The sequence below is a fragment of the Chaetodon trifascialis genome, chromosome 6 (assembly GCF_039877785.1).
Source record: "Chaetodon trifascialis isolate fChaTrf1 chromosome 6, fChaTrf1.hap1, whole genome shotgun sequence".
Taxonomy (NCBI): Eukaryota; Metazoa; Chordata; class Actinopteri; order Chaetodontiformes; family Chaetodontidae; genus Chaetodon; species Chaetodon trifascialis.
Genome location: NC_092061.1, coordinates 12392588 through 12449210, shown reverse-complemented (window position 1 = coordinate 12449210; position 56623 = coordinate 12392588). Strand labels below are relative to the sequence as shown.

The 56623-nt window shown below is 41.0% G+C and overlaps 2 protein-coding genes across 2 annotated transcripts; one reads left to right on the top strand and one right to left on the bottom strand.

Annotated features, from left to right (window-relative positions):
- The first annotated feature begins 15750 nt into the window (after positions 1-15750).
- Positions 15751-23877, top strand: hsd17b3 (hydroxysteroid (17-beta) dehydrogenase 3). Its single transcript, XM_070964484.1, has 11 exons — positions 15751-15946; positions 19295-19341; positions 19766-19841; positions 19978-20085; positions 20242-20309; positions 20535-20579; positions 20880-20914; positions 21023-21104; positions 21193-21258; positions 21397-21546; positions 21696-23877. The coding sequence occupies exons 1-11, from the start codon at positions 15796-15798 to the stop codon at positions 21798-21800; spliced, it is 933 nt and encodes a 310-aa protein (XP_070820585.1). The 5' UTR covers positions 15751-15795; the 3' UTR covers positions 21801-23877.
- Positions 23878-30454: 6577 nt separating this feature from the next.
- On the bottom strand, positions 30455-43966 carry ercc6l2 (excision repair cross-complementation group 6-like 2). Its single transcript, XM_070965001.1, has 20 exons — positions 43662-43966; positions 42830-43242; positions 42359-42475; positions 41984-42177; positions 41791-41884; positions 41615-41682; positions 41283-41490; positions 40974-41114; positions 40529-40645; positions 40274-40393; positions 40120-40191; positions 39150-39295; positions 38881-38976; positions 38555-38654; positions 37935-38087; positions 37500-37586; positions 34339-35302; positions 34102-34256; positions 33253-33410; positions 30455-31970 (listed from the first exon to the last, which is right to left on the bottom strand). The coding sequence occupies exons 1-20, from the start codon at positions 43687-43689 to the stop codon at positions 30737-30739; spliced, it is 4665 nt and encodes a 1554-aa protein (XP_070821102.1). The 5' UTR covers positions 43690-43966; the 3' UTR covers positions 30455-30736.
- Positions 43967-56623: the final 12657 nt, after the last annotated feature.

Below are 56623 nucleotides of genomic sequence, written 5' to 3'. Positions count from 1 at the left end.
TGACACTTATTTTGAAGCAGGGCTGCTTGAAGTTGGACTTGTTGGGGGTTAAATAAAGGTCCCTATTGAATTGTCTGTTCAGCTATTTTTTCTTGGGTTAATATTTAGTTTGTTTAATTCTCAGGGAGATTCTTTGTAGATATTATTTTGCTTAAAATTTTGAAATCTAGCAATTTCTGTAAACTCAAGTAACTTGGCAATAAAGCATGAGAAAAAATAATAATGTTGCCCTAACTTGATAAAATAAGTTCAACCAACATCTTTTTTAGTTCTCTTAAGTAATGTTTTCCAGTCCACATTACTTGATACAGAAAGTTGAGTCAACAGACAGTATGTTGCATGAACTCATGTTTTGAAGTGCAAAAAACTTGACTAGACCAGGAGCGGTGGGCTGCCAGCTGCCAGCCGCCAGCCGGCGCCGGCGCCCGGGGACCAGTTCTCCTTCGATGCTTCGGTTCTCCTTCCTTTGGTGATCTTCTTGCATGATTTTAGTGGGAGTTATTTAAGGAGGAAACCTTAGGTTCATGCAAACTCCACACAGAAAGGCCCCCTTTTTTCCTCGAGCAGCAGGCACCGAAGGCGTGGTGGAGGACACGCCACCAGCGCCCACAGCGAGATTCCGGGAGCCTTCTAGCTGTGAGGCGACAAGTGTGACCACTTGTGCAACCGTGCTACCCTACAAATAAGTGTCTGACATTATTATGGAAAGAATACATACAGAGATACTTCTTTGTTGATGAGTAAGATCTGTTTTGCTTAAGCAGAAACAGCTGTTGTAGCGCTATTGCCAAAGCCACCAGACTCCATTCAAAAAAACAGTAATTTTAGCATTTTTAAGAAAACTTCTTTAAATGCATCAAAAACAAGATAAAACTCGACAAAAACCTTCTTGGATCACCTTTTTAATGTTTCGGCAACAATTACTAACTCTGGATTGGTTGAAATAAACTTTCAATTCACCGAATGGGGAGAGGAGCGAGAGAGCTGGCTGACGTCAGAGAAGCAGCGGGGGAAACAGCACATTGAGTCGGAATGTTTAATATTTTTACACTTAGACTGACACTACTACGTAGACATAAACATGTCGGACTTGGTTCTTGGTATAAATAAATAAATAAATAAATAAATAAATAAAAGTAATGTACAGCACAATGGAAACTCTGATTATGTGGCTCCTGTCCATCATGAAGTTCTTTCAGCAGGCACCAAAGCAATGCTGCTTTTCCCCCCACAATCCAGTATTCATTTACATATTCGAATGTATGGATTTTTCAACAATTTGAATATAAATTAGAATTTAGGATAACCTAAATTAATTGACAGCCCTACTCCTGATTTTGATGATCCCCTAGTTTTTTGTCTGGCGCCATAAGATGATTTGTAATAACTTTTATTAGCCCTTTTTATTTAGTGCTATCATCTGGTCAAAAACTTGATATATGGTGCATGTCCATATATCTCAGAAAAATATCCCCATCAGCTTTGACTTATGTTAAATGCTAAGTAGCAAGTGTTGGCACACTAACATGTTGACCATTATCCATACTATTAACATCACACTTGCTAAATATTAGCACATTAGCATTGCCACTGTGAACATGTTAGCATGCACACGTTAGCATTTAGCTAGTGCTACTGTGCCCAAGTACAGCCTCAAAAATTTGTTAGAAGGGCTGTACACTCATATTAGAATATAAACTGTATAATGTGTCATATACTTCAGTTATCAACAACAATGCAGCTACCAATGTTTTACGGCCTTTTCGAGTCTTAGCCTCATTAAATTATTGCTGTTATTTATTTTTATTGTTAGATAGCTCTTTTTAGCATGCCAGGTTGTTTCAAGGCTGAAATCTTACGTATGATTAATGAATTTATTAATTCATCAAAACCAAACCACCACCTGGTTGTCACTGCTGTGCCATTTTGCCAGCCTCCTCATTTCTAGTCACACCAGTTTGTGTTGTTATTGACTCGAGTACCGCACACATCAATACAGTATGTTCCAGTGGAGTGCTTACCTGTGTGGGGAAGTCGGATAAGGCGTGGAAATATGAAAAGAGGAATGGTAACTGTAGATTTATGGGTGGCTGTGCACTGTTCTCAAATATTTTCTATACTTTTAGTCAGGTTTTCCTGTCATTCACCTAGGAAGGCGAATTTTGTCATGCTTCACTCATGTTTAGAACAATCCTGCAGAAAATGGGATTGACAAAAAATGATTGACAGGGCAAGGTGGGGCAGCAGGTAGTGCGCGTGCGTCACAGCAAGAAGGTCGCAGGTTCGATTCCTGGGTCGGGCCTTTCTGTGTGAAGTTTGCATATTCTTCCCGTGCATGCGTGGGTTCTCTCCGGGCACTCCGGCTTCCTCCCACAGACCAAAAACATGCTCATTAGGTCATTAGGTTAATCATCTTAAAATGTACAACTATTTGCAAAAGATCAGCAGAAATGACTATTTGCAGATTTACAGAGAACATGTATACAGTTGAGGCTGAGCAGGAGTCCCTGGTGGTGCTGCAAGATTATTGAAGCAAACAGTTTCCTGTTCCGATAACAGTGACCATCAGGACCGCTTGGAGGCTTGATTCTCACATGGCAGCCTTCGACTGCTCCAGCAGCTTTTCGAAAGCTCTGTGTCTTGCCAGCTCTGCAAACCCCTGAGTTCCTGCCGCCAGGTCTTCTGTGGTCTTGGGGAGGTAGATGACCCTGTGGCGAATGGCCACCACCTCCTCAGTGACTCAATGGATGATGCGGTGAACAGTGGAGCGAGCGAGGCATCCCAAACACCCTTGCCACCACAACTGGAGGATGTCCCACTCGCCAGCCAGAAGAGACAGACCAAGGTCTCTATTGTGGCACCCCATCCGTGTCGCCTTTCCTGGTGGAGAAGCTCCAGCAGCACCGCCAGGGACTCTCTGCTCAGCCTAAAATCTCGTCTGGTGTCATGATCGTTGAAAAATAATGGTAGAACAGGAACACTGATGTTTATGCAGCAGTACATCACCCTTGCCTGGATGGAGAAGGGAGGGTAAGAACAGGAGGATTAAACAAGAGCAACTGAATTTTAGTTGATACAACAACTCTAGTGAATGTTAAAGCTTAGACCAATAATGCTTCATTTCTCCATGTATTACACGTTGGCTGCTCAATATGGTTCTGATGTTTAATAATACAACATTTTAATAGGCTATTGAATTAAGTCAGGGTTATTTACAGGGTTCGTACACATTTAACTATTCAATTCAAGCACTTTTCAGATCTTGAAAACATAACATTAAAATTATAGCATACAGCAGTATCAAGACTCATGGTTCAATGACATATATGTCAGTTCATAGTTAATATGGCAAGCGTTTCTCACTAAACGGTATCGTTTATTAACGGGTAATGTATGAACATTAATATGGGTTAAAATAGCCGGTTAATGTTACCTCCCGATGGCGCTCTCCCAGCCGGAGATAAACGAGCCACCGGTGTCACAAAACCTCTGGTCCCATTGTCCAGGACCCCGGTCGTGTGTCTGTGCCTCGCTGCCTGCGTGTGTTGCTGTCACGGTTGCCTAGAGACAGACATCACACACCGGCGCTGCTCACAACACCCGCGCCTTTTAAAAATGTCCACTACACCCGATACTCCAGCACGTCCTCAACAGCCAAAACGCTTGCAAAAGTACAGACGTGAGTGGGAAGAGGCACATCCTTGGCTGGACAGCGTCAGTGGAGATGATTACTATTAGACTATTGTGGTTTGATTGATTGTTTAGGATGTTGAGTTTTTAAAGTCGGATGAATGATCATTTATTTAATATACAGCAGGATCAGCCAATATAAATGGCCATTTAACGAACAAATCACACTAATGGATTAACAGTTAATAGATAAATATTGTTAAGAGAAAACGTTTATTTTTAAAATATATATACATTTCCAAAGAGCTGGAGGGAAATCTGAGATATAAGACGCAAATGCCAGTTCCTGAAAGACTAATTGGCTCAGATGCTGAAAAGAAATGACATGACCAAACTTGAAAATGGAATGGATCTGCTAAAATATGCTGAGTCATGTTATGTAACGCTTTGGGATTATGAATGTCAAATGACATCTTTAGCTGACTCTGTAACGACGATTAAGTCATCCTGCTGATCAGTTTTGTGCTTTGACCTCTTCAGCTTCATCGATTTTAGTAAGTATATGCTTGAATCCGAATTTGATGCGACAACACGTTTCAACAAGTTGGGGCAGGAGCAACTAAAGACTGGGAAAGTTGTGGAATGCTCCAAAAACACCTGTTTGGAACACCCCACAGGTAAACAGGTTCATTGGTAACAGGTGAGAGTGTCATGGCTGGGTATGAAAGGGGCGTCCTGGAAAGGCTCAGTCGTTCACAAGTAAGGATGGAGCAAGGTTCAGCACTTTGTGAACACATGATTGTATGAAGGAGATTACTACATGGGATCTTTGTGCTACTGATGTCAGTAAACACAGATCATTTGCGAATGATTGCGTTCTGTTTTTCCTTTTTTTGGAATCGGGGTTGAACATGTGGGTAGAATGAAATCAGTGTTGGTCTCTTGTATTTGACTCTTCGGTGTGTCACGTACTGTCACAGCTGTTTGTTTCTGCAGCCCATCTCCAGAAGCTGATGTCCGATAAGAAGTGCGCAGCAGAGAAGAAGGCTGAGATGGAGGAAGTCATCACTCAGGTCGGTGTGAGCAAAATAAGATTAAAATGCTTCTTTTTGAGTCACGATGAGCAAAAGCTGTTTTGGAGTTTTAAATAATTCACTGCTCTCATTTTCCCTCTGATACAACCTTCAGTTGGACAACTACACCCAGCAGGAGCAGGAGCCGACCGATCTCTTCGGGAAATACAAGGTCAAGTTGCCCGCCACAGGAAATGACCTCACACCTCCCATCTCCTTCAGCCTGATGTTTCATTACTAATACTAATTAACAGCACTTTATATGCAACAATGTTGCGCAATAAAGAATGTTTTCACTGGTAATAAAGCATTTCAAGCTCTAAGTATGACTAATTGCTTTCCCTTTACTACAAACAGTGGCCTAAAATAAAACGTGGTGGTCATGGTCCCGAGGAGCTGTGGTGGGCGTCCCTTATTTTAATTTCTGAAAGGTGGCAACCCTACTGGGCGCCGGTGTCGGTGTCGACTGGCAGCTGGCAGCTGGCAGGTGGCAGCTGGCGGGCAAATGTTAAGCTGACATTTGTGCATTTGCACACAGGTAAGCACACAGATTATCGCTTCCTGATAAGAACCAAATGAAACTTTGAAACATAAACTGTCTAAATGTGTCCCGGTTTGTTCGTTGCTGCTGATATCAGTCGCTGAAGGGAAGTAAACCAAACAGTAGAAGTAAAAAAAGTAAAAAGAGCCAGACAAGCAAGCAGTATCTACAGGGCCAACAGAAACAGAAACACAACTGAGAGTCCACAGGCCTGCTCGCAACTCTGGGAGGTGGTATTTTAGGCTTTGAGCTAAATGCTAACATTAGCATGATAACATGCTTACTATGACAATGTTAACATCCTGATGTTTAGCATGTGTAATGTTTACCATGTTCTCCATCTTAGTTTAGCATACTAGCATTGCTAAAATTTGCGTAATGGCTAATTCACATCATATGGCCTGGGTGGTAAAGACGAAAGAATGCCATGCCGCTAGCCTCTGAACTGTGAGCGGAACAATTAGATTTGACTGATTGGAAATCGATGATATTTTACCGTACATGCACACATCCTAAAAATAGGGTATAGACATTTTTAATCACCTTGTCTCTGTAGTGTGTACCTAGCCAACACCCCCTTATGTTCACAGACTGCGAACAGAAAACAAAGGGCTGTAAAATGGCTCCACACAGCCTGTGAAAAGCATGCAGCATATGTAAACTCCAAACACTCAGGAGAAGATAAGCAACTGTATCCCTTAAAGCTTTACCGTAATGAGGCATCAAAGCTTGGTCTGCAGCCAAAAAATGAGATGTACGTGTGAGATTAAGGAGATTTTTAAGTGCTAATAAAGCCCCTGTAAAGACGCATAACCTCAAAATACTGAAGTACTTAAGAATTTCATATCTATCAAATGACATCGCCACCCAGTTCTTCTATTTTGTAACTTCTTCAGTTTTAATTCCTTTGAATTCAGGCGAATGACAGGAAAACCTGACTAAAAGTATAGAAAATATTTGAGAACAGTGCACAGCCACCAATAAATCTACAGTTACCATTCCTCTTTTCATATCTCCACGCCTTATCCGACTTCCCCACACAGGTAAGCACTCCGCTGGAACATACTGTATTGATGTGTGCGGTACTCGAGTCAATAACAACACAAACTGGTGTGACTAGAAATGAGGAGGCTGGCAAAATGGCACTGCAGTGACAACCAGGTGGTGGTTTGGTTTTGATGAATTAATAAATTCATTAATCATACGTAAGATTTCAGCCTTGAAACAACCTGGCATGCTAAAAAGAGCTATCTAACAATAAAAATAAATAACAGCAATAATTTAATGAGGCTAAGACTTGAAAAGGCCGTAAAACATTGGTAGCTGCATTGTTGTTGATAACTGAAGTATATGACACATTATACAGTTTATATTCTAATATGAGTGTACAGCCCTTCTAACAAATTTTTGAGGCTGTACTTGGGCACAGTAGCACTAGCTAAATGCTAACGTGTGCATGCTAACATGTTCACAGTGGCAATGCTAATGTGCTAATGTTTAGCAAGTGTGTGTTAATAGTAAGGATAATGGTCAACATGTTAGTGCGCCAACACTTGCTACTGAGCATTTAACATAAGTCAAAGCTGATGGGGATATTTTTCTGAGATATATGGACATGCACCATATATCAAGTTTTTGACCAGATGATAGCACTAAATAAAAAGGGCTAATAAAAGTTATTACAAATCATCTTATGGCACCAGACAAAAAACTAGGGGATCATCAAAATCAGGAGTATGGCTGTCAATTAATATCCTAAATTCTAATTTATATTCAAATTGTTGAAAAATCCATACATTCGAATATGTAAATGAATACTGGATTGTGGGGGAAAAAAGCAGCATTGCTTTGGTGCCTGCTGAAAGAACTTCATGATGGACAGGAGCCACACAATCAGAGTTTCCATTGTGCTGTACGTTACATTTATTTACTTACTTATTTATTTATTTATTTATTTATTTATTTATTTATTTATTTATTTATTTATTTATTTATACCAAGAACCAAGTCCGACATGTTTATGTCTACGTAGTAGTGTCACTCTAAGTGTAAAAATATGAAACATTCCGACTCAATGTGCTGTTTCCCCCGCTGCTTCTCTGACGTCAGCCAGCTCTCTCGCTCCTCTCCCCATTCGGTGAATTGAAAGTTCATTTCAACCAATCCAGAGTTAGTAATTGTTGCCGAAACATTAAAAAGGTGATCCAAGAAGGTTTTTGTTGAGTTTTATTTTGTTTTTGATGCATTTGAAGAAGTTTTTTTAAAAATGCTAAAATGACTGTTTTTTTGAATGGAGTCTGGTGGCTTTGGCAACAGCGCTACAACAGCTGTTTCTGCTTAAGCAAAACAGATCTTACTCATCAACAAAGAAGTATCTCTGTATGGATTCTTTCCATAATAATGTCAGACACTTATTTGTAGGGTAGCACGGTTGCACAAGTGGTCACACTTGTCGCCTCACAGCTAGAAGGCTCCCGGAATCTCGCTGTGGGCGCTGGTGGCGTGTCCTCCACCACGCCTTCGGTGCCTGCTGCTCGAGGAAAAAAGGGGGCCTTTCTGTGTGGAGTTTGCATGAACCTAAGGTTTCCTCCTTAAATAACTCGCACTAAAATCATACAAGAAGATCACCAAAGGAAGGAGAACCGAAGCATCGAAGGAGAACTGGTCCCTGGGCGCCAGCGTCGGCTGGCGGCTGGCAGCTGGCAGCCCACCGCTCCTGGTCTGCCGCGGAGGATCGACAGACCGACGATGGGATAAATGCGGAGAAAATAATTTCACTGGAAGCATGCACTGTAAAAAAAAAAAAAAAAAAAAAAAAAAAAAAAAAATTAGGTGACCCGACTTAACTATGTCAAGTCATCTTGTTGCTTTGACTGAGTTAATTTGAGTCAACTTATAGTGTCAAGTTTTTTGCACTTCAAAACATGAGTTCATGCAACATACTGTCTGTTGACTCAACTTTCTGTATCAAGTAATGTGGACTGGAAAACATTACTTAAGAGAACTAAAAAAGATGTTGGTTGAACTTATTTTATCAAGTTAGAGCAACATTATTATTTTTTCTCATGCTTTATTGCCAAGTTACTTGAGTTTACAGAAATTGCTAGATTTCAAAATTTTAAGCAAAATAATATCTACAAAGAATCTCCATTAGAATTAGACAAACTGAATATTAACCCAAGAAAAAATAGCTGCACAGACAATTCAGTAGGGACCTTTATTTAACCCCCAACAAGTCCAACTTCAAGCAGCCTTGCTTCAAAATAAGTGTCAATGGATGTCAAGATATCAAAAAAGACCTTCTTTGGGACATATTAAAAAAATAGCCCTTACACCCTCTAACACACTTTTGCTCACAGACTGAAATTACACTGTCCCACACATAAATAATAATAATAATAATAATACATAAAAAGAAGAGCACCCATCCTTTGGGGAAAAACAATAACTCTCCGAGTTCAACAGAGTCCTTTCTGAGTGAATGTTCAGAGTTGCTGCAGTAAATTCAGTTCAATTCAATTCAATATACCTTTATTTGTCCCGCAAGGGGAAATTCCAATGTACAGCAGCGCCAGTAAAAGATAGAATTAGGTAAAAAACAGCAAGTATATACAAAGGGGTGTAATAAAAATAAGCATTATATAAAAATAAGCATTATCAAATTATAAATTGTATTTGCGGACTGTTAGGTACAGGATGAATTGCACAGATTATTGCACCAGCTATTGCCCAGATTATTGCACAGGTAATTAACAGATGATCTACAGATAAATTATCAAAAAATTACTTTCAGCAGTTCTTGTTGTGTAGTCTGACAGCTGCAGGAAGGAATGACCTGCGATACCGCTCCTTCACACACTTTGGATGTAGCATCCTATCACTGATGGAGCTCCTCAGTGCAGTGAGTGTGTGTTGGAGTTGGTGGGAGTCATTGTCTGTCATGGAGGACAGCTTAGCTGTCATCCTCCTCTCCCACCCAAATTGCAAAGATTCATAAAAACAAACAAAAAAACGTATCTGAGAAACTTGCTCAAAATGTTGAAAATGAAAACATTCAAACATTACTGAAATGTCCACTCTCTTGACAATTTCTCTATAACATCACATGGATTAGTGTTCCTCCAAACAGAGCAATAGAAATAAGTCAGAAAATGAAAACAAGGTGGACATATAATGGGCAATTAGTGTGCGTTGGTTCGGCGAGGAGAAACACTTGCAGGACCACCTCATTGAGGGGCAGTTGCCCCAAACAGCACAGCCTACACAGAAGTGAAGTAACCCTGTACAGAAAGAAAGAAAGATAGAAAGAAAGAAAGAAAGATATACAACCATTATCAGCACAAAACACACTAAGTTCAGTTTCCTTATTGTGTATGTGTATTTTTAGATGTGCAAAATACTGTGCATCACCACAAATCTCTGAAAAATTGCACAGTTCACAATTTAAAGCTTCCAGATTTTAATGTATCCTAACATGAAATAAACACAACTTTATTATAAAGTGGACACACTTGGCCATGTCACTCATCTGAATGGTAAGTGATTACATTGTAAAAACAGAAGCCACATGGCACAGCACTGACAAGACAGCGAGAAAAGAGCTTCTCATGAGTGATGTGTGTACCGTTACATTTTGTATCCATGGCAACGCACAGCGGTGGCAGCCATAGACATAATATACGTAGACGCCTCATTACGTACTGGAGCATAATCCAGCATCACCGACATATTGGGTGGGTCTCCGCTAGGACCAGAGCCAACCAAAGTCAACGTAAAGAGAGCAACTATGCCCCTATTTTATTTATTTATTTTATTTAGCTTCCCAGCCCCAGTTGCAAGCCTAACTAGGTAGTGTAAGACGCTGGAATGACCTGGAATTTTAAAGCTTACTTTTCCAGGCCTTAAAAAAAAATTAAAGAAGGAAAAAAATGTACTGAGCAGGTACATATGGGAGCTTTGTATGTATGTATGTATATGTGTTAAAATCAGTGTATATCACAAACATCAGCAGTTTCAGTTCAGGCTATTGTGGAATCTTTGTCATCCTAAAGCTGTGAACAGTTGTTTAAATTTAGACATGTCAGGCCAGAAGGTGTGTGTTTGTGTACGTGTGTGTGTTTGAAAGCAGCAGTGGACTGTGGGCCGACACATGATGTGTTGACTAAAAAGAAAAAACCTTCCACGTTTTGAGTTTGTTTTGGTGAAGTTTTATTCCAACACAACTGAGTAAAAAAACTTACTCAAAGTTTAATACGCATGTCAACATGTTATGTGAGATGTCTGGTTTTTGTGTCTGTGTGTGTGTGTGTGTGTGTGTGTGTGTGTGTGTGTGTGTGTTGTGTGCGCGCGCACGCATGCATGTGCCTAACTTTACATTAAATATACTCAGCGCACAAAAACAAAAATAAAGAAATTCTTGTGTTATTGGTGTGTACAGAAGGGTCATGATTTTGTGTGTGTGTGAGTGAGTGAGTGAGAGAGAGAAATAAATTCAAATGAACAATCAAACTGTTTCTTTATTAAAATATAAAATTAATTAATTTTTACATTCATTCATATGCCATACCATATGTCTGTATTCTGCTCTTTAACAAATCGGGTAAAAATTAGAGGAGTTGTGATGATTATAGTAGTTGGACATAAACCTTCCTCCGTAGAAATAAATGCACTGGGGGCGCATGGGAGACCCATCCAAGATGGCGGCCGCGCTGAACGTCAATAGGAAGCGTCAGTCAATGAGGCGTCTACGTACATTATGTCTATAGTGGCAGCTTCCAGCTGGAGATCAGATCCGGGTTTTTTTGGTCAATAGGAAAGGAACTATATGCCGATCGTTAGCGGGTCGACTAGCATCAATCCGCTTTTTTTTTTTTTTTTTTTTTTTTTCTTTAAACACGGTCGACCCGCTTTCAAACGGCATAGGGCTCCTTTCCCACTGGCCAAAAAAACCCACACGCAGCCGGTTGGCCGTTCACCCCCACTGCTGCGCGTTGCCATGGATACAGAGTGTAACACCTGAAAACAATCACCTATCACTACGTGTCTATACAGCATACAGCACTTAACTCTACATAAAAAAATATCCAGACACTACGGCGGTGGTCAGTGTTGTTCAACTCCTCTTCCTCCTGGAACATAAGTTGCTCTGTTATTTCGCTGCCTTGTCAATCCTGTGCCAGGTTGTTTGAGTGCGAGCAAAGCCTCTTGTACAAGTCGCAACGTCACGTATATTAGCGGGTTGATCCAGGTATGATATTCCCACAGTTGACACATTTTTCCGTAATAATAAAGACAAGTCTCGCACTGTTTCACTCCTATAAGAGTACACTGTCGGTGCCGAATACTTGTTACAGTCGAATATGAGGCTCAACCCTACATTAACTTGCTGTTTCACTCTGGCGGCGCTAGCTAACTAGCGCTACATGCTAAAGTATTTCCGAAAAAGAACGAACATGAAATATTCATCACAGGTTTAATATCTTGACGGATCATTTGAGATGGAGAGACATTAGACGACCAATGCACATTACCAACAGATGAACTAACTAAGCTAAAATAATTTTAAATGTACTTACTGGACGGCTCGGCTCCGAGGTAAAAAGATGTCAGTCGGCTCGGATTTAAAGTTCAACACTGCGCGTGACGTCACATTGCGGGCGCATGCGTGTTGGTTGAAGTTGTTTGAACTCTTCTTACTTTGTTGTAATGGGCAGAGTTCTCTCAGCATGACTGCAATCGTCCTTCTGACTAAAAGCCCAAATCCCTTTTAACAGTGTAGTTCCACTGTGTCCCGCTCTGAGCTCACGCAGAAACATGAAATTTGACCTAAAAGTGTTCCTCGATACCGGTCGGTGAATCTTCTTTCACACATGTACACGGACAGTCAATCTGGTTGTATGTGAACGTGCAGGATAGCAGACCTCCACCTGCCCAGCAAGATCACGGGACTCTGCCGTTCACCTCAGGCGCACGAGGACATCGTTTGCATGAAACTGTGGCCAGGTAAGACTCATTATGGAAAAAGTACACATTTGAATAACGTGCCTAAAACTCAGTGATAGTTTATGATCTTTTTGTAAAATCTACGGAGAAATATAACTGTTTTTGACAGTGTGGCAGTCGCTTTCGTCCCGAAGTGAGGACTCTGACGGGACGCTGCGGGGCTCGCCGAACCCCAGTCAAAAATCTACAAATTTAAAGTTATCTCGCTTTTTCTCCAAAATCTGCGTCGGTCCGCGCGTTTCGATCTGGGAAAGTAATCAGTATGCTCTGCTGAGTAATTCGGCTTAAAGAATTGACCATGAGAAGGTTTTTAAAGTGTTTTTTCAGTGCTTCATCAATTGCCTATTAGATCAGGCGAATTGAACTCCGTTCGTCTATGGCTCATCGAAGCTATGGCTTGTTGGGTGCTTCCTGACATTAACGGATCATTAATGTAGCGTCTCAGCTGACATATTTCTGTTGTATATTTGTTTTATTTTTTATGGGGCAGCAATCTCTCCACGTAATTGGCTGTTCAAGGTCAATTATAGGTAGGGTTGCCACCCGTCCCGTAAAATACGGAATCGTCCTTTGATTGACAATTAAATGTTGGGACGCGATTTGATCCGTATTTTCACAAATGTCCAATACACATGTTTGTCACACACACACACACACACACACACACACACACACACACACACACACACACACACACACACACACAACGGATCAAATCGCGTCCCAACATTTAATTGTCAATCAAAGGACGATTCCGTATTTTACGGGACGGGTGGCAACCCTACCTATAATTGACCTTGAACAGCCAATTACGTGGAGAGATTGCTGCCCCATACAAAATAAAACAAATATACAACAGAAATATGTCAGCTGAGACGCTACATTGATGATCCGTTAATGTCAGGAAGCACCCAACAAGCCATAGCTTCGATGAGAGAGAGAGAGAGAGAGAGAGAGAGAGAGAGAGAGAGAGAAATCAAATGAACAATCAACTGTTTCTTTATTCTTTATCTAAAATTAATTCATTAATACATTTATTAATATGCCATACCATATGTCTGTATTATGCTCTTTAACAAAGACAAAGTATTTCAGCATGAAAGCATTTGTTTTTAATGTGTGACAGCGTCCTGTATCATAACTACATCTCTGACGTTTGTAACAAACCAAACCGTGTGAAAATCGGGTAAAAATTAGAGGAGTTGTGATGATTATAGTAGCTGGGCATACACCTTCCTCCGTAGAAATAAATGCACTGTGGACGCATGGGAGACCCATCCAAGATGGCGGCCGCGCTGAACGTCAGCTCCAATAGGAAGCGTCAGTCAATGAGGCGTCTACGTATATTATGTCTATGGATGCGGGTATCATCACTCCTTCTCATCATCGCTGTTGTCTTTCGATGGTACCCATAGCATAGACAACATTTTGGAAATTGTGTGACCTCGTAAAGCAACATCTATGTAAATCTAAGATTTATATAATTATACAACACATAAAACTGTACATTGTGGATGGTTATTTTAGACGATATAAGATATAATTGCCTTTTACGGTTAGCCTTCCCTTCACCTGCACTGTTTTTTTCTTCAATTTTTTTATTTCGTATTTGTATGTATGTATGTATGTATGTATGTATGTATGTATGTATGTATGTATGTATATATATACATACATACATACATGTATATGTATGTATGTATGTATGTATGTATGTATGTATGTATGTATGTGTGTGTGTGTGTGTGTATATATATATATATATGTGTGTGTGTGTGTGTGTGTGTGTGTGTGTGTGTGTGTGTATGTATATGTGTATATATATATATGTATGTATGTATGTATGTATATATATATTTCCAACTACTTCTACTGCTGTATACACTATAAACACATCAGTTAATGTAATGACTCTTATTGCTTCTTTGTAATACCATAATTCACAAGCCTATTTCCCTAATTTTTGTGTGATTGAAAGAAAGTCTCAACACAGAATTGACTAATAAGAAATTAGATGCTTCTTATGCATGAAGAAATTGAAATTCTTAAAGCTACTTTAGGGAAGGGTGTTATGGATAAAAGGGGGCCTGCAATTAACATTTAAATTCATTGCCGATTAATCTGCTAAAAACTTTCTTGATTGATCTTTTGGGCCATAAAATATCTGAAAAAAGTGAAAATACCTCACAGTTTTCTTAAATCAAGATAAAGTCCTTAAATTACTTGTCTCATCAAGCCAACAAATAAACAGAATGTCTAAAGAGTATCCAAAGATATTACATATACAATCACAGAAAAGCAGAGAAACCTTGTGTCAGGTCAATAATTGAATCATCGTTTCAGCTATAGATAAAACCAGGATATCAATATAAATTGTGTTATAAGAAATTCCTCATATCAGCTTATCAAGTGCTAATGGATAATGTGTTAGCAAAAAAAATGACCATTTACACATCCAGAAAGCACACAGCAAGCTGAACATCTAAATGAAGTCATGTTTGTGGCCACTTGACAAGCACAATATTGGCACACTATCACAATATTGGTTTAAAGCTGTTTGCTCGATACTCAGCTTTCTTCAGCAGTCACTTGCTTAACTTGGCTCTTTTCCAGAGAGTATGCATCGCCCTCCCCAGGTGACCACACATACTGTTCCATACAAACATCTTCTGACACATTAATGTCTTGCCATATTGATTACAGTGGAAATATGGAGCATAGAAGACACTCAACTAGTCATGCACTCACCAAAGTGGCTTTATGTTTTTTAATTTTTGTTTTGCAGTGACAACACATACAGTACACCATCTAGTCAAGAGAAAGTGCCAACACTAGGGGCAGATAGTTTGTGTATTTGCACAGGACACAAGTACAAGTACAGCAGACAGGCTAATCATCAGCTTCAGAACTCACGGGCAGACAGGTAAAAGGCAGGACTTGGAAAACATTACAAATTATAGTTATATACTGCTTTTAAGTCATGAAAAGAAACCAGTAAGTGTCATGATGATATTGTTGGTAAGTGTGTGAGTATATAAGAGCCCATTCACTTGGGCTTTGTGTTAAATTATTTTTGGCAGGGCCCTATTGGCTGCTCTTGCTCACAGTTAAAAGTACTTATGGTTTTTGTAGCACTGTTACTGGATAGATAGATAGATAGATAGATAGATAGATAGATAGATAGATAGATAGATAGATAGATAGATAGATAGATAGATAGATAGATAGATAGATAGATAGATAGATAGCCTCAGTAGCTAAACAGCATTACAACATGATACAACATGTGCTATTTGTGTGTGTGTTTGCATGCAAGTCAGAGGTAGAGTGAGAGTCTGTGTGTGTGTGTGTGTGTGTGTGTGTGTGTGTGTGTGTGTGTGTGTGTGTGTGTGTGTGTGTGTGTGTGTGTGTTCTTGAAATGGGAGTGTCCTCTGGTAGGGCTATTCCCTCTTTCTGTCATTCTTTATTTCACTGAAATAAAAACTTTCTCTCACAGCATACAAACACAGAGAGGCTAAAAGCTGGAGTTAGTTCTCGTGTTGGTCAAACATGGATTTAATGGAACTGTTTTTCATTTCTCTCGGTGCTGCAGTTGTTGTCTATTATGGAGTGAAACTGCTGCTTTTCAGTAGAATGCTTTTTCCAAAACTGTGGTTTCCGATGTCAAAATCTTTTTTCACCTCTATGGGAGAGTGGGCAGGTGAGCAATGTGTGCATGCACGTGTGTGTGTGTGTGTGTGTGTGTGTGTGTGTGTGTGTGTGTGTGTGCGCGCGCGCGCATGTGCATGTGTGTGTGCATGTGCATGTGTGTGCATGTATGTGACCATGCAGGAAATGAATGTAAGTCTATGTAATGTCCCCATTGTGTGTGTGTAAGATGTGTATGTGTGTACGTGTGTGTGAGCATGTGCTGAATTGTACGTTAGACATATTGTGGATAACAAATGCAAGGACTTCGATGGACAGGACCTGGAAGTACAAGCATCAACATGCAAAAAACACTGGCAAATGACTACATGGCTGAGCTCACTGTTGCATGATAAAAAACTGGCAGTAAAACTGTAAAAGAAAAAGAAAGGCTCACAGTTCTAGACTTGTTTAGACCTCTCACTGTTACACAAGATTGCACTTGTTTACTGACTGAACCTAAAGTGGCAAGTTTGACTTTCCATTAGAAGTGCCCTGGATGTATGTACCTACAAAACATATTGCAGCGCTAATTATTTTGCTACTTGAATATCACAGAACATTAAGTCTGAGTTTATCTACAAAATGTTCCCTGCCAATGTAGCTATAGTTTAATAATAATAATAATAATAATAATAATAATAATAATAATAATATGACAAGGAAAGTTAACTGGTGTCACTGATGTCAAAGAAGATGCACAATGCTACTGACTCTCCTGCAACATTTTGTAATGAAGTGCCTTTGACAAAGCTGACAAAGGGAATTAAAGAAAGGCACTACTACCTTCTCCAGCTGGTGCATGTAGTCAAATGTGCAACCATATGAACTTGAGGTCAGTGTCAGTGTATTGTAACCTAAACACGACCGGGGACACGCAGTCCGTTCTGGCCCCTCCCTCAGGCCATCGCCTGGTAATTACACCAAAACATTTCCCTGCAGGTCCCAGCAGTCTCATCAACTGACGAGAAATCCTTTGGCATCTTCTGAAGAGGTTATTCAGTCTCCCACAGCACTAAAAGAAGCCTAATAACAAGCAAAGTATACTGGGCTGGTGCAGTTTCATTCCATTCTAGCACAAAAGAAAAACAGGCATCAGAACAGGTTGTTCCAGGCTGTATAAAACCTGTCCCTTTTCTTTGTCTGCCCTGACAATCTGAAACTACATTTGCATTTACAGAGTTTGTGTCTCCATCAGAGTTGGGCCTTTTCAATGTCAAGTGGCCTCAGATGTATTGTGTGGTATTTGGGCCAACTGCGGACGATGTATATGAAATTAATATTTGCAGTATGTATGCATGCGTGTGTGTCTGTGCCTTTGATTGAATAGTAAGTGTATTTGAGGACAGTGTATGGATGCTTGTGTTTGGAATAATGCTGTAGATGTGGTATTCATAATGATTTGTAATGAACATATAATTTTTTAATGCATAAAACATTACAGCTGGCATATTTACCATGATTACACTCTGTAATATTAATGGAAGAAAAAAAAAAAGCATCGAAAAACACTGCAGCAGCCAACAATGTATGCTGAACTACTTCATATTTAACACTTATTTGGATAAAGGTGGAAAATTTCCCTCGGCTCTCTTCTCTCCATTTGTTGTTGTAAATCAAGATGTGCTTTGAAAGTAAAAGATTTTGTTCATGTAGGCCGAGCTCAATCATCTCACTGTGAATCAGCACACAATATGACAACTGTGGGAACAGAGAAAACAGTGTTCATCACGCCAAGAAACACTTTCCCCTTCCTGCTGCCCTCAGTAGAAAGAGCCCCTGCACTCTAATACTTCGCTGGCAATTATGGTGTGCTGAAACAAAATAACAAACTGAGCTGAGAAAACATTGTTTTAAATTGGTACCAAAGTAAAAATGACCTGTGTGACATAAACAAAACAGATTTATCAAACTTCAATGAAACAGACAGTATATGTATTTTATATTGGAAAAGAAAAGGACGTTTTGTTCAAGACTTTGGGATTATTTATTTAACATTGTCCTTGTGATACTTGGACCGTTCATTCCAGTCCTCTGAAATAATTTGCATAAAGGACAATGGCAGAGCCATGTCTGAGACCCTTGGTCTGAATGCAGATTATTGTTGTCTATGTGTTTATTTCATTCACGCAGTCTGACACTGAACAATGCCGTCATTACACAATCTAAAATACAACAATTTGGTGTAATACTTTCTGTGCAACTGTGTCTGCAGGAGTATTTGACTACTAATGAGGGGTTTTCTAAGCTAGTAAGGTGTTTTTTGATAAGACCAGTAATGTAATAATATGCAATTTACTCCAGTAAGCCTAAGTTAAGCTGCAAATGGCAGCCAGTGTAGAGCGAAAATGGGGATGCCCATTGCATGGACTGACACCTCTAAACTGGAAAAAGACAGGAAGCAGCTGCCTGGTTGGTGTGCAGCTCTATAAATCTGACTCCTATGACATTTCACCACATGGGGTAAAGGAAAATAGTGGTATTTGCCCCTGTTTTTGAGCTGTTAGCGTCTAAGCTAATGCAGAAAGATTCCCATCATATCTGACTATAAAGATCCATCCCTTCATTTTAGTTTGCAAAGGGTCAGTTGATTTTTGTGAGGAGTGTGCAGGGTGCCAAAGACAATCCATATCATGTTTCAGCTTTTCAGAGAGGAAACCTAAAAGAAACCCTAAAAGCAAAAAAACAAACAAACATCCATTTGGCTTGTTCCTGTGCATGCAGAACAGAGCATGAAATCAATTCTCAAATGGAATAAGTGAGAACTTTAGAAAAGTTTTGGAGCTCAGAGCTTTGTCATCTGACGCTGTTGTCATTTGATTAAAAAAAAAAAAAAAAATCAGCACATTTCAGCTGCTTCCAGACTGAGATTACTCATTTGGCCTGCAGCCCCATGCAGATAAGAGCTCAAACCAGTGCATACCATCTCATCCAAAGTCCACTTGGCTTTACAAAACCTTAAATCTAAGTCCTGGGAAGCCAGGCCTGGAGACATATCAGTGCCAATCACTGTTTCTCTGAAAATATTGAGGAAAAAAGCACCTGTGATCTTTGTAATCAGGGCAGGAGGAAATGGGAGAGTGAACACTCAGAAACAAGCAGTTCCTGTTTGTTCTCAGCAAGTTCTTTATCAGAACTGGGGACACGCTGTATTAGTACAGTCTGGTGGAATGGGGTGGGTGGGGTATAGTGTAAACAAACAAAAAACACGATCCTGGCATTTGTTTGACAGCAGAGGAAGGACGATGACGTAGTGCAGCTTTGATTCACAGTGCCTCTAGTGTTTAGAATGGAAACTGCAAGAGAATATGACAACTGATGAAAGTCATTTATAACATGCATCCCTGCATCCCTGTTTTAGTGGTGACTGGTGCTTCAGAAGGCATAGGAAGAGCATATGCATTTGGGGTAAGTGATTGTTTAAACAGCCTTACTTGTGTTCGCATGTATGAGAAATATTTCTGCACTTTAAACTCAAATATAGGGCATGAAAGGAATGCATTTTCAAAGGTAAAGATAAGACTTATCGATCCCACACCCAGTATTACAAAAAGCAGTGGCACAGAGGGGTCAAGATTAAAAAAAAGTATACAGGATATGGAACAGAAAATTAACGACATACATGTACATTATGCACAGATTATAAAAATACTAAATGTCATAAAAATACTATTGCTACTAATATTTTTATTTTCAAACCTGGGCAACAAATACGTCCTGCTCAGCTCATCGTGCAAGTTAAAATATAAATTTGATGCACATCTGCTAATGTTTGTCAATTTGTACATATTTCATCCCTCCTACCACACCACTGCACTATTGCTTCTCTCAGCTGGCTAAGCATGGAATGAACGTGGTAATGATGAGCAGAACCAAAGAAAAACTGGACCAGGTGGCCAAGGAAATAAGTAAAAACCTGCTTTCTGTTTTTACATATTGTGTTGTGTCTGCTTTTAAAACTTGGATTACATCTACAAGTATGCTGTCACCTGTAAGTACATAACGTGCAGTATATTGCTGACTCCACATTTTCTTTCTTTATAGATGATACAACAGGGCAGAAGGTGAAAGTGATAGTAACAGACTTCACACAGGAAAACATCTTCAGTGAAATTGAGGATCAGCTTAAAGACCTGAACATTGGGGTTTTAGGTTGGATTTTTTTTTATGTTTCCATGTAATGTTTGAAACAATAATTGCTTCCACAGACACAAAAGACAAGAAAAGGTCATCGTTTATAGGATACAAAAAACTTGCTAATTTTCTACCCAATCTTTGAAATTGAAACTTCTTGTTTCTCTACCCCAGTCAATAATGTCGGCTCACTGCCCAGTGCCATCCCCTGCAAATTCCTCGACTCTCCAGAGTTGGACCAGGTCAGTGTCGGACAGAGGAAACAAAAGCTATGTTTACATCCAGTGTTACTTCTCTGCTCTGTCTCTCCTGGCGCATTGCTGCAGTTCTTGACATGTTACCACCACCTGTAGATCAGTGGAATGAGGTGAAACCGTTGGCTGGAGTGACTCTATGCACCCCTGTACACTTTCTTTCCCTTTCACCAATAAAGACAGCTTACTTGGGATGTTTATTTATGCTTTCAGACAATTACAAAGATGATAAACTGCAATGTAAAAACTATGGCCAAGGTAAGAGTGAATTGCAATTACAAAACAGCTCTTGGACACCATAAAGTCTTAGTGACACGTGTGTAGGATCAAAAACAAAGAATCCCTCACACTGTCCATCACTTATTCACTTTACTAAAAACATTTTGGTCCTCAAACTTTTCATCAGGCGAAGTTCATATCGGTTTGTTGTTGAAATGTTAATGGCATGAGTACAAGTGATGCTCATTCTGTGGGATTCTTTGTTTTCTTCCCAAACAAGTGAACTCTGTCAACTCCTATATTTATCTAAAATACAAACTTATTTTCTTTTTCCTCCAGATGTGCAAAATAATCCTTCCAGGCATGGACAACAGGTTTCCTTCCCATGTTTTGCTCATTAGATGTAATCATCTAATGTAAATCCTAACATGCTGATGAACATTGAGTTTCTGGCCCCAAATTTTTTTTCCCCGCTTCTACAGGAGAAAAGGGGTGATTGTGAATATTTCATCTGGAGTTGCTTCTATTCCATTCCCCCTGTACACCCTGTATGCAGCTTCTAAGGTACTGTAAGTACAACATCACATGTGCACCTCTAGTTTTCCTGAATCACATGGTATGATCACTCCTGCTCTAATTCCTGTTCCTATAGGTGTTTGTGGAAAGATTTTCTCAAGGTCTTCAAGCAGAATATAAAGATAAAGGGATTATTATACAGGTACTGTGATTCTTATTGAGACTCCACCTCAAAATCTGAAAATGAAAGGAGGAGGGAATAAGTTTACTATGAAGTGAATTCTTTCTTCAGATCTTGAAAATCTTGTCAGAGCTGTCTCTATTCACCTTATTTTCTCAGACAGTGGCTCCATTTGGGATCTCCACTCGAATGGCAGGTTTCCAAAAAACTGACATGGTGACACTGTCCCCAGAGCACTTTGTGAAATGCTCGCTGCAGTACCTCAAAGCTGGAGACAAAACACATGGCAGTGTCACTCACATCATTCTGGTAAGACTCACTGGCACAGTCATTTGATAATGCCAAATAATCCCAAATTAAATGGCAAGAGGCTGATTTGACCCTGTGATTATGAATGAGTGTGTGTGTGTGTGTGTGTGTGTGCGTGCGTGCGTGCGTGCGTGCGTGTGTGCATACAGGGCTGGTTCCTGCAGATTATTCCTCTCAAGGTTCTCTATGCAGAGTCTGTGCTAAACAGCCTACAAGACTATGTCAAAAAAATGCAGAGGAAATGCAACTCATGAAAGTGGTGGGAATACACAACCAGCAATGTAAAGACATTTGGATTGACTATTATGCTGTAAATATCATTATGAAACTGGTGATAACAAACCTAACTTAAGTTTGCGTACGCTTGTGTGCACTGCTTGTTTGTATATTGTGTTGCATTGTGGGTAAGCCACCTTCAGGAAAGCATCGTCATTGATGGAATTATTTTCTTCAGTTCTTAATGTTCAGAAGGATAAATACATCACGTTGTTGTTTATTTAAAAAATGTTTGAATCCCACGGCTCTGTGTTAATCCCTCTTCATATCTGCTTTGTTCCAAATATGCTGAGCCTACGCTCACAGTAGAGAAGTGTTTAACTATGACCACAATAATTAAAGTATAATCTAATTGACACTTCTTTGATAGTGTCAACAAAAACTGAGCACTATGAGCTTTGCACTGAAAGAATTTATGACAGAGCAGTTGCACTGCACAGGTGTACCTAATAAAGTGACCATTGCGTGTAAATTTGTTGCCATTCATGGGCATCATGTCCCCAAGGGGGCACTGTTTCAACACGCTGTGGCATTTTTTCAATCCAGTTGATCATTTTATTGCAAGGGTTGATATTGACAGGCTCTTATTTTGATAATAATTTCTGTATGTTTCCTTTAACATATTCAAATCTAAACATTAAGTATATAAGAAATATGAATTGTAATGCAACTGCAGTTACTCATGAAATGTTTTTTCTTGGTGATCATTCAGCAACCACACCCACATCACATTAAAAATGTAAAAATCAAATAAAAAAAAAAACAAAAAAAACCCCAAAACACTGATTAACTACCATAAACCACAGAGTTTACACAGATGGGAAATACCATAAACTAATGAACATTTTTAAACCACATTTACATTAACATCATCTTTGATGTCCTTGAAAGCATCTTTGGACTCAACAAATGTGACAAAGCATTGACATCACTGGCAAGTTTGTGTGTGTGTGCATCCAGTTCGCCATAGTCATAAATCTTGCAAAGGAATATGAATGATAATGAGTCTGGCACCTTATCTGCTCAGCACACACACAAACACACCTGTAACTGTCATTACCTTTCCCCTCTGAGATGGAGGAAACATTTGATCGGATGAGTACACCACCAGACGACTTCTGGTGTCAGTCACCATTCTCATATCTGCAAAACCAGTTGGGGGTGGACGGGAACTGATGAGCTTGTGCGTGGTTCCTGAGAAATGAGAAGGCACTGGAGACCTGGGCTTGGTAGCCTGCTGCTCACAGGATGATGTACAGTGTTTAAAGTTTAAGTTAACATTTCCTCAGCTGTACACATACGTATGCAGACGTGGACACACGTCTGTCCTACCGAGACGTCTGACCTGAAAGAGCTACTAATCATGATGTGACTGGGCTGTTTAGGCAGCCATAATGAATGATCCTCCCCATGAGGAATAGTGCAGGGAATAGGAAAAGTAAGAGGTCAGAGTGACCTACATGATCCACGTCTGGCCTGGTTTGAAAAAGGCACAGAATAACTCATCTTCACATGAAAATAGTCTTTATTCATCCCATATGATGCTAACTGAGACAGGTCTAACGCTTTTACAACAATTAAAGCGCTACAAGATTATAGACAATAGATGAAACAACAAACCATCGAAACATGCACAAAAGCAGTCAAAAGATCATCCTATGAAAGCAAATCTGTTGTAATATTGTAGGTTATTGTGGTTATTTTAAAAATGTTTTGGGTTTTGCTTGAATCAAGGGCCCACAGTCATTATAACATGCTTATAATTTTTGGTATTTGCATTATGTATTTGTTAACTGTCGTATTTGACCTTCCTCAGGCATTTCTATTTCGTCCCTTGGTGTGCAGTATATAAATCTCTGAATGTACTACTCGTGTATTATTTTAAACTGATGAATGTTTATCTGTAGCTGTTTAATCTCTACAGATCCGGCTTCATTTCAACATGTTTTACAGTTGGAAGAATAATCTTGTTCAACTCTGTCCGACAGATTCACAAACATGTTGTTTGTTACCTTGGGATCTCCCCTCCAATTTAAAATAAAGTTTTGTGTGTTTAAACAATGTTTGACTGCGCAGCATGACTTCATACTGACTGCCCTGCCACTGTGACATCGGGGTAGATGAGGTTAATGTCATCCTCACTTTCCTAATATTTACATAAGCAAGTCTCATTTTCCACAAGTGAGAGACTGAAACAAAGTGTGATCACAACGTTCATACTTGAACATCTTATTTTGCAGTGTGTGTGTGTGTGTGTGTGTGTGTGTGTGTGTGTGTGTGTGTGTGTGTGTGTGTGTGTGTGTGTGTGTGTGTGTGTGTGTGTGTGTGTGTGTGTGTGTGTTCACCTTATGCTATTCCTGGGACACTGACATGACCAGCACACATATGCCTTTATTAAAAATACAGTAAATGGTAACAACAAAGGAGTAAGCAAGTAAATAGTGAGAAGCACTGTCTTCATAAGCATAAGTTAAGTTATATAACAGTTTTTAATATTGCTATCAGATGTAATAACTTATGACTTTGCATTTGTGAATCAGAATTATACCTTGAGGGTCAGCCTGCAGCCAGAGGAAGACTTCTATAGTTATCTATGGAAATATCAACATCTTATCAGTGTAGTTATGAAATGAGGCATCACCCTTTATATCTTCATGATTGCAGATCTAAAACAAAAATAACAACTTAAGATGAAAACAAAGAACAAACCTGGGAATCATAAAAGAGACTCCCAAAGATCCAGACTGCAACTGATTCCAAGCAGAGGGAGCAGCAACAGTGATTCACAAAAAGGCAAAGACACAGCAATTTAGAGTCCAGATTCCAGTTAGATTTAGCATTTAAAATGTAGGTTTGTCAAGCTAAGTCCATTGTACAAATACATAACTAAATTTATATCGTCTTATATGATTAATTTGTCTCAGAAGGCTTAACAATCTGTCTTACACGGGACACCTCAGACCTTTGATGAACTCATTCATTTAAAGCACAGAAACTGTGTCACTGTGTAGTTTCTTCTAAGAAATACTCCTGTAATCGTGGTCACATTCAATGCGGCCACTAGAGGGCACAAAATGCAAAGGTTTCAAATTGCCTTCTTACAAAGGCTCTGCAACAGGCGGGCAGAACACACAAACACACGCACACACACACACACACACACATTAAACTGATGAGTGGTCGTGTTATTTCTCATTTATGATCTACGCCTGTGTCTTATCAAAAACAGTCCCTGCACTTTGGTGAAGTGAAGAGGCAAATAATAAAGTCTCACACGTGGAACATATGCTTGTAGAGCAGATGGGATGTCTGTTGTCACCAATTAGGTCACATTGATCACAGAACTACAGCAAAGTTATGCTCAGGAGAAAAACTACAGCATATATTGTTATGGGTTTCTTTTAAAATGTAATTAGTTTAATGTACTGACTGCTACTACTCTCCATGAGTGGGAATTTCCAGAAGCTGTGTTATCTGTAATGCTCCTCCGGTTGCACCTCCTTCAAAGCCGCAGTCTGAGCAGTGTGTGTGTTGTCACCTGCAGCTGAAAAGAAAAGTTGTTTACCTTGGTTGCTCAAGAGCAGGGACTTTCCTCACCTGAGGTGATGTGCAATTTAGTGGTGCACACATTTATGACACCTTTTAATTTACCTGTTTCAAAGCCTCTCTCACATCAGATGAGGTTCTCAGAGTTGATGAGTCAATATTACTACTGTCATAATAGCAGCTTATATGTAGCCAAAGAAGAAAGATCCATTTATAGAGCATCAGTGTGGGAGGGCTTCTCTCCTGCACTCGCAGAATAGTGGTTGTACCATCAATGGGATCATATTTTAACACAAATATTAAGTCAAACTGGTTTCAACGTGTCTAACGCCTCCAGGAGACGAGAGATTCATTAAGACAGCAGTCAAAGGAACGTCATCGTTTTAATTTCAATGGGTGACCATAGCGTATGTGGGTGGTCAGGGCTCCGAGGACAGGCTCTACATTGCAGACCGTGTGTGTGTGCGTGTGTGTGTGCGTGTTAGAGCAGGGGAAAGAAAAGGAGAGGTGTTGCCTTTGAGGATGCTCCCCGTGTGACTCCTCTCTCCTCCCTGGACACTGCTTGCTTGTTGTTTCAGTAAACAGAAGGGTCCAGAGATGATCCAAGACAAGCACACAGCCACTGCAGCCCACCCAGGAGTCAAGGTCAGGACCACTAACGTTCAGACACACACATAAAACACAAGACCTGAACTCATTCACCCTAATGCTCCAAAAAGAAAAAAAGAAAAAATAAAAACGGATCCAGTCTAATGTGGTAATCATTGAACCTAGATAGCCATTTTCCCCCAGAAGACTGGATAATGCTGAACTCCCAATAAAAATATTTGAGTGAATCACTGGAACGCTATGAAACCCCAATAAGCTAACACACTGCGCATTTCTGACTCCATATTTCCTTCAGTGGCTTTCTCTCTGTATGTTTTCCATCTCCTGACGGTGCTGTGCATGTCAGTGTGACACACCAGTATAAATATTAGAATATTTGTACTAGCTGAAATATTTTGGTGACATAATTACCATCTTGTCCGTCAAACTCTGTTGCAGAGCAGACAGAGATTCATTCTCACAGGGGAGTTTTAGGGGTAATTATTTCTCACAGGGGTAATAATATCTACCACTTCACTCCTCTATTCAGGACCAAGGTCTTTGAAACTCAAGAAGATAATTTCAACCCCTCATCTTCTCCAAAAGAGCAGGCTGTCAGGGACGGGCTGCACCGTCAGCGAGGGACAGCGAACAGGACGAAGGAAGAGGGACAGAGGCAGAGGATAAAAGAGAATGGACGGTAGGGGGGAGAAAGGGTTAAAAAAAAAAAAGAGTTTCAGAGAGAGATGGGTCGAAAAAGGGAAAAGAAAAGGCCAGTGACTTCCCTGACGGCCCAGTGCTCACATATGGCCAGGCTTTGCTTGTGTAGCCTCACTTCAAGGCGAAGGGCCCTGCAAACATAAACAGTGGAGAGGCTGCAGCTGGAGCAGGGAGGCAGCCGCTTGCTTACCGAGACCTCTCTACACTAAACAATGGATCAAGTGACGCACAGGCCTTTGGCAGTGCAACAGAGACCCAGGCAGCTCAGGAAAGCCTTTCTTCCGTACGTTTATATCTCTGCTCTCTCAATATTTACCCCATGGGAAAACACACAATTTTCCACTCCTTTTGTTCTGAAAGGAGGGAAAACAGTAGACCTCCCTCGATCCCGACTTCAAGACAGAACAGGGTCAGAGGGGACAAGTGTCTTTTTGTGCAAAATTTGGATGCAGGACAGCAATTATGCGACTCCGTCTGGAATTCCATCACTTACTCACTCCCACAGCTATGTACAGGTGTTGGGAATGAACAGATTTAAGCTCGGCCTTCCCTTCAGTGCAATTCATTGATATTCACACGCACAGCCTATTCCCAGCCGCGCTGAAGAGAAGCAAACAAAATGAGGATTAGTCTCTCTTACTGCGTGTGTTACTGCATTAGAAACTTGTACGAGTGTGTGTGCGTGTGTGTGTTTGTGTGTGTGCATCTGTGTTATATCTCTTTTATGATGGGGCACAAAGGGGAACGGAAGGGCCCAGGAGCCAGTGAATTAACCCAAATTACAGCTAACAGTTGCCTGGGTAACTGGATAGGAATGAGGGGCAAATGGTGTGTAATTTCCTAATGGGGGGGGGGGTTCTTCTTTTTCACATTTAGAGACCTCCTCGGCCTGTTACCGTAACAACAGGAGGACTCTGTACCCCCCTAATTCAGTTGTTTGCTTGCTGAGTCACCTAAATGTTTTTTCATAGGCCTTGGATACAAACCTTTTCTCCTGTTCCCTCATAAACACCTTAAGACGGTCATTTAAATACAAGTTTTTAATGAGAGTTACATTATTATAGTTGCCCTGAGGAGAACATTAATGATACATACTCCTTGAGCCTTAAAGGTCCTGAAACCTAATTTTCTCAATCAGCTTCTTACTGTGAGTGATGGGTTCCCACAGGAACACACACTTTTTTGCTCACATTAAAACAGTCTCTTCTCACCGGTTTGAAGTGGGCCGGGCTGAGCTAGAAAGGGGATGTGACATCTGCGCACCAATCAGAATTTAGCTATGTTTAATTTCGAGTTTGATGACAGTTGGTTGATTGTTTGGTTACTGTCAATCAAACATGATCAAACCATACTCATGCAGTCCTGATGGAGCACATTAGATGAGTTTTTGAGGGTTAAACTTTTTAAGTCACAATGACAATGAAGTTAAGTTGTCCTGCACAATATGACCAAGAGTTACAAGAGTCTTTTTAACCTTGTTAATCTGTCCATGGGAGGTTTTTTTAAATGCTACAAGACATATCAGGAGTGAAATTGACAGTCAACACCATGCCTGAGTCAATGTAAATCCCAAGTGATGAAATGAGTTTAAAAACACTGCACAGGAAAACAGGAATTCTGCCATCGAAACACTCAAAAATGATCTTTTTTTAAGATATATTTGCCATTAGCAAGAGATGACATATACACAGGATGAATGATTTGGATTATATCAGGAAACGTTTTTATTTCAGTGTCCTTAAGAATTAATATTTAAAGATGGGGGGTTCAGCTCTTATTTTAACTTGTTGCTTATTTAGTCATGGATATTCAGTGTTACAGAGAAAAGCCAAACTTTCTGGGGCTTTAATTTTTTTTTATGTATTTATACAAGAGCTCCTTCTTAATCAGCAGCAGTTTGCAGACCTTCATTACACACTGCAGAGCAAATGTCTGGAAACCTGAGCCTGAGATGAGTGGAGGCCCGGGTCAGCATGGGTCAACACTCATTCACAGCTTTTTACTAATCAAATCAAGCCAGGTGTCAGAGTCTGACTTCTGCAAATAAACCTACATCGCCTGGGCTGTTGCTCTGCTGCTCTGTCTGACTATCCAGTTTATAACAGACTCACAGACACCCGGGTACTAGTGGCAGGGATTATAAACAGACTTCTCACCCTGCCCTTGACACAAAGAGACAAGACAGTAATGGGAGAGCTGGAAAATCTCTTTGATTGTATTTCTCTTGACTCTGTCTCGGTATGGGAAACTACACTACAAAGCATGTAATAAAATAAAATATGATCATCTGACCGACTTGAGACACTGGCAGCGATCGCTCATGGTGGTGGTGGTGGTGTCACACTCCACAGGGTAGAGCAATAAGGATAAGTGAGCCGTGTTTGCCACTGATCCGTGCTAGCTGGCCTCCATTAGCCTCCGAGCACTGTCAGTCAGTGGGTGAGCTTTTCTGTTGTCAGTAACACACTAAGCCGCTCTGCTATCTCTCTTGAACCAGACTGTGACTACAAAAGACAGATAGGGATCTGCAAATCTCAGTCGTGGGTGAAACAGGCAGAGAAAAGCAGAGAGACGAGGGGTTTAGGATGAGAGAAAGGGCTTTTTATTCTCCTGTCTGAGATTTGAACAGGTGTGACAGATGTGTGGCCCCAGTATGCGATGATAGTCATGATCTACCACCCAGAAGGTCTCCATGCACACGCACAATCTCTTTACTAAGCTGCATGTTCTGTTGGGGCACGTACTCCTTTCTCTTGTTTATTGACAGCTATCAGCACTTTCTCATTTCTGCTAAACAAAACACAATACTTACACGGAGCAGCTCTCTTTGGGGTTCAGTGCAACAGCTGAAAGAGGTCAGAAACAGCTGTGAGGTTCAGCACATGCACGCGCACTCACGCACCTACGCACACAGCGAGGGCTTATTTTGTTTTCCCATATCTGCGACACTGAGTTTGATATGTCAATAACTTTTTGGGGGGCTATATTTTTTGGGGCAGTGCAAATAATTCTGTCATCTAAGAGAGTTTGAAACCCACTTTAAAGGAGGCGTGAGAGGACAGGTGGATGGATGGGTGGGAAAACTACTCCCCGGAGCTCCACTTAAAGTCTTCAACTGCTTATTGTTATTTCACTAATAGTGCAGCAGCTTCCACTCTGAGGGGCGTTTGAGGCACAACTGAGCCAAACCACAGACTATCACATTACTGTGCACAAAACCACTCCATCTACAACTTGCACCCTGTCATGGGGAGAGGGAGGGCAGTGAGGTGTTCAGAGTGACAGAGACGTAACAGCCATTGCAGAGTTTTAAGTGACATCTCTGCACGGCCACCAACAGTCCCCGGGTGGCAGTCTTGGGTGTCTGTTAATGATAATGGCTAATGCCTGCAGCAGGTTGGGTTTTCCCTGTCATGCACTTAACATCATATCAGGTGCAGCAACAGTTTGAGCATTGACACTGACCTTTAACTACAAACATCAACTCATTCATATGGTGCTTATTTTACATTGTTTTCCATCATTAAATGGGTTCTGAACTGCTAGTTAGCTCTATTCACTTTTGGAAATCGTGATGGACATTTTTCATTGTTGTGTGACTTTTTACAGTCTAGTCAGCTGATAATGAAAAAACTTGCTAATTACATATTTGCAATTAAGTTTTTTGGCTCAATTGCTTCTGTTTCATGAATGAGTGCTCCTCCAGGGATGGTCTTTCTGTATAATGCCCCCCCCAGCAATAAAGCTATGAACTGGTCAATAAATTCAATAAAATATTCACAGGTTTAAATTTCCAGAGTGATAACACCCTGTTTATTCAACATTTAGCATTGAGCAACTAATTCATGAACACTGAACATTTTCAAATCATTAGTGAAAATTAAAATGACATTTAAAAAAGTAATAAGACATCCTAAAATAAGAAAATAACATCAGAGGCAGAAAAGCCTGCTTTAAATATCCTTTACGTTTTTTTTAAACATCTCCTTTAGAAACGCAAAAGTAAAATGTTCAAAACTTTTAAATAAACCTTGAAAACTATTTAACCGTCTGTCAAGTATTACTTCTTCCAAATGAACTTCTCATTAGTCTTCCACAGACTCTTGCTCTCCTTTTCTACAGATCGACTTCTACCTGCAAAGTTAGCACTGATGCAAACCCTCTGCACTTCTGCTGGGTCTGTTAGCCTGTTGATACTCTCCTCATTACCCTCATCCAGGATGTCCCAGAAGTCTTTGCGACTGCCCTTCGAGGCGGCCTGGTGTGTATGTAGTGTGTTTGACTTTGGACGGGACAGAGAGTCAATGAGTCCTGCTGAGCCAGAGTCAGTGCTGAGAGAGACTCTGGATAGAGAGGGTGAGGTGAGACATGGGCTGACTGCGGGGGGTATTTTTGGAGTGCTCCTCTGTTGTGCACCCCTGGATTTGGGTTTTAACAAATCGTCGAGGATTGAGGTGTCTCCTATCAGATCTGTGAGGAAGGAGCGGTGACTGGAGGTACATGTGGCCTGCTCAGGACGGGAAGGGGTCTGAGGATTTTCTCTCTGGCCTTGAAAAGTTTCACCGGTCCTGGAAGACAATTTTTGCTCTCGCTCCCTTTCCTGTGCTGTGGGTTTGGATAACATGGTGGACCTGCCATGGCTGAGGTCCGGAGAAGAAGGGGTATCTCTGTCTGTGCGGTTCAGGAAAGCTGCAGCCTCCCCAGACCCCAGACCACTGCTGCTGGCCTGATCCAAGCCAAGACCACCACCAGCTCTGAAGGCTCCAGCACTAGAAACACTAACCCTCTTTGTCCTCTTATGTTCTCTGGCACTACAGATCGTCTCCTCCTGTTCCTCTGACTCCAGGCTTGGAACATCACTTAGAGACTCTAGAACATTCTTTTGTGGGATCTTGTTCGTTTTCTGGGGTTTCTGGACATCATTTTTTGGGTTTCCGGGCTTTTTCTGTGGCAGGGAAACATTGTTTTGTGGGGTTTCAGGCTTAGTTTTGGGTTCAGGATGAGCATATCTAGGCTTTTTCTTGGCTTTGGGGACATCCTTCTGCGGAATTCTGATATCTGCGTAAGATTTTGGGGCAGCTGTTTTGGTGGGTGTACAGGAGGAGGAGGTCTGTGCTGAATCAGGTTGTGGGAAGTTGTTTGTGACTGTATTAGCCAGGTCAGGGTGGTTCAGTGAAGTATAATACTGTTGTAGCCAGGCCAGTCTCTGAGTTGAGTTTCTTCTCAAAATCTCCGCAGCAAACTGATGAACTGAGGGAAATTTGAATTTTTCCGCCATTTCCTCCAGCTGCTGCCTACACACGAGCACGCAAAGGACACAAACACAGAAATGAGTGTGACAAAAAGCAAACATCCATGCACAAAAACATGTGGGAGACAATGAAGGTAACAAGAATGTGGCACGTGTGAGCATACTGTAACATACTTTAAATTACATGCTAAATAACCTCTTTAAAAAGCCACAAGGCCTACACTATTAAGATACACTGCGGGTCCGACAGGCCTAGCCTAAGATGAATAGCTGTCCACATATTCAGGCTCATATCCAGACAGCCATGCAGTATGAGGTGTTTTTCCTGCGCTTCTAGGCAGTCATTAAAACTCTGGTCTAACCAGACTCTGGGACAGAAATACTTCAAAGTCACTGGTGGTACAGCTGCATTATGGTGGTGTTATTACCATTTGTGGCTTTCGCTGGAAAAACAATAAATAAATGTAACGGCAGTAAAAAATGACGTGCATGTGGACTTAAATCATTAAACAGCGAGGTTAATTGAGGGGATATCAATATAACTTGTGTGTGTTTTCACTCCCTGGTGAGCCTCTGGGCAGAGATACAGTCTTCCCCTTGGGAAGTGAGATTGGAGCCACAGAGGTGTCTGTGTGCGCCTGTATACGAGTGTTTGGGAAGGCAGGGGGCGGAGGTGATGCAGCGGGACAGACGTGTGGATTGGAGTACTGTGCGTCTGTATGTGTGTAAATGCTTGTTAGGACGTGTGTGTGTGTATATATCAGTGTGGGTTTGGAAGTCCTCGGGCGATCATTTTTGGTTAGTCTCAGGAGGGCTGTGGTTGTGGAGGGGGAAAATCCTGCACTGTTGGGCCTGAACATAACTGGGTAATGTTTGGCATGATGCTGGGAAATAGGTGGAAGGGAAAGCTCAGAGGTGGTCTCTCACTAAACACACACATACACACACACACACACACACACACACACACACAATTCCTGAGGCCCAGGTGGGGGTGCTCAACACCATATCTGTGGTGAGTTTTGGCCTAATTCCCTACACTGCCAGGAATTCATCTCTTCCGACTACACTTTTTACACCTCCTTTCCTCCTTTCATCCACTGGCCTGCTTTAGTCCCATTCAGACATTTTCTTCTTTCCCTCTGTTGCAGGCCCCCTGATCTTATCTCATTTTCCTTCACTATGTCAAACCTAGACTAACCCGCGCTCTTTTACCCTTCTGGTGAATCCATCATCTCATCGTCTACCACTTTTTTTAATGCGTTATCCTAACTTTTCAGCGCCTTTTCTCTTCACCTCAACTCCTCTGACACCCCTTTCAGTACCTTCGTATGGCCTGGGGAGACTCTCCAATGATGAAGGTGGTGTGTCTGGTGTGGTGCACACTCCTCTTGGCGAAGGTGACTGGATGGTCCACACTGGGTTTCTCCAGTCTGACAGTAGATGGGCAAGGCAGACTGTCTGGTGGGCTCGCTGGCAGGCTCTGGGACAATAACAAGAGTGAAGTTTTACAGACGTAGTGACCAGTTATTTTTGCCTCGGACTCAATTTACCTTCAAATGCAGCTTATGTTCATGAAGCTAACTTTAATCAATAGGAAATTATTGAAGATAAGTTTGTGGTTATCTCTACCAGTCAGCACTGTTGGCAAAGATGTGCAGGTTTTTGTTGATGTGGGTGTATGTAAACATTCAGCATTATGGACCAGAGATGTGAATACAGGTAATCCACAATGCTGCTACTCATCAAGCACCAGTGAGCCATTATTAAGATGGAAAGAACAGTATGTGTTTACATCCACTCTCATGCCGTAGTGAGCATGTGTGTCTGATACAGTGCTGGCAAGCCTCATTCTGCCTGCCAACATGCAACTGCAAGGCACAATTTGGGAGAAAACGGGCCTAGCTGAGACTTCTTTACAGCGAGGTCTGTGAATCATTGACAAACACTGTCAGTTTGTGGAAAAATACACAAGATGTCATCCCAATTGATCTCCAAAACATTACAGGTGACAGGAAGAATGTATTTATAAGAACTATTTTGGGTGAACTGACCCTTTAACTAGCCAGCCACGCATGGGCGCAGTGCAGGATTTTGGCTGTGGCAGATGATACTGTGCTGTGTGTTTGAAGAATCAGTGAATCAGACCTGTGTTCACGCGCTGCTGTATGTACCTCTATGGTGCCTATAAGGTGATTGGCCGGGAGCTGAGAGAACATCTTGAGTTCGAACACATCTCGCACAGCAGCTCTACTGATCAGCTCCTCTGCTTTGCTCCCACCCACCACACGCTGGTTAGAGTGGGTATACACCACCTCCTGTACACCACCTTTAAACAGACATATACATCATTATTGTTGAAATGAAGTTCGTTAAAAATGATTAGGATATGAACTGGTACTGAATCTGACCTAGCACACTGTCGATAGTTCCATCTTTTCCTCTGGGTGCCAGGGATGTCTGCCTTTTCAGATTTGTAAATCCTGTAGATCTTCCTTTTTTAGCAGGAGTGTGTTCATCTTCTGAAGATGTGAATGTCTCTATGTCATCAGAGTATTTGGATCTGGCCTTGTCCCTGGCACGAGCACTTTGCCTCTTTCTGTTGCAGTGTAAGCCTCCTCTCCCTTTGTCTCCTCCTCTACTGTGTGAATCGAAAGCGTCCCTCTTTGGCCCCGTCCTTGCCTCTATGTCCAAATCCTCAGATTCGTCTGAGTAGCCATCAAAGCGGCACACTTTTGGAACTACGTTTTTGAGCTTGTTTTGTCTCTTTTTGTCTGGTGAGGAATTTTCATCACTCTCCTCAACCACTGTAATTTTCTTATTTGTCCAAACTTTCAGGCCCTGCCTATTTGATACAGGATCATCACTTTTTCTCACCAGAGAAACCGTCTCATGTCTCCCCACACCTCCACTCTCCCTGTCTTCTGTGTCTGAACTGCTGGAGATGTCCCGGATTTTGTTTCCCAAATTAGGGAAACAGGCTGCACCATTTCCTTTATTGGACCCCTTGCAGATGCCGAAGGAGGTACCCTCCCTCTTTTGATCCTCAGCATCGTCCTCAGAGGGTCTTTCATCGACACCTGAACTACTGTCCCCTTCTCCTAACTCTGGTTTTCCTTTGATCCTCTCGAGGTGTCTGGAGAAACCGTGCTGTAGGAGATTCATTCGGCCAGGATCAGCAGCAGCATTCCCACCCTTGGTGCCATCCACTGCACTGGGTTTTGATGCCTTCCTCTTCAGCCCCTGCTCCTCCTCACTGTCACTCCCACTACTGAAGTCTAGCACCCCTCTGGGGATCTTGGATGCTTCTCTGTTCTTCTCGGCTTGTGCATCTTTTGGTACGGGGCCATATCTCGGTGAGGAACCTCCAGGTTCCTTCAAGAAAACAGCAGAAGGGACAGATTGGCACATACAGTGGTATAAGGTAATAAACTGTATACACACTGTGAGAAAGACGTAGATTAAATTGCACCGAAAGGCTACAAATTCCTCACTTCCCTTGTTTATGCCATCTTTCAGTAGACCAGGCCATGAGATTTCGTTATGTAATACAAAACAGATGTTTGTAACAATAAATCATAATAAGCATCGATGTGACTTGTGCCCTCCATCATGATGTAATATGAAGAAAACAAAAGGGGTAATGACATTTCCTGGAGTTATATGAATGGTGCTTTAGGGGATCGACCACCAACAGTCATTCTAATTTTCCCAAATTTGCCAACTACGAGATGATTCTTCCACATTTCTGCTGTACTGTGTGCATGTTGGTGCTTACACGCCTACAGCCTCACTCTGTGCGTGTTAAGGCACCCCAGTGTATTCTGTATTTTTGAAAGAATCTGAATGGCCTCAGCGGAGCAGCAGCCCTGTAAAAAGGACCTGGCTGGGAACAGGATGATAAGGGGTATCACTGTGTAAATAAATAGCTGAAAAGCAGAAGATGGACTTCAGTGTGGTCTGCTGCTTCCATTAGGACATGTAATTACATCCAGCTGTTTCACACAGCATCCAGTAGAAAGACAACCTTATCCTCCAGTTTTGCTAAAATAATCGAGCATCAAGTCAAGTCAAGCCGGTTTATATTTGTATAGCCCATTATCACAAATCACAGTTTGCCTCACAGAGCTTTACAGTAGCTTGGTTTCCATCCAAATGTTTTATAAATTTTACCTAAATTAAAAAAAAAACTGGTGAAAGAAAATTTGTATGAATGCTTGTTTCCATCCACTAGCGTTATACAACTATTAGAAGTCGGTTTATCGCGATAAGCAGTAGGTGGCGCCAATTTTCCAGTCGGAAAACCACTACACTGTCACTGCCAAATCCATACAGGCAAACCCAATTTGTTCTCCACGTGTGCCAAGGATCTGACCTACACACGTGCAGTATCGATTGGGCAGGATGTACAGATCAGGTGGTGACAATAACGCTGCAGAAGAGGGCGCAACAAGATGACGCACTTAAAAGAGCACCGGTCGAACCTCAAACAGTGAAAATTAAAAAAAAGGCAGAAAACATGATGCAAATATGACATTTCTGTTTGTTTCATGTTTTAATGTGAAGAAGGTTAGATCTGATCTGTGAGGAGCGATGAGGAGACGTTATAATCTGCGGAAACAACTTATTCTCCCTCTGTTGGAGTGGACACAGCTGATAGGTCACGTGAGTTGAATGTTGCTGTGTATGCAGAATAGATACAAAAAAAGGAGTACAAATATTTTTTTGTAAGCCAAGATCTTAAAGTGATACTATATAAAATACTTGTGTGTGCTTGAAAGGTTGCTGTAGTCTTCACACTGACAGAGAAAAGGAGCTGAGGTCAGCTTTAATTCAGTCAGTTACGATGGATTTAAATTGACTGGTTTTTACAGCAAAAATGCATCAAAACCTCCATAGAAAGTTGAAAAACACTAACGCTCAGTATGTCGCAAACACTCATACTTCAGGCGAATACACTCACTCAAAGGAGCTTTTCAGTTTGAGGACAATAACAATGACATGAAAACACTGTAATTAGCCACATTTTGCTGAAAATACTGAAAAAGGAGTGGTTACAAAGATTTCCACTGATCACTGTGTGACTAAAACAGAATTCATCATATGAAACAGCCCGAACTAAAGCTACTCAAAGTACAAACTTTTTACAGCCACTTTTAATTCCTACAGCGGGGGGACTGTGTGATACTGACAGGAACAGTATCACTTTCTTCATGTTCTTCCATTAAAAGTAACATAATTTATCTCATTTTGATATTTTTGTCACAGTGGAAGCTGTTTTTCTCATAAATGGGGCATATGTCATTTTGGAATAAACCCCCTAAGAGAGAACCAGGAGATTATAAAAGAAAGGACTGAAGAAGCAATGAAGAAAAAATTGGAGTTAAGGCAGGAAAAGTTGAGATTCTGTGGGTTGGTTGACTGACAGACAGGAAGGTCCCTGTTTGAGGTATCCCCTCTTTCACGTGGGAATGGGAGGATAAGTGGGCCGCTTGGGAAAGAAGGCAGAGTGAGGGATGGGAAAGATGAGTGCCCTATGTTCTGGGTCTCTGAGAACGGCAGAGTTACTCACGCTAACTCCCGTCATCTCCTCCTCCTCCTTCCCTTCGCCTGTGTGTGTGCTGGTTGTCATTACACCCGACTCCACTTGTCCTTCTCGCTGACAGGAGGAGCAAAAGTGAGACAGATTGATCAAAAGGCAAACATTTCATCAAGTCAGTGACATCACACTCATCATTTTTACTCAGCAGTGCATTGTATTTTCAGGCTGTTTGAGGCCCTTTAAGGCCCCCTGTAATTCCCTTTTCAACCCCAAGATACTAACCAAACCAGAAATAATTATTAGCATATATGACCACAGAAGAGTACATTCCAGACAGAAATAAAGGAAATGTTGACTATTTTTGAGACACTGTATGGTGACAGTGGGATGAGGTGAGTTGAAGCATTAAGTTACTGTACAGTAGAAAACATCATCAATCCAACAGTAAAAGGCATGGAGGCTAACCTCTAGTATCTTGCGGGTGAGGCACGTTCCTTGGACTTGCAGCCTGAAGAGGTTTTTGATCCCGAACAGCTCCCCCTTATGGACACCGTGACCCTGCACTGCCTCAAAGTACCGCCGCGCACTCTCCTTGCCCATAACTGAGCACTGCAATTGCTGGAAGATTGGAAAGAATTTACAGAAAAGACACCGACACAGAACACAGAGCTGACATATATTACTGTCAAGAGGAAAAAGCCCAGTGTGTGTGTGTGTGTGTGTGTGTGTGTGTGTGTGTGTGTGTGTGTGTGTGTGTGTGTGCCAGTTCCAGGCAGACATGGTTGTTTCCAAACAACATAATTAGTAAGAAAACTGACCTCAACATGAGGCTGTAGCTGTTAACTTACAAATCAAACTGCCTTAATTGAATTATTGCAGGAATAAGTCAGAAACTTATAGTGGTGCTTGAGTATTTTTCTGTTATCACTGGATTTGTGGACAGTTAGTAAACCTCTCTCCTCCATTGTCCCCGCAGACGATTATGCTGCAGCAGATATCTCACAGTTAGTGAAGGAGATAACCTCAGTATGGCATGATGTGCTTCATTTGTGCATTAGCATTACATGGTGATAAATATCTGGTACCTGTTTGTAAACTTGTCTGAGGTAGATAACTTCCTCTACAGTCCCCAGTGAGATCAGCCTGAGAACAGTCACATCCCTGCACTGGCCAATACGGTACGCCCTAAAGAGAAAGACAAAGAGATCAGCACACAGGTATTGTAAAAAGCTTGTATGCTTATGTTTTGATGTCAGATGTGACAGAATATGATTGGGTATGTTATACTGGCAGCTGGACTGCTTTTCGAAGCCACTCGAGGGAACAAAATACTCTCATAAAACTCAACCTCTATAACTTAACATGCGTTGAAATACTGTGTAAATCTGTCAAGATACGGTCCACAACCTACCTGTCAATAGCCTGGAGGTCACTGGCTGGGTTCCATGTGGGGTCAAATAGCACCACCACGTTGGCCCCAACAAAATTAAGACCGACACCGCCCGCCCTTATAGAACAAAGAGTCAGCAGATTCAAAGATTTGAATATGTTAAATAAAAATGACTTTAAAAAACTTAATTTAAGTCTTAATTTTGAAAAAGCACAATTAAAGGCCTACAATGTAAGTGTAAAACCTAAGAAAGCACCATTTCTCAATATAATTTTTACTGTTTGACTAACAAGGTGGAAACCAGGCAGATGTTGGTGTGAGAGGGGCTGTTGAACTCTTTGACAATCTGGACTCTCTCTTTGGCTTTGGTGTTTCCGTCCAGTCTGCTGTAGTCCAGTCCCTCTGCCATGCAGTAGCTCTCCAGCACATCTAAGAGCTGACAGGTTCAAAACACACAACAAACAGCTGAAAGCACATGAATCAACCGTGTAAAAACCGACCTCTCTACATCTAGCATGTGAGATCAGTCATTACTCATTGTGAACGCTGAAGAGTTTGTCTGAGAGATAAAGTGCAAATGCTAGAAAAACAAGTTTAATAAAAAACCAACACAGCAGTCTCTGGCTTGTATATTTATAGATATACCACAGGGGTAATTGCTGTGCACAATCAAAACTGTATGAACTATATGATTCCCAAAATAGCAGAATACAGGCCATGAAAATATGACCTCATAGCAGCCAGCAGTGTTATCATACTGTCTCAGGTGACGGCAGCCATGAGGCTCTGTGTTATAATAAAAAACTATTAAACCATGCCATGTGAAAAACACGTCTCCTACTGCTGTTTGCTCTGAAAACAAGTCATCTGCCCTATCAGCAGTGGCAATTAAGGCACCTTTATAAAAATTACAGGTGTGAAACGTCCCCTGGACCACAGTCCGGACCGTGCAGCAGGACCTTGGTATGACAAAAAGAGGTGATCTCAGTCCAAGAGAGAAGTCCTTCAGAGTGTATGTTCAAGCCTGTTGTTATATTGAAAGGCTGAATGGAAGTGGATGGGCGTAAAGCTCAAAAACAACGAGCGTACTCCAACTCTGAAACCATCTAAAATCCTTTTTCGGTGACATCACTGTGAGGATCAAATCATTTTCCGATGGAGAAACATCCCACCCTGCTCCTCATCCGATGCTGACACAGTACAAACCTCTGCTATCACACACGCAATTCTGATTTCAATACACACAAATAAAGCTCTCACCTTGGTTGAGAGAGAAAAAAGAAGTACTTTGTCTCTCTTTTGCAGATAATATTTTAGCAGCTTCTGCAAAACCTGAAAAAGGAACACAGATATGTTAACCACACTGAAACAGCCGATAATAAGTCGGTAGCTGTGCCATCGTTCCAAACTGTACCTTCATCTTTCCACTGTACATTGGATCCGACAAGGCCTGAAACGCCTCATCTTTGCATCTCTGTACAAAGTCTGGAAACTTCTGGAATACCTTCTGACAAATGGCACCTACGTACTTTTCCTGGAAGCAACAAACGAATCTTAATGGTGAACCAAAACCATCACTACAAGATGTGGTATGAACCTGAAAAGCTCTCCAGGAGACAACTCCCTTGAACAAGTGCATTAAATCAGTCATTGGACAACATGTTTCCACCTGTTTCTTGCTGGTGCCTGCTGTGGACTGAAGCAGCGCGACATGGTTGGAAACCTTCCTCAATATGGCCAAGTAGCTGAAGTACAGCTCCTTCATTTCCACACCTTCTGAGTTTCTCTGCAATAAAAGAAACGGACATTATTTGAGGGCTCAGTGTTTGTTTTCATTTATTTCTTTTTGCATGAGAAAGGGTTCCTGCCTGTAGTTAAATCAATGGGACGATGGTAACAGGCTTCAATTTTGTGTTTTGGATTTCACTGCACCTAAAGGGCCAGTTCACCTAACTCACACAAAGCATACTTTCCTCACATTTTTTTTCTCACAGTTCTCTCATATGAGTCAATTTTGAGCTGGATTTCACTTGAGATTTGCAGCAAACAGCTCAACCCAAACAATTAAGTTTAACCATATTACAAGCACACAATGGTAAAAGGGCTGCACTAACTTTAAAGCAGCAGCCTCTGCGGGTGCGTCCACTCTGACAGCCACATTTCTCTGAAGACCTCAGCAGTAACTTCACATCTTCAGTGTCCAGCACCGTCTGGTACACAGTCTGCTGAAAGTCTGTCAGAGAGCAATACACCACCTAGGAGAAATCACAACACCAAATGTCTCCGAGGGATGCTTTCAGACATCATAGACCTTCATCAGAGTTTTACCACAATGGAACATCATCATTTAGACTGTGAACTTTGAGTTTCTAGAGAGTAGAAAACTATTAAAATGAAGTCTTGTTCGATTTAACCAATCTTACCCTGTCATCCTTCTTAGGCAGTTGTTCCTTGATGAGAGCTTTGGTCCTCCTGAGGAACCAGTGAGATATCTTCCTCACCAGGGCTCTGACACTCTTCCTCCCTGTAGCTAGCGCTCGTTTGGTTGCACTGTGCTTATGCCCTTGTTCAATCGGCAGTGAAAAAGTGTTTTTGAAGTGTCCTAAGCTGCCAAGACAACCAGGTATGGCCCTAGATAGAATAAAAATATATATCTGAAGGCGAACAGGAACTGTTTGTAAGAGAAGCTGCAAATTGTAATCGGGTCACTTTGACTACAGAGAACAAACAGACTGAATTGTAAAACTTAACCTACCAGTCCATGACACACCACAGCTCCTCGAGGTTGTTCTGTAAGATGGTGCCAGTGAGGCCAATTCTGACCTGACGAAAATATAAGTGCAAAACCAGCATCAATGACTACAGTCATTACTACTTTCACACTAGTACATACTAATATCATACTGAAATAACAACACAATGCTCTCTTACATTACATTTTAGATCCTTCATGGCCTGAGTGATCTGAGAGTTTGGATTTTTTATCTTGTGGGCCTCATCCACAACCACAGCAGACCAGTCTGTACTGCAGGGAGGACAAGGCATGTTTCAGTCAGTGTTTGAGTAAAACAAAAACTTCTTCGTCACAGATTTGCTGTTTGTGTGTGATGAGCATGGTACTCACTTATTAAACTGATCCAGACAAAGGCGCAGAGTCTCATAGGTAGTGAGAGCAATCTCAATGCGTCCCTTCTTGATGCGAGCCAGCTCCTCCTCTTTCTTCAGCCCGTGGACCACCACACACTGGAAGTGACCCCATGTGTCCAGTTCATCTTTCCAGTTATAAAGCACTGACAGCGGGGCTACAATAAGGAACACCTGAACCAAATCATGGAAACACCAAAACATGCTAATGACAAATCAACACTGTAAATTCACACTATTGCTGCACTTCATTGAATGTGACTGCTATTTGGAAAAAAAAATCTTTATTTCTCCAAACAAGATGCTTTATAATTCAAAACATATCTTTTTGTATTTAGCATATTTCAATACCCACTTTGTGAGGTTTACTTTGGTTGGAGGGCATCTGACTCTGCAGAAACTGAGGCCTGTTGTTCTTGATGTCCTCCCATGTGCCTGTTTTGTGCAACACAGCAGCAAGGAATCCAATGACCTAAGATAAGATCAAAGAGGCTTGTTTGTTTTTCCCCATTAGTGTCTACACTGCTAGACATTAGTGTCTAGCAGCAGCTATTCTTCCTGGGGTCTACACAAATCACATGGTCACAATACAAAAAGACACATTCACATTAGAGTAACACAACATATCATCTACTGTAAAACAATTACAACAACTTCAACCCAAACTCCTGATCTAGATTTGTATTTAAAATCACCAATTTTTGCTTCGGCTACATATATTGTGGAGTCATCAGCTCACATGGTGGAGAGAACAACAGCGAGACTGAAAAAAATGCTCACATTTAAATAAATCTGTCAGTAGTTTTGCAGCTAATGTGCTTTGTACCTGTACAGTTTTTCCCAGGCCCATGTCGTCCCCCAAGATACAACCTCTGGAACGAATGTAGTTGTTGTAAATGAACCTGATTCCTTCTCTCTGGTAATCCCTCAAGTATCTGTTGATGGTGTAGGGGACTATGTGTCCATGAACATCACTCAGCTCAAAGGGGACACACAGCCTGGGGTCTGTGACGCTGCTGGGAAACACAGGTTTCTCCTGGGTGAAGTGATACGAGCCTGGTCTTACGAGTTTCGAGACGGATACAGCTTCCTCCTCTTCTTCATCTTTACTATGGTCAGTGAATACCACCCAGGCTATGGTATCATTGTGAGAGGTGGTCAGTCTCTGAATGGTGGCTTCTCGCAGTGTGCCATCTCTCGGATCAGGAGCCAGACAACTGTCACCTTCACGCCATGTTTCTATTAAATAAAATAAATATTTCATCAGAAAAATACCTTTAAAACTTACCTCACTAGTCTGCACACAGATGGATTGGATGCTAAAATAAGTCTAATTTATGTCCACGTTTTGTTACAATGAACAGATAGCAAAAAATCTCCTCAAATTAAAATAACATCTTATCATTTTCCTACCACCACTACTACTACTACTAATAGTAATATTTGAGTTTATCCCATCTAAAACACAAACTTGCGCCAATGACTGAATCTATCTTGAAACTTATGACTGAAGAGTAACGTGAACTTAAACTGATATGGCTGCAACGTTAAAGTGTTCCCTGAATGTGGTTTATAATTAGCTAACGTTAGATACTGAGGACTGTGTAAACTAGTGTCCAGCTGAAATATAATATTAGATAAAAACATGCCTTTCAAACCTTTTTCAGCTGCAGAAGTTGAAGCCATCAGGATAAGAAAGTATCCTCTTCTTCCTGGGGAGGAGAAGTCACTGTAGCATGCTAGCTAGCTTGAATAGCTTAGCTAACATTTATAGTAAAAGAAACGACATCTATAAAACAAAAAACACTTAGCTTCTATGAGTTATACCATCGTGATTTACTGTTCAGTCGCTTTTACTTTACCCCCACTTTAAGCTCTTCATCTGCCGTCGAGGCACAGACAGAAAACAGCAGCAGCAGCAGCAGCAGCTTTAGCCCAGCAGCTGCCTGCTGAATGTTTGTATGTCTTAACATCAACTTCCGCACTTTCGATATTTTTCACCGACGTAAAATAAAATTTAAACGCCCCCCCAAAAATTAGCCACTTTAAACTAGTTTCAAAGGAGAGATTTTTTTTTTATAGTTATAGTCGTTTCTTTTCTTTACAAATTTCACTGAGTCCTTGTGTCGAAAGTGCTGCCCAGAATCTAAATTAGACTTCTACAAAATAGAATCAAACAAAAGTTCATTGAATTTAATTAAAGCATGTTTCAGTAAAATCTGAGGAGCAATCAGAGTGAAATAATAAATATCCCCTCAATGCTTTTACCAGCGAGTATGCAGGTTATGTAGCCATAAATAAAATAAAATAATATAATGTAATGTAAATAGCATGTTGATGTATTTTTACTGCAACTATCTGTGCTGCTCATATGTACTCATATGCTGCTCATTATATGCTGCTCAATGTACCATCATTTACAACATATATGTCAGTTGTAAAATGTAATCATCCCACTTGTGTAGGCCTAATTAATATTAATATAACTGTAATATCATGTGCAGTTACTGTTTGGAACAATACGAGTACTCATTTGTATGTTTGCATGTTTTTATGTTTGATGCTCCTTAACAATTTTTATCCCTTAACTTATTTCTGTTGTTAAATCTTTTAATTAGATTCATGCAGTCTTATCTAATGTCTTACTGTTGTATTTATGTGTTTAGTATCAGGTTACTCTGCACAAACAACCTTTTGAACTTTGACTGTATAGAATCAAATTTATCTTTGTTTAAAATATCAGTGACTCTGTGCAGCCCAGGCTATGTAATTCCTGGCTTGATTGTAAAGAGATGATTTGGCAATACCTCACAGACAGTGAAACATCTGCTCAGATGGTTTCATCATTATACGGACCACCTAATAACAGAGCTGTTTTAAATACTTGGTCACTGTATTTAACCACAAACCTTGACTAATAAAAAAAAAAGTCTGCCTATGAGGTTGGGATGAAACTGTAGAAATAGAGAGTGTAGAAATAAATGCAGAAATACAGTAAAAGGAAGATGAAGAGATGTGTTTGTCTGTTCTCTGGGTTTGATATGATCTCCATCAATAAGCTCACATTTGTCTGTTGCTATGCTGAAGAGACTTATAAACACACAGTTATACTGTCTCAGTTCTCCATCCACGATTTGACTTTCCCTAAACCTTGGCCTTGGTGAGGCACGACTAGGTCCACTTCTCGCCATGGTACACTGCCATACGAAAATGGAACTTTTTGTTCCTGTTTTCTCAACACTGGGAATTTATAGGGCAGCTGCCACAGATGTTCTCATAAAGAAAGCCCAAACACTGATGTCAAACGGTTTACATACTGCACTAGATCTCACACGCACTTGTTCTCTCACTGAACCGCGAGGGCCTTCTCTGGCCTCACTTACAATAATACTTTATTGCTCAAGCAGATAGAGTTGGGATACATAGATCGTTGGCTGCAGATAAGATGGTTCTCATCACCCATCATTTTCACAGATGACTGGTTGATTTTGTTGAGTGACTGCGGCAAGACAGCCATGATGGGCTTTCGTTTTGAAATGAAGTGTTGGTTTTCAAACTTAAATGTAGCTTTGCACCTTTCCCAGGTTAACCTAATGTGTCCCATTTTTGATTAACGAGGTTGCACAAAAAAGCATGGAAGAAAGATACTGCATTATCAGCCAAATGTACTTAAGGTATCAACAGTGAAAGTACTCACGATGCAGAATTCCTTTTATTGTTTGTGCATGAATATGCACGCAGAATTTTAACTTTATAGTTGTTCAAAGTTTAGCTAATTCTAACTCATGCATATACTGTTGGGTAATTTATCTGCAAAAATGCACCATATTTTCTGTGTAGATTTGTTTTCTAATGAATGTAGTTAGGTAGAATGTATGATATTGCCCTCTAAAATGTGGTGGAAAAGTATAAAAACGGAGTTCTACTTAAGCATGGCACCAGAGTCCATTCACTTTCCACTGCTGCCATTCAGTATTGGTCGTGTTCATAGCAGCTTTATGGTTTCTTTAGGTGCCTTTTTAAGTGAGGTCAATTTCATCAAATTTTCTGCATAATCTCTAAGGACTGAAAGGGAACTGTTTCATAATTTATTCTAATCAGGTCAGGAGGGTGCATTCTCGAGCATCCGCCATGAAATTTCCCCACTGGCTTTCCTGAGACCCACCTGGATTGACTTAAGTTAATGTAAGATTTATTTCTCTGAACAAGGTGTTTCCTGCAGCTACAGCTTTTGTCTCAATCAGATTAATTTGGCTGAATTGAGGTTTGATTTGAATAAAACATAGTTTTGGACCAGAAGTTTGCTAAACCTCTGTTGTTGGTCATAATCAGCAGTTGGAGAGGAAGACCTGAATGGAGGTCTTGTCCTGCTCTCAGGCGCTTCGGAAACACTCCATCTGTGTTCCACCACCTCTCTCTCATGAGTCAGAGGGTTCGCTACAGGCCAAAAGCAATTATTACCACGCCAAAAATGACAGTTTCAACTTCATAAGCATTGATTGCAGGGATGGAAAATTAGGTTGATAATTCATGCTCCCATTTTTTTTATAATTTGTCTTCTCTCGCTTTCCCATTCAATTGCTTTCCTATCCACTTCATTAGTTTCTTAATAATTCCTTCATGGTGTGAGTGTGTCCTCACTTACAGAAACTGAAAACAGTTGGATTAATATGACGTAACATGTCTAAAATCAACAAATCACACATGGTTTTTAATCAAAAGGGCTGAATCATATTGGTTATGAAGTTCTGGCTACTTTTCCCTCCTCTCATCTCTTGCCACTTAACTTGACTACAGTAATTTGGACACAATTATACTAAAGTTGCATTTGATTAAATGCAATGGTTCTGAAGTGAGCGACAAAGCGAATAATAAGGGTTTATTTACATTAGTGTATCTTGCTTTATGACACATTTTTCTGTTGTACCAGTTGCTGCAAAGAATGGCTTAGATGTTGCGGTAAGATTGTTCTTTCTTTCCAGACCTAACTCCTTTCAGTTTCCAATGTATTTGAGAATTCATAATAACAGGACACTAATTCTGAGAATGGTGTTGATTTCCTATTTTTTTAGCTAATCATTTAATAATCGTGTTAGTTAATAGCATCGTTTGTGCTCCTGGCTTGTTGACATGATGACATCTCTAGAACCAATCCAAGTCCAAGGCACAGTAAGTACATACCTACATATTTCATAGGGCCGATTTGACTTGTGCTGGGACACTGTCCTTTCATCTTTGCCTTTGTCTTATTCTGATTCTAAAAGTGAGGCCTAGTCACTATCCAGTGTCTATTCAGCAAGGTTGGAAACAATGAAAGCACTGCAGTACTTTTCAATTAAGTTGTACAAACCTTGACTCTCATCCAAGCAGCTCTGAACGTTTTCCAGTTTGCCTCATCCCCCACACCTCTTGCTATCATACTCTGCCTCTTTGTCTTTTTATAAGGTACTGAGGTAATGTCACATGGCTCTGAGGTGTACAAGCAATGAATGAGACATCAGAAACTGTGTATTGCTTTACTCTTCGTCTTTTCCATCACTTGTTGGTGTAACTGCTACCTGCGCTTGGGGAATCCTGTTACCTCTGTTGACCACTTTGGGGCCACGGACAGCCGCAATGACACAACTGATTCTGCTCAGTGAGTTGATTTACAACGTAGAAGCCTCTGATGACCTGAATTTGATGGCTGTTCCCTTTTGTCCTGCACTGAGATGGAAAACTCTTTAGAGCAACATATTTACGATCAAACCGCCCCTCATTACACTGCAACCCTGTAGAGGAGCCTTTTGTTCATCTACTTCGGCCACACTAAGTACATCAACCAGAAAGTATAACTGACTGCGATGTCTGTGCATGTGTATACAATGTGTGCACCCTTCTGTTCGTGTAGTTTATGTCTTGCTATCAAAGGCTCCACAGGCCCTTTAAAGCAGCTGATTAAATGGCTGCCGACAACAGTGTTAGACCACGGGACAGAAATGCAACAGAAAGAGGGGAAAGCCTCTGATTGCTGTCTCTGTTTTACTCCATTCTGGTCACAGCCACCCTCCTCCTGCCAGGCATGCTGGACAGGCACAAAGTGCTTGGTCTTGGAATGAAATATCTGGCCGCTAGACAATATTTCCCCCTCTTCCACTCTTCTGAACCACCCCTAACCCAACATGAACACCGACAGGGACTCAAAGAGCTGCATGACTGCACGTCCCAACAATGAGGCCACACAAAAAACACCAAGTCAGCAGAACTGGACGTCCGTTTCTCAGGCGTTTAAGCATGCAATTATGTTCCCCTCCACTCCCCACTTCACAATCAGGATCGGGGGAGTACAACGTGGTGTCTGTAGTAGTTCAGTTCCTACAGGGGAGATGTGGAGACAAGGGTACTTTGCTGTCTCGATTAGAAGGATTTTGTTTGCAAGAGTTATTGTGTGTGAGGAGACATAAAAGTCGAATGGGGCACTCGAATGTGTGGGTGAATGTATATGAGCGTGACAGTTTGTGTGGTTTGGTGAATACATTTGTATTTGACCCTACAATTTCATGCAAAGGTGTGCATGTAATCTGAAAATCCTTAAAACCCCCAGAAAACAACATAAGGCTGATGCCACATATAGTGCTAAATAGAGCTGTTGTTGTTGTTTTTTTTATTACAGGTATACATCATGCCCTTATATGTGTGTATTTGCACATGTGTGTCAGTGTTTTATGGGATGTTATCCAGTGGGGAGCAGTCCTGCTGAGGGCTAGGCCATGCGTCCATGCATGTAGAGCGCACACACTCACCATATGGGGTGCAGAGGGGTTTGCAGAGCCAGGCGTGCTTACGGACCATTTAGCACACATTGCTTTCTCCGTCGTGGCTGCACTGCACTCCCCCAATACACAAGTCAGAGCTGGAAAACTGTACAGTGAATCATGGAGAAAGGCACAGAGGATCTAACTTGAGGAATACACAAATCTGTGTTTATTGGCATATTTGTCCATTTTTCCATGTTATTTCTTTGATACTGTAGGATATCATCTATTTAAATCTGTCAGTGGAGCTGCAGTGTGTGGTGGCCTGTCAAAGCAGACTGTGTGTAATGCAACCATGTTTCCAGTTTTAAGAAATATGGCTGCTGGCAATGTAGCCTGTTGTACTTTGAGTTGTACACATACTTTATATCAACACGTTGAGTTTGCATCGTTCGTACAGTATTGAGTTGAGCTATGATTTTATTTGAAATTTGGATCGACCAAAAACTTTTTAATCTGTGATCTGCAATGATCTGTTAAGCACAACATGGCTGTGCCTTGCTGGGGTCATTTCTAAAATAGCCTACAGTGTTCATCTGCAGAAAATGTATAATATATATAATTTAGTTGGCGTGGTCGGCCTTGGTTATGAGCATCCACATACACGCAGGTTATCATCATTTATAATGCTAACCCTCAGTCAAAATGCCCAGTAACTTAATGTCAGGAGTTACCCAGAACTTCCCCTCATCTCTCCCCTTCCATTTATCTCCCTCTTCCTTTCCTCCATCTCTTTTCCATAACCTCCCTGCTTTCATTCATCCCTCCCTCTCTCTGTCTGTCTGTCTGTGTGTGGTCTGGAGACATAAATCCCCAGCTCACACATGGTGCCACCCAACATGACGCCCAGGCCTTCTTATCCACAGTATCAGCTAACATGTCAGACCAGCTGGGTCAAGGCCATTTATGCCTGTATGCATCCTCATTGAAGCTTGAATGAACTCTTTCCACTCGCATAAAAAGACAAAATCTAACCACTTTGATATGCGTTAACTGTTAACTTATGTATTCCCACCCGTTGTGAGAGGGCTTCTCTGTCCTCAAGTGGTTTGTGGCTGTCCTTGAGTCAGAATTGACTGTGGATTGCAGTAGCCTCAGAGATACAGTGGAAGTCAGGGAATCCCATATACCAGTGGTTCACAACTTTTATTGTCTGTTGTATGCTCAGTCCCGTCAGATGAGCTCCAGCAACCCTTTGTCAAAACCACCCATCCATCATGGATGTTCCTTTGAAGGGATTTAAGATTTTATTCATCTGAAATCCATTAGTCTGTGAAAGTGGACTTTCATTTTTTTTTTATACAGTTAAACTTTCAATGAATTACTTTTGTCAGGTTGCATCACTTTGAGTCATTGGATGTTGTGGTTGGACAGTTAAGTGTATGTTTTTTTTAGTGAAATACTTGCTATGCATGCTAGTTTTAGTGAACTTTTTATTCACTATAACTTTTAGCTCAGTGTTTCAGCCATTTTTCCATTGAATCAGACAGTTTCAGTCATTACTTTTAACTAACTATTTCAGCTTTTTCTAAATTACTTTTAACTATTTCAGCTGCTTATCCATTACTATCTGTTTCAACTTTTTAACACTTTCTGCTAACTATCTCGCTGGTTTATTGTTTTTCCACTACTTTAAGCTAACCATTTAAACCGTTTTTTCTAGCATGGTAACTAGTTTTCAAGCTCTCTCAATCATAACACATACTGTTAATGTTGAACCCTGTAGAGGTGTGAACTATGAGGTCTCTGTGGCTTGAATTGTCCAAATAAATATTAAATATCAGCCTCACACAAATTTGTAATCCTATTAGCCTGTTTATTTTCCTCCTTAACACAAGTAGCCTATATGGATATATTCGTTTAATTCTGATGATATCTTCAAATGAGTTTTCCACGCACCACCCAGCAACTGCAGAAGTACCCCGTGGGCTACAAGCACCCCTGCTGGAATCAGATACTAATGAAGTTCTGAAGTATTACACATGTTGTTTCTTGTTACTTTGACTTTTCATGCAGCCACTAGAGGGAATCGCTTTAACAAATCCCATCTCATGTGACTCACACTTTTCTTTGTCTTTCTCCTTGTTTAATTAATTCACGGTCACTGTTTTCACATCCTGTCTTTCACCTGGATGATACACAACTGACTACTATCCAAGCTGTGTCATAATCACGTACTGGTGACAGAGAGGGATTAATCTCATTCAGCTCTGGGAACAGTGGAGGCGTTAAAAAATAAAGTCTGAACCCCCTGTCTCGGCCTGGCTTGCTGGGTGGTCTCATAGGCATAAATATCATACTAAGTGACCATCCTCTTTACAGTTCACATCAGAACATTCAAACAAACAGAGAGGCAGAACACACTGCTAGAGTGGAGATAGAGACATGCAACACTGGACACACAACCTTTACTCTGCCTCAGTCAGGCTGGGCTGAGAGGAGGTGAGATGTGGAAAGAGAGAGGGAGAGCTGTGAAGGAGAGGGGATGATAGAGAAAGAGTGACCATATGAAACAGTGGGAAAGAGAGAGGAAAAGCAAGAGAGTCAGGGAGCGATCCTAGCACTGCTCTGTGTGTGGTCTGAAGACCTCCAGGCTTGTTCCGGGGTGAGTGTGTGAGTGCGCCCTTCCTGGGCTCAGAGAGGAAGGGGGAAATAAAATAAGGAGAAAGAGAGAAGTCTGCACAATAAAGGGAATGTTTGCCTTTGCTTGTGCATGAGAGCGGACAAGTGAGCTGTTCTTTTATGTGGAATAAGCAAGCAAACACTGGCATGTTTGGCCCGCCATGGAGAGATTACTGTGTTATTTGCAAATATATCAACCAGCCAGGCCAACAGTGTGCTTTTCACCGGGCCATCACCCAGCGAGAATGAAGCCTTTTCTCTCTGACACATATTGTCACAGGATTTTGAAAACACTTTGTGTATGTGCCGGTATGTGTGCTTGGCAAAGGCATAGGTGAATTAAAAGCAGAATTGCGTGATAGAGTTTGTGAAATATGCACTCTTTAAGAATCATCACTTAAATTTTTTTATATATAAAATATATCATTGAACTTATTCCTCGATTGAGCACACAGCTGAAGTACATGATCTTTCTGTGGCAATGAGGCTGTAGATGGATTTTGATTGTGCTTCATGTAGCTTAGATTCATGACAAGCACAAATGTGAAAGGCACAAATGCAAGGTTTGATATAATAGCCCACACTCATCAAAGTGAGTAAGATCATCTGTACGAATAATGTCTCTCTTTAAACCTCACAATGCACATCCTCACAAGCACACACATAGACAAAAGTGTTGCAGCATCTATTGTGTGCATGCACTCTCAAATAAAATAACAAACACAAATGCTTTTTTTTGTTTGTGTGGTGTTCATGAGTCACAGAAACACTGCACATGCAGACACAGTATAAGACAAAACCTAATGATTTGCAAGTATAGCACATTTATGCAAAATGCATATACTTAGCACACATACTTACAAAACATACAAGTTCACAAACTCAAGCAGAGTGCACACACCCACATACATCAAACACGCATACTTGTGCTCAATTAAAATCAACACTCAATGAGGCCTCAAACCATTTCCAGAGACATTTTGAGCCCCTCCAGTGAAATGTGGGCTGCGTCTGAGTCCCAGGGACTGCAAAGACTTGGAATGAGAAGGTCTGGTGCTGAACAGACAGGATTAAATATGAGCCCACCACTGTGTGCCCCAAATGCAAGGACCCATATACCCTTCTTCAAATAAAGACTCTGATTGGACTCCATCAGTCATCTGTTAGGGTTGAACCAGAGGTTTTTCCACCTTTGACCTGGAGGGGAACAGATGTTAGCATGTATACACAATACACACCCACTCCCTCTCCCTCCCTCTCTCTCTCTCTCTCTCTAGCTGGAGAATTTAGTAATGTGTGTTTTGTTGGTTGCTGTGCGAAAGCTGCCCAAAAACAGATGATGGGGGTGGTTGACTTCTGATGGAGGGCTATGTGACTGCTACAGATGAAGTCAACTGGTTGGCATATGCGGCATGTAGCTATGCTGGCGAGTCCCATTTTATTTATTATATTGAAAATTGTTTCTGTAGATGAATGTAAGTGTTTAAGTGCGGGAAGATATAAAGGTTAATTTTATGTTTGTTTGTGGATATGGTTAATATGTTGTAAACAGTGCCCTTATCCAATCAGAAATATTCACTAAATGCTCTAAATCTAAATCTAAATCTACTAAATTCTGTTCACCTATAGTTAAACTAACCTCATCAAATGTTTCATTTTTTGTATCCAGGAAAGTGATGTAGTTGTTTATATCTGTTTTTAAAGATTAAATTGTTTTTATATCCAAATAAAACTTGACCTGTCCCATTGGAATGGTTTAAGATAGACATGACTGTTACTAATTTAACTTTGCTTACTGTTATGCTCGTTTGCAGCAAGGGGTGGCAGATGGTTGTGCTGCGTTTTATTGGGGTTTAGTTGAACCGATATGATGGTTGTATCCATGTTGAAGTCATTTGGGACTTACTTTTTGGGGTGATTTGTTATTTGGCATCTGGTTTACGGCTGTACAGCGTTCATCTGGTGTCGTTAGCTTAACTAACAAATTGGGTATTTCTTATGGGTCAGCTTTGTGCTGAGAACAATGCACTGGAAAAACTTGAAAAGGAGTTGAGCATTTACCAAATACAAGTCTTCCATATGGCACATATAAACCTCTTTGAACAGTGTGTGGATTGAAACACATTAATCTGACATGCATGCAGAATCTGTTACGATGATGGCATCTGCAGCCAAACACTAATGTATGCATGAAGTGTTCATCAAGTCGGGATTTTTCTCTCAGAATTACAGCATGTGTTGAGATCATCAGCTGCAGCACCACATGGCCCTCAGCGCACATTGGATGTCCAGTCTGACAGCTAGAAAAATCAGCTTTAGTCACTTTGCCTTTGTAACACACATATCTGCAAAGACACAGACACAAACATGCTGTATATGCACTAAAGGCAGAGAACCGAGATCCAAGTACGGCTGCACACACTTAAACATACACATGTATGCACAGGTATGCATGGAGAGACACACATATAGTTGTCCGGGCCAATACCCTTCCATTTCCCCTGCCCCTCTTACAAAGCGTACTTTCTGTACCACACATGCTTCATTTGTTTTTTTAATCCAGAACCAGACTATCAGCTTCCTATGCTGCCTCCATTCATCGTGACATCTGCAAGCATTCAGACCTGACGATGAGGCTTTGTTAGCAGGAGCTGTGCACAAAATGCGTTGGACAGTGGTCATTTTTGTGACTTTTCTTCAGTGCTAAATGTGTGTATTTGATGTTTAAATTTCTGCTGACACTTATTCTGTGACACCCACATTCACATGCACACACAATACAATTAGAGTCACACAAACATGGGCATGTGATCGTCCCTCAGGACCTCATCTTTACTGCAGTAACCCATGGAGATGTACAGGCTGCTGGCAGTTCAGTGACTTATCTGCTGTTATTCACTCAAAAGCTCTAAAACATCAGTGTTGATCCTGCATTTAAACAATAACATGTACAATTGTCTGAGTGATGCTTGAGGTTATATCAAAGTTAAAGTCAAAGTTGGTTTTTTTTTTGTTTTTTTTTGCCATAACAGCGAAGAAGAGTGTTTTACAAGGCTAGGGTGCATCCCCACCTATGCCTATTATTCATACAGGTGTGCCTGCATGGGAAACCTGTGTATGTGTGTGTGTGTTGCAAGGTCATGTCCCCGTGTTTGCCCGCCCGTCCATCCAACCAGACACATTTGCTATTTACATCTAGCTTGGAGGAATGTTTATGATACTCTGTTAAATATCATGATGGCTCAGTTTGTCTCCATGAATTAAGGCCTGTCCAATAAAAAGAAGAAAAGGAGGGTTCCCCTGGGGCATGTTTGGGGCTCTCTCCTTGGAGCACAATAGTTTTTACACACAGTTGTGGAGCGCTATAACTGTGCTCTGTATATATGCTGTGACTTCATGCTGTCTGTTCAATGCAAGCCAGAGACCCTAACTGACATTTGGTGGGATTTTACTGTGAGATGTTAAAATACAAGTTCTGTTCTGTTTCATTTCTCTTTAAAAGGCATTGCAGTGGGTTTTTGTGCAACCATACCTCTGAAAATAACAGAAGACAATAAAACCTTACAAGTCACTACTGTCTGACTGTGAGTAATGGCAGAAACATGTCACTACAGAGTATGCATTTTTTCAACACATGCCTGAAACTCATTGCACGTCCCCCGGCATGTCCTCATCATTGATACCATTGACTCCCATGTCTTGCTCTCCCATAATTAAATTGAATTCATCATTCTCTATTAGTCCCTCAAGGCACAATTATTGGCAAGAAGATTGATAAACATAAAAACACATTCAAACATTTAATTGACATGTATTAATTGAGCATACTAACATGCTTAAATAATAATGCTTGCATGTTGATACTAAACAGGCATAATGTTTACCATGTTCACCATGTTGGTTTATCATGTAGCATGCAAACATTTGCTAATTAGCACTTAATGGAAAGTAGAGCAGAGGCAGATGGGAATGTGGGGATTTTTGATCATAAACCAAAGTACTGCACAAAATTCATCCTCTGGGGACCATGTGCAGCAATCCATCCAATAGTTGTAGAGATATTTCAATAAAGACCTAAAGAAGGCAGGATACATGATCTGGGCACCATGAATATCTGTATACCAGATTTTGTATCAATCCACAAAGCAGATGCTATGATACGTCACACCATAAGTGAAACTTTTACCTGCTGGTGGCAGTAGAGGCGAAGTCAGAGGATCACTGAAGTTGCTCAAATGTATCCTCTTGGGACCTTGAATATCTGTTGTAAATTTCATGCCAATCCATCAAAAAAGCTGCCTAAATACTTGTCTGAACCACAAATGTCATCCTCATGGTGGCACATGGTGGTGTTTGATCAGTATGATTTATCACCTGGGAACCATGCATGTCGGTACAGAAATTCACAGCGATCCATGTCATAGTTGATGAGATATTTCATGGACCAAAGCGGTGGAGCGACCGACCAATTGACCCACAGACAGACTGACATTTTGAGACACACGCCACTGGTAAGGCTTAAAAGAAATGAAAGACACATTGGTGTCCACTACCACAAAGGTGCATTATGTCAAAACAATTTATCCACAGTGTAAACTGACTGTCTGCTTGAGCTCAAGTGTTCACAAGTCTACTGGCTCCTGGAATAAAACCAAGCTTTTCTTCTGTTTGTTTGACATACAGCACAAGCTGAAAGATTCTCCTGATGACACTAGTTTTCAAGTCAAAAATCTCATTTTTGGGGTTGTAGATAACTGAATCTGCCTTTCAGAGAACTTGCCCTGTGATAAGCAGTGTTTTGCCAACACCTTAACATCAGTGATGCTAATCAGAAATGAAATGAAAAAGTTAAGATTGACCATTTCATTTAATCGACTGGTTAAACCACAAGGGGAAGCATAAACCTGAAAAAGGACATTAAAAACCACAATCACCTCTCCGCCAGCAGCAACATTACATATGGAAAGTATGAACATGATCATAACATTTAAACATTGTAGCGTTTTGACAGGTGATTATGTTTTTTTATTTTCAACCATTTGTTCCACACAATAACTATGTTTTACATATCAACCATTTTGTTTTTTTCCTGTGACATGCTACAAAACAACTCTGCGGAAACAATGGAGCCTGCCGGGCCCCTCAATCAGAGTGCAGGCTCAGCTCGACCAGAGCCAGATGTGGCTCTTGAGATGCTGATTATG

What these genes read in the sequence shown, in the direction of transcription:
- hsd17b3 (XM_070964484.1), top strand. Translation starts at nt 15,796, where the DNA reads ATGGATTTAATGGAACTGTTTTTCATTTCTCTCGGTGCTGCAGTTGTT. An exon ending in CCAGGTGGCCAAGGAAATAA is followed by an intron (nt 19,842 to 19,977) that starts GTAAAAACCTGC and finishes CTTTCTTTATAG; the next exon opens with ATGATACAACAGGGCAGAAG. An exon ending in CTTCCAGGCATGGACAACAG is followed by an intron (nt 20,915 to 21,022) that starts GTTTCCTTCCCA and finishes CCGCTTCTACAG; the next exon opens with GAGAAAAGGGGTGATTGTGA.
- ercc6l2 (XM_070965001.1), bottom strand. Translation starts at nt 43,689, where the DNA reads ATGGCTTCAACTTCTGCAGCTGAAAAAG. An exon ending in TGCCTAAGAAGGATGACAGG is followed by an intron (nt 41,115 to 41,282) that starts GTAAGATTGGTT and finishes GATTTCTCCTAG; the next exon opens with GTGGTGTATTGCTCTCTGAC. An exon ending in GACCTCCAGGCTATTGACAG is followed by an intron (nt 38,655 to 38,880) that starts GTAGGTTGTGGA and finishes CTTTCTCTTTAG; the next exon opens with GGCGTACCGTATTGGCCAGT.